The 68,128-nt window shown below is 33.6% G+C and overlaps 6 protein-coding genes across 8 annotated transcripts in view; 3 read left to right on the top strand and 3 right to left on the bottom strand.

The window, feature by feature from the left end:
• Positions 1 to 7,865: 7,865 nt before the first annotated feature.
• Positions 7,866 to 13,476, bottom strand: LOC110714957 (salicylate carboxymethyltransferase-like). The gene is made up of 4 exons (XM_021893513.1): positions 13,217 to 13,476; positions 11,117 to 11,524; positions 9,501 to 9,755; positions 7,866 to 8,229 (listed from the first exon to the last, which is right to left on the bottom strand). Exons 1-4 carry the CDS (start codon positions 13,301 to 13,303, stop codon positions 7,876 to 7,878), a joined length of 1,104 nt encoding a protein of 367 aa, XP_021749205.1. The 5' UTR covers positions 13,304 to 13,476; the 3' UTR covers positions 7,866 to 7,875.
• Positions 13,477 to 20,521: 7,045 nt separating this feature from the next.
• Positions 20,522 to 22,827, bottom strand: LOC110714821 (salicylate carboxymethyltransferase-like). Its single transcript, XM_021893372.1, has 3 exons — positions 22,099 to 22,827; positions 21,419 to 21,755; positions 20,522 to 20,907 (listed from the first exon to the last, which is right to left on the bottom strand). Exons 1-3 carry the CDS (start codon positions 22,504 to 22,506, stop codon positions 20,522 to 20,524), a joined length of 1,131 nt encoding a protein of 376 aa, XP_021749064.1. The 5' UTR covers positions 22,507 to 22,827.
• Positions 22,828 to 39,200: 16,373 nt separating this feature from the next.
• Positions 39,201 to 39,569, top strand: LOC110714820 (putative lipid-binding protein AIR1). The gene has a single exon (XM_021893371.1). It carries the CDS (start codon positions 39,201 to 39,203, stop codon positions 39,567 to 39,569), a length of 369 nt encoding a protein of 122 aa, XP_021749063.1.
• A 4,090-nt stretch (positions 39,570 to 43,659) lies between these two features.
• Positions 43,660 to 55,526, top strand: LOC110714994 (phosphoglucan, water dikinase, chloroplastic-like). Of its 2 annotated transcripts, none has more exons than XM_021893557.1 (19): positions 43,660 to 44,058; positions 45,304 to 45,913; positions 46,760 to 46,846; positions 46,934 to 47,065; positions 48,481 to 48,606; positions 48,695 to 48,873; positions 49,564 to 49,648; positions 50,475 to 50,627; positions 50,722 to 50,774; positions 51,666 to 51,874; positions 51,972 to 52,090; positions 52,415 to 52,485; positions 52,605 to 52,722; positions 53,223 to 53,309; positions 53,384 to 53,470; positions 53,556 to 53,632; positions 53,805 to 53,970; positions 54,087 to 54,255; positions 54,397 to 55,526. In XM_021893557.1, the coding sequence occupies exons 1-19, from the start codon at positions 43,868 to 43,870 to the stop codon at positions 55,299 to 55,301; spliced, it is 3,624 nt and encodes a 1,207-aa protein (XP_021749249.1). In that variant the 5' UTR covers positions 43,660 to 43,867; the 3' UTR covers positions 55,302 to 55,526. The 2 variants fall into 2 exon arrangements, with proteins under 2 accessions (XP_021749249.1, XP_021749250.1); XM_021893558.1 differs by having other exon boundaries at positions 43,661 to 44,058; positions 54,144 to 54,255.
• A 1,792-nt stretch (positions 55,527 to 57,318) lies between these two features.
• LOC110714892 (rho GDP-dissociation inhibitor 1-like) lies at positions 57,319 to 59,212 on the top strand. 2 transcript variants are annotated; one of them, XM_021893443.1, is made up of 5 exons: positions 57,319 to 57,687; positions 57,806 to 57,875; positions 58,113 to 58,337; positions 58,434 to 58,558; positions 58,886 to 59,212. In XM_021893443.1, the coding sequence occupies exons 1-5, from the start codon at positions 57,412 to 57,414 to the stop codon at positions 58,970 to 58,972; spliced, it is 783 nt and encodes a 260-aa protein (XP_021749135.1). In that variant the 5' UTR covers positions 57,319 to 57,411; the 3' UTR covers positions 58,973 to 59,212. The 2 variants fall into 2 exon arrangements, with proteins under 2 accessions (XP_021749135.1, XP_021749136.1); XM_021893444.1 differs by having other exon boundaries at positions 57,320 to 57,687; positions 58,116 to 58,337.
• A 2,584-nt stretch (positions 59,213 to 61,796) lies between these two features.
• The window catches only part of LOC110715010 (MACPF domain-containing protein At1g14780-like), a 10,198-nt gene continuing 3,866 nt past the window's right edge, over positions 61,797 to 68,128 (bottom strand). The window contains exons 2-7 of the mRNA XM_021893582.1: positions 64,707 to 64,945; positions 63,802 to 64,000; positions 63,630 to 63,707; positions 63,359 to 63,542; positions 62,960 to 63,126; positions 61,797 to 62,673 (exon numbers count right to left, since the gene is read on the bottom strand). Of these exons, the coding sequence (XP_021749274.1) occupies positions 61,969 to 62,673; positions 62,960 to 63,126; positions 63,359 to 63,542; positions 63,630 to 63,707; positions 63,802 to 64,000; positions 64,707 to 64,945 (1,572 nt within the window). The 3' untranslated portion in view covers positions 61,797 to 61,968. The remainder of the gene's footprint in view (positions 62,674 to 62,959; positions 63,127 to 63,358; positions 63,543 to 63,629; positions 63,708 to 63,801; positions 64,001 to 64,706; positions 64,946 to 68,128) is intronic.

The raw sequence follows: 68,128 nt of genomic DNA, 5'->3' as shown, positions 1-68,128 counted from the left end.
TGTTTCATATCTTATGAGCTTAGATTTTGTATAAATACTCAACCTATTGATGATTAATAATCAAGTCATTCTATTCTATTTCTCTCTAATTTGTCATGGTATCAAGAGCAGGTTAAATCTTGGGACCGCTCACAAAAATTTCCCCCCTGCCGGTGGGTTAGAAAGTTAAACCCACCGGTGGGATTCAAAATTTTGCTTCCGCTATGCAATATTAATATTTTTTAAATTTTTATTTTTTTGGGTTGGTACACGTATCATATATGTGTATGTGAATTTTTTTTTGGGAGAATTTTTTTTTTGGGAGTATGTGAGTGGACTTCCTCCACTATAACACATCTTTGGAGATGAAGAAATTAAAAAACGGCTCTCTTGTGTCGCGAGACAAGATATATTTGGTTCTCCTTGTGCCGTGAGACAAGGTTTGTGAGTTGATTTGAGCATGATTTTGCTCTTTTGAATTTGAGTTTAGTTTTACTTTGAAAAACTAATAAAAAATTTGAGTGTGGTTTACTCTGAAAGGCCAAGAGATTTGAGTGTGGTTTACTCTGAAAGACCAATAAAAGATTTGAGTGTGGTTTACTCTGAAAAACCAATATTTGATTGGAGCTCGGTTTTGCTCTGGAAAAACCAAAATTATTATATTTGCAGGTTCGAAAAGAATGACGTTCCTGCTTGATTGATTGATGACTGATGAGTTCGAAAAGATGAACGTTCTCATCCGACATCACAAGAGTGTGCATCTCGGTTTCAACAAAGTGAAGAATTTCCAATCGCAACGTTCGTGTTACTGTCGTTACGATTGCGGGAGGGTGTTAGAGATATCGGAAAATATATGTGTGATATATTTTCCGTAGATATCATTTAAGAGAATAATATATTTAATTAGGATATTTATGTTAAGATATTATTTTGAGAATATATCTTTAGGGTTTATAGTTAGACGTATATCTTTTAGGAATATTGTTTCATATCTTATGAGCTTAGGTTTTGTATAAATACTCAACCTATTGATGAATAATAATCAAGCCATTCTATTCTATTTCTCTCTAATTTGTCAAAAATAAATCATAGGTGAGATTATTTTTAGCAAATGGGATTATTCCGGGCATTTTTTCCTAATTGTAATAGATTCGAGAAAGATCAACGAAGAACAAACAAGCTATGAATTCACAGATTAATTTACATGATTCGCGAACTATGATTTAGCCATACGTTCGCGTGCAATTTAGATAGAGGAATTTTTATTGGTCTTGATAAGAGACCCTCGTACTGGATCATTTATGGGGTAAACACATTCAAGGCATATTCTATTAAAATCCCTTGTTATGATCGTGTTCGTGAATTAGAAACTATACATAGATGTAGTACTAGCTTATTGACTTGACAAAGATAAACTGATCGATGGAAGACGCTGAGGCACTCGGAATCCGGGCAACCTGTCCAATGCTGCATTGTTGGCCTAATTCTAAGCATTCCTGCGCAGCCACACCGGTGCCGCGCCACAGTCAAAATTACGGTAACGGCCAGCAACAGCAAGAGTACATCATATCAACAGCATATTTCTTTAAGTGCGTTCATCTTTGCTATGAATGAAAACTCAATTATTGACTGTTTTTTGTTTTATTTTATGCATGTTACACGACCATAATAAACAGCGATGTAAGGAAAATGCGAATACTCCTTTTATGTTTTAATAAGTGTTACACTAATTAAATTCGGCCATGTTTTAATAAGTGTTACACTTTCTTTTTTGGCAAAAGACAACGTAAAAATATTATATTTCTCTCCTCCACGCTCCCCACCCAAACCCAATACTACTTTATTAAATATATCTTTCATCTCACATTCATTACTTTTTAATAAACTACTAACCTCACTATGTTTCTTTTACAATTTTTTAATACTCTAAGTAGCTCACTTACCTCTTATTTTTTAATACTCCAAACAGCTCACTTACCTAAAATTATGTGTCGGTCAAATTGTAACACTTAAAAAAACACGGAGGAAGTATTAAAGTAACATAATAAAAGTACATTTCAATAATGTTTCAAAAAAAAAAAAAAAGTACATTTCAATACGAAATTAATACACATACTAAGATTTCTAACATCACCATCTCTTTAATGCTAGAGTAGCTTAGCTTATTGATACATGAAAAGAAAAATCGATCGAGCAATTTGTGCAAGCGAGCATGTAGGTACAATAATCGGGTTAAGCCCAATCGGAGGGTATGCACGTACCACTAGTCCAGCCACTGCATTTTAATGTGAAGAAACCACAACAAGCACCAGCCACACAAGATTCACCAAATTCTTGGCAGAAAATAGCATCAACACCACTTCCTACCATCATCAAAATAATGGCAACAATCACAAGCAAAACCTTCACATTTTTCTTGGTCATCATCATAGTTTTTTTTTATGCTATAACTATAAATTAAAGTATGATAGAGTATAACAAAGTATGTAGTATAATACTAGCTCTTGTTTATTTATGTTTTGGATTTTTGGTGCTCCTTTGGTTTCCTTTTATAACCTTCAAAATAAACATATTATACCTTATATAACATTATTTAAATTTTCTATAGATGCAACCATAATCAATATAACTTGGATAGTTTGCTGGCAATGTCATGTGCTTCGAAGTTGGATCTAATCGCATACATTATACAGTATGTTAGATCATTTTTAGTTATTGATAATTTATGACTTTGTTGTAAGGGTCAACTTTATTAATAGGGCTAAATTTAATAGTGCCATAGTGGTGTCACTTTAAAATAATAATAGTGTTGTCACTAATAATACCCTTTTTGATTATATGTACACTAATGGTTTTCTTTGCAATAATCGACTTTTGCATTATTTAATTTATATACTACCTTAGAGTCTTAAGGTCTAATCTCTTCCACTTATTTTCAGTTCAGTTCAATTCTTAATTTTCTTCTTTCATAAAATATTTAGTTCAGTTCAATTCAATTCAGTAAATCAGAATAGGCCCTTAGACTTAACTATTTTTACTAATATATTCAGTAATAAATGTTATTATGGAATGAAAATGATGAATTAGTCTCGATGTAAATTTCATTGTATCAATGTTAGACAATTTATTCTAACATAATTTTCTTGATGTTAATGTTAATGTTAATGATAGAGCCAATCCCTATTGCCTTGCAGACGACTTCACTATTAGCCATCGAATTATTACCTTCATCTATTTGCTAATAGATAGTAATAAACCACTCCTTTTCTGGACATATATGATACGATGCCCCAAAATCGAGAACCCACACACACAACTAAAGAAATGTCATCCTAACATCGAATTCAAATTCTCTTGTACTATCTGCTATGGTATTTTGGGACATTCTTTTTCCAATAATTACACACATCAGTTGGCTTAGGACCGCCTTTGTAATTTTTGTGTTTCTTAGCCTTCCTAAGCTTGGAATTCCATGTCCCTTGCCATAATCTAGAAGGTGGGGTGCAAAAGTTGGATTTTTTTGAGATTAATGGAAGGTTGGATTTTTATTGTCGACCAAAAATTGGATTTTTAGATTCCATTTTTCCAAAAAAAATTCAAGACTTTGTTATGAGGGTTAAAGAATTAAGTTACTCCGTAATAAATAGTTCGTTATTTCATGGTTAAAGCACATAATTGATTTTCATACTATATAAATAGATAAATAAATGATTAAAAAAAAACCCTAGGTTTTTAAATTTGTTCCTCATGGTCAATCACAATATAGGAATATAATGTAAATTGTAAACTCAAGAAATGAAAAAATAAAGCATGCTTTGTTTGAATCGAACACATGATACAGTTTATGATAGAGTAAAACATATTCATGGACCTACCAAAAGTTTACTCAACCATCAGCTTAAACTTTTGGTTGAAGTTCAAGATCGATTTATATACTCAATCATATCTCTAACAGATTGGTAGTCTCATTTCAGGAGTACTACGTACATACACGCGACCATGTACTCCTAAACTCACTCGGATTATTTCTGTCCTTTCTACTTTGACTTTGGCATCGATCATCAAAACCAATGAATTTAGGCATGCACAGAGATGAATTACACGGATCTATAGGCAGGTACCCGAATCCTCATTGTCACACGAATAATCGGGGCAACAGGGGAAATCGATACCACAAGCCTCCCCGGCTCCTTGGCACGGTGCATCATCGCTTATACCTAAGCCTAAGTGCATAAGCAACCACCTTCTATCCGAATGCAGGGTATCCGCGTTAGTTGATACAACCATGATGATAATGCAGGCAACGATGAACAAGAGGGCCTCATTATTTTTCTTCATCTTCATCATATTTTAGCAATATTGCGAGTATTTTTTTTTTTTTTTTTTTTTTTTTTGAGGAAATATTGCGGGTAATATAATTACTTGTGTTTAATGTATTTATATAAGATTTAAAATTAAGTAAAATTACAAAAGTATCCTTTATTAAACTAATAAAATTCAACGTACTTATCACCCTTGTTCAACATGGAGATGAATTGGCAACGTCATGAGGTGCACTTCTATGAAGTTGGGTCTAATCACGTTGCGATTATATTTTATATAAACTGTTTAATTAACTAGGTTTTTTTATTGCCCCGTTGAATGCGAGGGATATAAATATGTATTCCTTGTGCTTTAAAAAAAAAAATTAACGTAAATATTTTCTGAAAGTTCACCAATTAGTCTTTCTAATTATCAATAAATTCCGCTTCATTATACATTATCATAATAATATAAATCAGAAAAAACTAAGTTAAAATTAAGAAAAATTTGGAAAATAGTGTTAAAAGTCAAAAAGTGTGCTAAAAAAGTATAGTATTGATTATGAATTGTAACACGTGGAGTTTTAACATTTATAAAGGCATAATTTTGACCGTAAATATTTCTAATTATCCATGTGGAAAAGTTATAAAACGTGGAGTAATATATTGAAAATAAATAAGAAGTATATCAAGATGAATCTACCCAGCTCCATCTAGCTTAAATATATTTATGGTAAATTACAAATATATAACTTTTTTTTTATAAAGGATTATAAGACATTAATGATTGTGTTAGAGACATGATTGAAATCAATAATTCAAAAGATATAATTTTTTTTTTAAAGTAATATATTATTTTATTTTTTTGACAGGAAAAAATAAAATATTTTAGCTTATATGAACAAACAAATACTCCGAAAAAAATTAGAACACGGAAATTGACACCTTTTTCTTATTGATAACAAAAAGAAACAACACCGCGTACAACAATTTGCGTACAATAAGTCAATAATGATAGTAGTAGTACCCTTCTAAATGACTGGGAAAGGTCTCATTATTTATTAGAGTACTAAGCTCCTTGATCTCCCATTTACTAGGAGTAGTAAATCTCTACCTTATAAAAAGTAGGAAATAACTCTTAGGAATAGTGTGTTACCAACTATACCCTAAAAAATATGTACAAAATTGTGTACAAAAATGTATATTTACTTGTTTACCCTCATTAATATGTTTACTCTTATTAATATATTTAATTGGATTTTTTTTCATTAAACATACCATCAATTAATACAATTTTTTTTTAACAAAAACTTATAATGCCTTTTTTTTAAATAAAAAAATTACTTCCTCCGTTCTTTTATTATTGCACCACTGGCCTTTTAAGGAAGTTTAACAAATATTGCACAATTTTCTCTTTAGGAAAAAAATTATTTGTGTTCACACTATAAATACCCAACATACCCTTGCTTTTTCACACTTACTTTTTAATTTATCAATATGTCACATGGGCAATTTTGTATTTTTACCTTTCCCTCTCTTACTTTTTTCCACTACCAAAATATTTGTCCCTTACCCCTATTGTGCAATAATAAAAAAACGGATTGAGGAAGTATAATTTTTTGTACTTCATATGTTATTATTGTTATTTAAAAAGGAAAAAAAATTGTATGTACGAAGACTTTGTTTATTACCACGAGATGATTTATTTTTACTCCTTCGCGGTTGCTCTTCTTATTTACAATTTTGTTGTCCTTTAATTATTACAAATATTGTTTAGGTTTATTAGTTTTTTAATTGTACATTATTTGATGGCACGCACATAAACAACGTGGAATTTAAATGACATTCATATTAAATAATGATATTTGAGCAGATATTATCAAGAGGTATAAATAACTTTAAAATCCTAAAATCGAAGGAAATCGATGATAGAAAAAAAAATGTATTTAAATATGGAGAGAACTTAAGAAGAAAAATATAACTAAGTGGTTAACTGATATAGATATTAGATGGTCGTAGAACATTGAACTTACATTATTAAGTTTTTAGCTACAACGAACATTTCACATATTATTACTCCGTATGACCAAGCTCACAAAAAATTCGTTTGAAGAAAAATAAGTTAAGTATTATTAAATCATGCAAATCAATTAAGAGTTCTAAACTAATTTTGAAATAACACTGTCAAACTTGTAAGGGTTTTAAAAAATAATTATCATTAAAGATTTTGGTGCCTTTTTTATATTTCTACAAAACCACTATATAGGCACATAAACCAAATAGTATGTATTAAAACTACAAGATCTACCACCCAAACCAAAGGTGTAACTACGCGTTAATACAACTTCTATGCAACAGCTAACTCTTTCGCGCGCATCGCGCGTGTAGGATACCCTAGTTTATTTAAACATACAAATTTAATAAAATAGACAACAATGAAATTGATGTGAATTGGCTTATAGCCTTATATAGGAGTTAAGATCCTATAGAGTTTGAAAATTATAGATTGTAGAGTTGTGAGAGTGAGAGTTTTAAATTATTTTTTATTGAACTTTTATTTTTTATTTTAAAATGCATGCAAGATGAATATTAGCCATTGATCTTTTGTGGAGGGTCTAGATTTATTGAACTCTATAGAGTTCAACTCTAGAGGATCCAAACCCCTTATATAGGTACGTACAAGGAACTTGTAGATCGATGGAATAGCGAGGTACGTACTTATGTAGTTAAGTACGAAGCATTAAATTGATGTGAATTGGCATATACCCGAAAATGTGCCGCTGCAACTAAGGCCAGGGCAACATTGATTAAAAAGATTACAAGATTGGCCAGGTGATGGGCACGGCTCGCAAAAACCCGAAAACCAACCACTACAACTTAGTAGGTTTCCACAACACGACTTGTAGAGTTTTGCACAATCCTGCCCAACATCTTGGCACGTAGCGGCCACTTCATGAGTGGCCGCCATCAGAATGATTGCAACAATTAGAAGCAGGAGAACATAAACATGTCTCTTTTCCATTTTAAATTTTATCTTATAGTCTATGTTGCTTAGCTAAATATACACTCTTTCTGAAATTTCTTTTTTTGATAAATGTGTTCTAATCTACTTATTCACGGCCTTTATATAGCCCTAAGATTAAGATTCCTTGTTAATTATATAATCAAAGTCCACTTTTCCACATGGTATCCTACATTTTGGGGATGGCAAATGTTTCATTTAATTGAAACAAGATAACAATTTTTTATATTTAAAAAGAATTTCAAATTCTATTTAATTTAATTTATTAAGTCCTAAAAAAATATTCCGGCTACTTGTAAGTTTTCCTTGGCAAACAATATGGAATATTCCTGCATCATGACGTATATAATCAAATTAAAGCACAATATTTTTCATATTTATTAATTTCATACATAAATATATATACGGAGTATTTGAAAATACTAGCAAAAAAATGAACTCCAATAAGAAAAACCACAAGAAGCTAATCCACAACTCAAATTTCATAGATTAATATTAATGTAGAATTTATTATGAATACAACGTACAAAAGATAATTAAAAATATATAGATTTTCTTGATAAGAATTACTTATTATCCCTTTCTAGTGAGGGATATGGTAACGTTGATGAACACATTGTTTTCTAATGCCATTGCATTTTGTATGAGCACCTTGTATCTCTTGAAAATCTCTTCAATGATGGCTTCGCCGAAATGACTTGTGAGTAAGGGCTCAACCACAGATCTCATGCACTTGTAGAAGTCGTAATGATCGGAATCCTTTGATGAATACTTATAACATTCGTTTGCTTCCCAACTAACATCACAAACATGAACTTGATCGAAACTAAAAGATCCTTCTTTCTCAACCAAATTGCTCAACTCTTTTGCTGATGGAGGGTATTGAGGGATGTTGTATGTATTTAACTTCTCTTCGTCTATTAAACCCTACAAACATTAAAACATACGTATATTGTATCATTTTTTTTATTGAATAGTTCTAATAAATTCTTTGATTCGTAAAGAGGATTATCCTAGGCTTTAATTTGTCACATAACTTAACGTTAATTAATCGATCTATTGGTTATTATGTAGAAGTACATATACATTTGTACATGTTAATTGTGTACAATGTAACAAATTGCACTGGACCTTAGTCATTTTTGTAATAATCTAATCAAAATTTAATCTTTTACTTAAAATTTTACTTTCATATATATATATATATATATATATATACTAGTTTTGTGCCCGTGCGATGCCCGGGTTGTTTATTGAATTTTAAGATAAATTTTTAATCTATATGTCAAATTTTAAAATATATCATTGACACAAAATTAGTTAGGAATTGATGTGTTTTTGTGATGATTTAAACTATATAGTAGGCATGTAATGACTAATAATAATAACATTGGTGAAAAACATTTCTTGACCCTTAACCTGAAATAATGACCCGGTCCGAAATGACTCGTGACCCGACCCGATTGACAGGTCTACACACAGTAATAAAATTATATTAGATTGTAAAGTATATTGTTTTAATTGATTAGAATATATTATAAATAATGGATGTGGTGCATTTTAAGCTAATTCCTTCGCTCCAAAAAAATACTATGATACAAAAAATAAATTTATATGATAATTTATGAGTGTTATAATTTTTTTTTAATAAAATTATAATTTAATTTGTACATATGAAATATTGGTACTTTATCGAAAATAAAATTCTAAATTAACAATTTTATCCTAAAATTCTATCCAAATTTGATTGAAAATTGAATTTTAAATTAACATTTTTTATCCTACAAATTGAATTTTATATAACTCTACCCTACGTGACGTGACACTTGGTGAAAAGTTGGAACGCCAAGTGTCGATATCTCGTCGCCTGGCTAAAAGTTTAGCTTTATATATTAGTTATATGATATCAATATATAATTTAAATAATTCTATTATAGCATCATATATATATAATTTTAATCAATCATTATTTTTTACGTGCAATAATCACTTCTAAAGTTCTAATATATATAAGAGGATTTGCTATTTTTTATTTACTTAAATTCGCTTATATACAGTTACACTTTTATTGTCATCGCATTTAACATATTCTATCATAATCAAATACTAGCATCAAATATCAACTAATATGTTTATCACGTTAGGTAAAAAAGAAAAAAAAGAAAGTAAAGGTGCATTATGAATTTATGAGTACGTACCTCAAACACCATACTATTGAGAGCTGTAGCAAGAAGGTCATACATGTAGCATGATTCCTTGCTATATAGTTCTTCAGTTTTTCTTCCCAACATTGTTAGCACCATCATCCCTCCTACTACTACTTCTTCAGATCGACGGCTTAAAAACGTCGAAAAATCATTTTCAAATTGATCAGAGTAAGCTTTAGCCACATTAGATGGACTAGTCTTTGATATGTAAACATTTCCCTTGTTGTTCTCTATTCCTTTTGGTATCTGTTTCAAAATCATCAAACACCAAATAAAAACTTTGTCGGACCAAATTGATTAAAATCCAAACTATCAACATCGTACAACTAATTGATCTAGTTGGATTTGAATTCTTGATTTCTATGGACTGAATATAGATCGAGAACGCAATAAGAATGACATTAGACATGACTATGACAGTATGACCCTTTTTTTTTGACACGTTTTTTATTTGTAATTATGATAAAACTTAGTCATACATACGTGTAGGATTTTGTTAGAATTGCTTTTTTTTATATATAATATCAACATTTTATAATTTTTATTTGTTGTTAGTTATTATAGATATTCGTTGTTAAACTTGTGCTATGACAAAGTTAATAAAAGAAACAGTGTCAATTAAAAAAGAATAGAAAAAGTATTTATCAAGACATGATTGAATTGAACTAATACTTAATCTGCCTAAAAGTGTATGATCAATTGAACATCGCGTATGACTTTTTTGGATTATAATAATGAGTTAATTTAATCTAAATGACCAGATTTCTTTATGATACTTTACAACAATTACTTTATGTTATATATGCCTTAAGAAATACAACCACGTGTGACTTGAAATTAAAATTTTCATCTCATTATTATCATTATTATACGTACTACAATTGGGAGGACTTTTCGATGACTACAATAAAAACGTAGTTATTATAATTGTTTTCAATCTTGATCATTTAATTTTTTGGATCAATCTAGTTCGTCCATGTATGTAGTTGTTTATGAAAAAAATAAAGTTGTTAAGGCAATAATACAATTGATAAAAAAAATAAAAAAAATAAATAAAAATAAACTAAAAAGATAGAGACATCACCTGTGAGGCTGTGACAGCCAATGGACACTATATGAGGAGTGGACAAAATGAAGGTGGTTATGCATGAGAATGGTCTCACACTGTATTTTATTAATATCAACATTTTATAGTAGTATTTATTGATAATTATAAATATTAAATATTATGTTAAAGTTGTATATAGACGTACGTGATTACATAAATATGTCAACTAAAGCTGAATAAAAAAAAAAAGTATATCAAGGCACGATTGAATTGAAATAACACTTACTCAACCTAAGAGTGTATGATAGAACATTGCATACGTATGACTTTTTAAAATCATTCCATGTTATCCCATTAGGAAATAATACAACCATATATGTGACTTGAAAATTTCCAATTTGTTATCATCATTATATAATACAACTATCTTAGTCACATTATTATTATGTGTAAGAAAGTGATTATACAAAGGAATGGACAAGGTTTTCTTTTTAATTTATTTGGAAAAAAGAAAATACAATACAAGAGAAATTAAAAAAAAAAAAGATAGAGACATCACCTGAGACAACCAATGGACACTATAGGAGGAATGGACAAAATGAAGGTGGTTTGATGGAAAAAGTCTACCATAGAAAGAGCCAGGTACACCACTCACAAAACATTGTCCAAATTCATCTCCCGTTTTTTTCTTAAGCATATCTTCAAAATTTCCCAATGACCTAAAGATTGTGTTAAAATCATTCCCTGGAAGATCATTCAAGTAGACTTGATACTCTTGGGGCTCGTTCCCGAGCTTTCGACGTGCCTTTTCGACGGTGTCTATAAGCTCGGTGATCAAACTCAAGGTGTTTAGCTCGGCGGAGGAACAACCCAAGTCAGCTATGCACATTGTTTTTGGGAGATTCTTGCAATATGACTTCCTTATTGCTTGTTCTTTCAATGGTTTTGTTAATGTTAATACCTGCTTCTGTTGCATCAAAACAAAAACACTAAAGAACAAACAAAGGAAACAAACAAAACAAGAAAAATTCCTGTAAGAAATTCGTAAATCTCACGTGGTACCAAAAGTATATGTAATTTTTGTACCATAATATAATATATGACACGTAATTAATATGACACGTAATTAATTATTTATATAATACAGTGTTGAAACTCATTGTAGTCCACTTATGAGTGTCCCACATTGGAGAAAAAGGAGAGATTGTTTCACTTTATAAGGTAGAGGAGTACCTCCTACTATTGCCAATTGGTTTTAGTATGGAAGCTTCAAAGCCTTGTTTGTGACCCAAACTCTCCTTCTTGTTTGGGTTGCCCAGACCCATTTCATATTGTTTCGAAATTTAATTATTAATCATTTAGTTTAGATACCTCTCAATAGCACTAAGTTGTAGGATTAATTTGTCACGATGTATACTTTTTAAAGCATGGTCAAACACATGCATGTGTCAGCTTGCATGAAACTATTAGGGTCACTTAAAAAATTACACATGCATGTGTCAGCTTGCATGAAACTATTAGGGTCACTTAAAAAATTGCATTGAATTTAGTTGTTTTAAGTTTTGCATTAAATTGCATACATAATTGCGTCTAACCCTCTCATATGTGATAAAGTATAATATTAAATCATCTACAATCTAATACTTATATCGTAGCTTCGTAGGAGGACAACTACAAGTAAACCCCATGCATCAAGGTGGAGTGTAAAATTTACATGTTTTTTTATTCAAATGATGAAAATTTTATGGTAGTGTTAGAGATATGAGATAACATTATAAAAAATATAAATCCAAATATATTATATTCTATAAGATCAATACGGAAAATATATTACACATATATTTTTCGATAATATTGATTATCTCATATCTCTAACAAGTAGTTATTCGTCATCCTTAAAATGATTATCATTATTCTAATTTTTTTTATTGACTCGTTTTAATTTAATTTCTATGTCAAAATTAATTATAAACTTCTATTCCTTATTTTTTAAAATTTTCATAATTAACTTACAAATAATGATTTAATTTCGGTAATAGTAAAATTAAATTTTGTAAATTAATTAGGAAAATTATATTTAAAAAATTAAATTAGATAAATAATTTATAATTAATTTTGACTTTTAAAAATAAATCAAAATCAACTAATTAAGGGTTTGTTTGGCGTGGTTTTCTGTTTTTTTGGTTTTTTGTTTTTTAAAATCATATAATATATGTCATATAATGAATTAAAAATTAGTCAAAGTTATTAAAATCATGATAATTTTGAAAATTGATAACAGAAATGTGGAAACACCTATTTCTTGTTTCCTGTTTTTGGTTTTTGATTTTCAGAAAAACATAAAACTAAAAATAAAAAAACGATGTCAAACACACCGTACCCTAAAGAATTAGTATAATGGTAGTCATCTCGAAGATGACTACCATAGAATGATCATCTTTCAAATAAAGGATTTGTAAATTACTTTGTATGTAAAGTACAAGATGTAAATGTATAATTATTTCGTGACATACAATATCTTAACCAAGAATTTCGTATGATACTATGTAAGGGTTTTAAAATGCGTTTATGATTAGACACACGTATAGCTAGATTTGATAAAAACATGCATTTGTTGTTATTATCTAACTGACATGATAAAATAAAACTAGCTAACTACCTGAATGTACGACGTTTTTGCGTAGCTGGTATCATCAGTACCCTCGTTCATGCGAAATACTTGCTTTAACTCAGTTGCCATAACCATTCTCGCTCTCTTTTTTTTCCTTACTCTTACGTGATTATGTTGCTTTTTTACGTGTTAAGAACTATCCCAATATCTCTAAATGAGCTATGAAAAAAAAATTATGTGCTTATAACCTTGTAAATGTGATCAGTATTTATAGTAAAGGTTCTTCATTATTTTAGCCTTGGGACATAACTATTCAGTACCACAAAAAACATACGTAGTAAAAAGATTTTTTTTTTTTTGTGAGAGTAGTAAAAAATATATTTATTTGTAGTTTTGTGCATATTGTTATTCACTATATAATTGAGGAGTACTGTGTCACGTTTTTTCTATTTTTAATAAATTAAACTTTTTGTTGTTGGGAATGTCACAAAAAGAATATTTTTATACTTTTTAACTATTAAAACATGTCAACAGTAAATGAAACAATCATTGTACTCTATGTGGTTGTTGAGGAGAGACACCAACAAAGAATAGGAAATTTAATGAAGGATCAGTACATGACCATACAATTACAAGGTTCACTAATAACATGTATTTCATATTATCTCCGTTTCTTTTTAGTTGATATGTATTCTTTTTTAGGAAGTTTTTTTTTAGTTGACACATTTTCTTTTAGGGAAACTTTTTTACCTTGTATTTACAAGCTACTCCACTTGGTTTTTCATTCTCTCTCACTCTCTTTCATTCTCTCTCCTCTCCTTAATATATGTGTCTAAATCAAACGCGTCAACTAAATAAAAACGGAGGAAGTATAAATTAGCAACATCTAAGAGTAAAAGTAATAAATCTAAAGGTAAAATACTTGCTCGGTTTATTTTCTTTTACTTCCAACACATATGGTGTTTAACACATTTTTTAGGAGATTATCATAGAATAGGTAACACAATTGATGACTTTTATTTTATCAATATAATTATAACACCAAGCTAAGAATAAAGATGGGTTAATTAGGTATTATGTGTATATATAATTATTGAAATTAATTTGTTCATTTACATTACCTAATCTCTTCCTCAAACGAATGTGTTGTCATGAAGCTGTACTGTATTGCAAATAAAAAAAAAACGTAGGAAGTACAAATTATTACATACAAAATTAAAATGGAGTAACCCTCAAATTATTCAGGATTGTTGCTCTCAAACCCTCATAATTGAACCGCATTGTGCCCCCGAAGCCTCAACTAGCTAGCTTATGGTGCATCGCCCTTAAACTTCAACTCGGGTCGTTTGTATGAGGCAAATATATTCAAGATACAGGTCATGTTTGGTAAACGGATTTTTGGTTAGCATTTGGCTTTTGGCTTTCTTAGGTGGTCAAACAGCCAAAAAATGTGTTTGGCAATTGGCTTTTTAGTCAGTGAAAAAGTTGACTTTTAAGCCAATATGAAAAAGCTGCTTTGAGTAGCTTTTTTGTTGGCTTTTGGCTTGTTGGCCCACAAATTATCTAATAAACAGCCAACAACCAACAATTAATTTACCAAACACTTTTATAAACAGCCAATTTCAAAAGTCATTATAAACAGTTAACATTCAAACTGGTCAAACAAGCTAAGTGAACCAGCCAACAACCAACCGCCAACAACCATTTGACAAACAAGACGACAATCTAATAGTAGAGCTTATCATAAGTAAGGCAAGGTTGGAACAAAATAGTGCCAACTAAGTTTGCGTGTCATAATGGTTTTTAACTAATTTAATTAATTGGTCCATTAATCTTTTCAAACTAATAACTTGTTAAATAGCGTGTCAAACAGGTGTATTTGTATCTATTCAAAAATAATAATCATATATAAAGAGGAAATGTATATGTTGTATAGAGTACGTACTAATTAAATACGTGCATATAAAATGAGATGAAGACAAGTTGACGCGCACAGTTTATTAATTAAAACAAACAAGCGAAAAGCTCAAATGTAACAGTAGTAATAATAATAGTAATAATAATAATGAACTAGGTAACGAAAAATTAAATATGAGTCATTTGTAAAAAGACCATGGAAGATGCCGAAGATCTCATTACCCTAGCAAGCGGACATCGTATATAGTTCATATGACACAATAATGTACCATGTAACAATTAACAAATGGTTGCAAATGCTTAGCAAGTTCCGCCTTGCGGGCATGCTTCGCCTTCTGACGCAAAACCCCAATTAATCAACCGTCTTCCTTCGGGATTCGAGGCAGCCGCATTGGCGGCCACCATCACAATAATGGCAACGGTAAGGAGGAGAAACTCAACAAATTTCTTTGTCTTCACCATCATATTTTTCTGCTATATTAAGAAAGTAAATTACCTTTTCTTTTAATTAATGTGAGCTCCTATAGTTTATCACTATGGCATGGTTCTCTTTTTATAACACTACAATGCCGGCCAATAGCCCAATTCAATATGTCAGGCCATTATTGTTACAGCTGTTAAAAGTTAACCCGATCCGAAATACCGACTCAAATCCGATTATTAACCGATCCATCTGAACCCGAAAAATTGGTGACCCAAATCTGACCTGACCTGACCCGACCTGAAACCAACCCTAGACCCGAGTTGATCCGAGTATTTGAGACCCGAATCCAAACATGAACTGAGCTAAAGATGACCCGACCCGAATGTAACCCGCAAATTATTAACCTGAACCGAACACGACTTGCACCGAAATTGACCCAAACCCGTTTTAACGCGTCAAAACCCGAATTTAACCAAACTTGTTACTAACTTGACCTGAATTCAACCCGATCGTTCCTAACCCAACCCGAATTCAAATCAACCTGTTACAAACCCGACCCGAAATCAACCCGACTTGTTATTGATCTGACCCAAATTCAACCCGACTTATTATTGACCCGACCAAATTTTACCAAACCTATTACGTACTAACCCGACCCACAAATTCAACCCAATTTGTTACTAACCCGACTCAAAATCAACACGACTTGTTATTGACCTGACCTAAATTCAACCCAAATTGTTCCTGACCCGAATTCAAATCACCTTAAATGCAATTTAGACCACCTTATTATTGTTGATCAAAGAATTTTGTCTAGGGAGACCAAGTCAGTCCAGGCCAGCAAAATAAAGGAGCATCATCCTCAAATTTCAGAGTTAAATATAGTATATATTTGTTGTATGGTCAAAAGATATAATCATCTTCCTAAATTATAAACAATAGTTTCCTAGTATATTTCCGTATATATTATAGTCAAAGGAAATAATTAGCTTGATAAAAATGATAATTATCTATTTATAGTTACTTGAACCCGAATATGACCAGACTTGAAAATGACTCAACCTGATTGTAACCTGCAAATTATTGACTTGAACATAACCCGACTTGACTCCGAGAATGACCCGACTTGGAAATGATCCAACCTGATTATAACCCGCAAATTATTGACTTGAACCGAACCCGACTTGAACCCGAGAATGACCCGACTTGAAAATGACCCGACCGACCTGATTATAACCTGCAAATTATTGACTTGAACCAAACCCGACTCAAACCCGAGAATGACCCTAACCCGTTTTAACCCGTGAAAACCCGAACTATTGTTCAGCCGTCCCGAATGTAACCCGACCCAAACCCAATAAGAAGTATGACCCGACGTGTCCCGACTGAAGCAAGACCCAACCCGTATAGATTATGGAATTAATCCGAATTGACCCGACCCGAGTTTACCTGGCCCACTCTTACCGACCCAAAACCTACCCGTTTACCCGAATTGACAGCTCTACCCGAAACCTCCAAAAATTCTCAAAAAGTGTGGATATTAGCCTTCAATTTTGGAATTTTTTGACTTTTTTCGCTCGAAAATAAAAATTGCCGAAATATTTACCATGGTCCCTAATGCCCTTCGGGATTCCAATTTGGTTTGTTGAACCATCCAATTTGCCTTTAAACGGTCAATTTACCGGTTTACAACTTCCACTGATTTCATCAACTCAAGCCTACCACTAAAATCTATGAAAACATATAAAGATCATATATGGTTCCAAACGGAATTATATGACCCCCCCAGATGTATTACCTAAATTATAAAGACTTTGCGACATCGGGCCCCGAAGCCTCCAAAATTTCTCAAAAAGCGTGGACATTAGCCTTAAATTTTGGAAATTTTTGACTTTTTTCGCCTGAAAATAAAAATTTCCAAAACATTTAACATGGTCCCTAATACCCTCAAGTAGTCCAATTGGGTGGGTGGAATCATCCAATTTGCCTTTAAACATCCAATTTACCGGCTTACAACTTGCACCGATTTCATTAATTAAATCCTACCACAAACATTTATGACAACAAAAAATGATCATATATGGTTCCAAACGACATTATATGACCCCGAGATATATTGCCTAGAATCTCAAGGCTTTTCGATACCGGGCCTCGAAACCTCCAAAATTTCTTAAAAAGCGTGGGTATTAGCCTTTAATTTTGGAATTTTTAGACTTTTTTCGCCAGAAAATAATAATTGTCGCCCTTCAGGAGTCCAATTAGGTGGGTGGAACCATCCAATTTGCCTTTAAACGGCCTATTTACCGGTTTAATTATTACTTGCACCGATTTCATTAACTCAAGCCTACCTCAAACATTTAAAACAACAAATAAGGATCATATATGGTTCCAAACAGCATTAAATGACCCCAATATATATCGCCTAGAATTTCAAGACTTTTCGACACCGGACCCGAATTCTCCAAAACTTCTCAAAAAGCGTGGATATTAGCTTTCAATTTTGAAATTTTTGACTTTTTTTTGTCCGAAAATAAAATTTTCCAAAATGTTTACCATGGTCCCTAATACCGTCCGGGGGTCCCGTTGGGTGGGTGCAGTGGAACCATCCGATTTGTCTTTAAACGACCAATTTATCGATTTATAACTTACACCGATTTCATTAAATCAAGCCTACCACGAACATTTATGACAACAAATAATGATCCTATATGGTTCCAAACACCATTATAAAACCCCGAGATGTATCCCCTAAAATTTCAAGACTTTTCGACACCGGGCCAAGAAACCTCCAAAATTTCTCAAAAAGCGTGGATATTAGTCTTCAATTTTGGAATATTTTGACTTTTTTTCGCCAGAAATAAAAATTTCCGAAATGTTTACCATGGTCCCTAATACCCTCTGGAAATCCAATTGGATTGGTGGAACCATTTAATTTGCCTTTAAACAGCCAATTTAAAAAACCGGTTTACAACTTATTCGGATTTCATTAACTCGAGCCTACTACGAACATTTATGACAACATATAATGATCATATATGATTCCATACGGCATTATATGACCCCGAGATGTATCCCCTAAAGTATTAGTAATACTTTTCTACACCGGGCCCCGAAACCCCAAAAATTTCTCAAAAAGCGTGAATATATTAGACTTCAAATCTTCAATTGTGAAATTTTTTGTTTTTTTTCGACCGGTAATAAAAATTGCCGAAATGTTTACTATGGTCCCTAATACCCTCCGGGAGTCCGATTGGTGGGTGGAACCATCCAATTTTCCTTTAAACGACCAATTTACCGGTTTACAACTTGCACCGATTTTATTAATTCAAGTCTACCACGAACATTTATGACAACAAATAATGATCATATATGGTTCAAAATGACATTATATTACCCCAAGATGTATCCCATAGAATTTCAAGACTTTTCGACACCGGGCCCCGAAACCTCCAAAATTTCTCAAAAAGCGTGGATATTAGCCTTCAATTTTGGAATTTTTTGACTTTTTTCGCCTGAAAATAAACATTGCCAAAATGTTTACCATGGTCCCTAATATTTTTCGGGAGTCTAATTGGGTGTGTGGAACCTTCAATTTGCTTTTAAACAGCCAATTTATCGGTTTACAACTTGCACCGATTTACCGGTTTACAACGGCCAATTTAAATAACTTGCACCGAACTTGACTTGTACCGAAATTGACCCAAACCCGTTTTAACCCGTCAAAACCCGAATTTAACCCGACTTGTCACTAACCTGACCCGAATTCAACCCGACCCGAATTAAACTCAACATGTAACAAATCCGACCCGAAATCAACCAGACTTTTTATTGACTCGACCCGAATTTTACCATACCTAATACTTACCTAACCCAAATATTCAACCCGATCTGTTACTAACCTGACTCGAAATTAACACAACTTGTTATTGACCCGACCTAAATTCAACCGAAATTGTTCCTGACCCGATTTGAAATAGACCACCTTATTATTGTTGATCAAAACATTTTTTCTAGGAGATTAAGTCGGTCCACGCCAGCAAAAGAAAGGAGCATCATCCTCAAATTTAAGAGTTAAATATAGTATATATTTGTTGTATGGACAAAGGAGATAATTATCTTCCTAAATTATAGGCCATAGTTCCCTAGTATATTCCCATATATATTATAGTCATCAAAGGAAATAATTAGCTTGATAAAAATGATAATTATCTATTTTTAGTTAGTTGAACCCGAAAATGACCTGACTTGGAAATGACCTGACCTGATTGTAACTTGCAAATTATTAACTTGAACATAACCCGACTTGAATCCGAGAATGACCCAACATGGAAATGACCCAACCTGATTATAACCCGCAAATTATTGACTTGAACCGAACCTGACTTGAACCCGAGAATGATCCGACTTGAAAATGACCCACCTGATTATAATCCGCAAATTATTGACTTGAACCAAACCCGACTCAAACCCCAGAATGACCCGACGTGATTCTAACCCGCAAATTATTGACTTGAATCGAACCCGACTCGAACCCGAGAATTACCCTAACCCGTTTTAACCCGAATTGAACCCGACCTATTGTTCACCCGACCCGAATGTAACCCAACCTGTTATTAACCCTACCTAAACCCGATCCAAACCCGATAAGAATTATGACCCGACATGAGCCGACTCAAGCATGACCCTACCCAAACCCGACCTGTACAGATTATGGAATTAACCCGACCCACCCGACCCGTTTACCCGAATTAATAGCTCTAATTATTGTGACATAGTGGCCTACCACACATTCTTAATGATGCACCTAATTTAACCAAGGTCAATGCTTCCATTTGCATTACACGTATATATATATATTTTTCCCTTATATATAAATATATAAAGGTAATAGTAAAAAAAATAATTAAAAAAAAAAAGTAACATTAGGATGTGCAACAACATGTAGACCACGTCCCTTTTTATTAATGCAACAACCACGTCAATTTATTCAAAAGCACCAGCAATAAAAGTCATCAACCTCGTTCCCTTCTTGTTAAGGATAGAGTAACATTAGTTAGAACAGTGTTCTCTTCGGCCAATAAGTCAAGAACAATTTCGTTATATCTTCGAAAAACCTCATCAATGATTGCTTCCCCAAAATGACTACTGATTAAGGATCCAACCACGGCTCTCATACATAATGCTTGTAAATTCATATTATCTTCGCGATTAGTTTTGTCAATTGAGCTACCAATCTTATGATCATCATTTGGATCCCAACTAATCACATTGAAGGTATAAACTTCATTGAGGGCAAAAGATCCTTCCTTAGCCACCAGATACTCGAGTTCTGAAGGTGATGGTGTATAAATGGGGACGTTGAATGTGTTCAATTTCTCTTCTTCTATGTAACGTAACCCTGCACAATATGTTTTAGAGCTATGGGTAACACATTTATACTCATGCATGTACATAAATTAAAATTGATTGCATGATATCCCTCTGTCCTTAAATATAGTTCCCGTATTATTATTTTTTTTGGACGTCTTTAAAATTACTATTTATATTAAACTCTTATTTAATTATTGTTAATTATTGACTTAATTCTACCAAAAAAGGAAAACTTGCTAAAAATAATACAACCTTTGGCCCATTCTTTTTTAATAACACAACCTTTGGATTATTTTGTAATAATACAACCTTTATGGGGTGTTCATTTTAAACAAGATAAAATCAATTTTTCGGCGGACTTTGAGGCTAAGAAAGGGGACGGATGAGTTTTTGGTGGTGGGGATGAGGAAGGATGGAATATCCCTTCCCCTTCTCCCACCTCAACCTCACCGAAAATTCGATTTTATCTTGTTTAAAATGAACACCCCCTTAAGGTTGTATTATTACAAAATAATCAAAAGGTTGTATTATTAAAAAAGAATGAGACAAAGGTTGTATTATTTTTAGCAATTTTTCCACCAAAAAAAAAGAAAAAAGAAAAGGGAATGGTTTATATACCTCAGAAACCATATCATTGAGAACCTTAGCTAGATTCTCTAACATGTAAGCAGATTCCTTGGCATAACATGGTTCGTTGTTTTGTCTTCCTAATAAGGTTAGCACCATTTTTCCTCCGGCTACGACTTCCTTGGAACGACAACTTAGGAACATCAAAAAGTCCTTTGTAAATTGTTCATTGTAACTACTAATCACTTTTGTAGGGCTTGTTTTTGACATGTAAATGTTTCTCTTATTCTCTTCTATTCCTTCCGGCACCTGAAATTATCAAACTTTCACGTCGTAAGTACAAGTGTATCAATCAAATCACACAAATCGAGTACTTCTTTTGTCTCTTGAAGATCACCCAACTTGTGTGACATTTATTTATAAATTCAATAATGTTGGGTGCGTCCAATAACATATAATTATAAATTTTTCCATTTCATAGATTATATAAATCAATTTTGGACTTCAACCAAAAGGTCAGATCATCACGAGTTCCTCATCCACCCTCCTTTCAAGTATACAATAAAAATTTTAATCGTACCAAGCTCTTATGTATGCGAAGGTACGTGATAGAATATATGAGAACAATTGATCCTGTTGCTTTTTAAAATGCCAACCTCAAAAAAAATGTGATAATTAAAATATTTTTAAAAAAAGGATAATTCACCTGAGATAGCCAGTGAAGGCTAGTGGAGGAGTGCACAAAATGCAAGCTATTGTTAGGAAAAAGCCTACCATAGAAAGAGCCAGGAACACCATTAACAAAGCAATGTCCATAATCATCTCCCAATTGCTGCTTAAGCCTATCCTTAAAACTTGTTACCGACGTAAACACAGTATTGAAATCATTCCCTGGAAGATCATTCAAGCAAATATGGTACTCTTGAGGGCCGCCATGTCCGAGTTCTCGCCGAGCCTTATCAATGGCTTCTATGAGCCCATAAGCTAAGCCGCTCAAGCAGTTTTGCTCGGAAGAAGAACATCCCAAGTCGGCTATGCATAAAGTTATAGGATGTTCCATGCAATAGAATTCCCTTATGACATTTTCTTAAGGATTTTGACATTGATAGTATCTCCCTCTAAAAGGAAAAAAAAAACTAATTAGTGATACTTGGTTAAATAAAATGTACTCATATTGTCATATGAACAATATGTCAATATGATATGGTAAATTGGTAATGGTTTAATTGTGCGAGTATAACTGTGGCTATAATGCCACTTTCTTATCTATAGTGATACAATCTACGTATATGCAAAATTTAAGTCAACGTGAGAGCAAGGTCATAGGATTCAAATATCATTCACCCATCCTTCAAAAAAAAAAAAAAAAAAAAAAAAAAAAAAAAAATTACTGTTGGATATGGAATGAGAAGAGTCAAAGACCCATAACCAAAAAAAAATACTGCAACTACACTTCAAGTTCAAGGATTCCGATGTGAGGGGTCGTGATAAAACATATAAATTTGAGATTCAACCATCAGTTTAGATTTTAGGTCGAATTGATCCTAGCTTTTACACATAGCATCATAACTTTACTCACCTAGTGATTGATGTAATAATGTTTTTAATTCATAAAAAATCAAATTCAATGACAACCATACTAGCCAAAAAAAAAAAAAAAATCTTAGCATTGTTCCAAACTGTAACAAGATAATAAAGAATGAATGAGGGAATAAAATTACCGCCGTAAACGCGGTGTTAGAATAACTGTTTTCATCAGTCCCTTCCTTCATGTGAAGCACCTCCATTATCTTAGTTTCCCTCACCATCCTCTCGCCCTAGCTAGCTAGCTTAGATCTTTGTAATGTACTTGTATGTTTATAAGATTCTTGAGGGTTTATAGTTGCCTTGTGGTATGCTTTACCTATTCGTCTATTTATATTAATGTCTCTTAACCTTTTTTTTCTAACCCATCAATAATAAAGATAATCGATTTTAATCTTTGTCAAATTAAACCAACTTGAAAGTTAACTTAATCAAAGTGCACACTTACGAATTCAAAGGTTTCCCCAATGATCCAATTCATCAATTTTGGCCATATATGGAGTACGTAGTATATAATAATAATTATAATTATGTGACACATATATACCTAATACGGTTTATCATATATTATTAAACTTAATTATTATTTTTTTGGTGTTCCTCCCGGTTCACCCTTTTTGGGCTAATCCTGATTCGGGGATCAATTCTGGGTGATTAGGTTCCAGTTTCCTCTCAATTGTTTTTGCGAGAGATCAAGCATGAAATCTCCCTACTAAGTGTAATTCAAATCACCACTACACCAACAACCAATTGGTTCATTATTAAACTTAATAAGATTGATTAAATGTACTCAATCCGAATAACAACGTACAATATAGGCCTATGTAATATAAGAGGTGTCAAGGATATCATTTACCTAGAACCGAAAAACATGTCTATTGACTAGTAGTTTAGTTCTACAATGCTACATAATTAGTCTCCCTTCTCACACTCTTAAGTGATTAATTCATCATAATCAAATACACATAAGAGTCATGTACGGCGGCCACTTAACTGTTGAAACTTCAGCAATAATAATTGTCAAAATATATGACCATGTGCTTTATTTTTCATTAGATAACAAATACATGAAGTGAACATAATTTTATGGAGTAAAAAGCTAACAAAAGGGACGAAAGAAGTATAATTTATCCTAGTGTGAAAAGTGAGATCGATAATAATTTGTGAGATCGACAAGAAAAATTTTGCGGTATAAATTTGTCAGAATTACAATTACAATATAATGTAGGGCACGATTAAAGAGCTCGATATAAAACTTGGATCCATATTATGGTTAGTATCACAAAAATTATCAATATTTTTGCAAAGGGGTGATAATTTCTGCAACATTTTTCTCTTAATATGAATTCTTAACTTGAACAAGACCAAAATCCTTCAAAAAAAAAAAAAAAAAAAAAAAAAAAAAAAAAAAAAAAAAAACTTGAACAAGATCAAAAAGCTTAAAACCCTAGGCAACTATTCTTAGTGCCAGTTGCAATGTTAAACCCACGCATTAAATAAATATTATCAAGACACATGTATAAGAGCTATAGCATATGTTATTTCCTCCGTTTTTGTAAGATGCATCACTTTTGTAGTTGTGGACTCTTAGGAAATGTTTAGAGAAGAGAGAGAGAGAAATAAAGAGGGTTCATGTGATAAGAGAGGGATAGAGACAATTTATTAACTAAAGGGGAAAGTGATAGATGCAACTAAATTAAAACTTACATATATATATAGAAAATTAAAAACTTTTGAGCATAAATAAGCACAATTTCACCTAATGTAATTCTGCGTGATTATTTTAAAAGGATTTGATATACAATTTTTATCAACAACATGAATTTTATTGTAAAACTTTCTTGTAAATGGTTATTATTCAGAAATGTAACTAGTCTTACTCTGTACTACAAGTGTTCATAAAATTTTTTATTACCTAGTAGTATGAAGAAATAGATAAACTATTTTTTTATGCTTGAAAGACATTGATTTCTTTCTCGACCCCTTTTATTTACTCGTTTCGATCTTTTTTCTGGACATTTTGTGAGAAACTACTTTCTAAAGCATTTTTTTTTTTTGCGAGAAACTACCTTATAAAAAAAATGTTGTAATAAACTACCTTATAAAAGCTAAATGTTGTAAGATACTACCCTTGGTCGGAAAGTGAGAGTTTGACTAAATTATTCCGGCGTTGACCAAGTCATGTTCCGGTCACATGACATTTAATTCATCTTTCCCCATTTTTCCCCTAATTTTTCCCGATCCTATCCATATAATATCCAAGATGAATTTAGTCAAACTCTCACTTTCCGACCAAGGGTAGTATCTTACAACATTTAGCTTATATAAGGTAGTTTACTACAACATTTTTTTTATAAGGTAGTTTCTCGCAAAAAAATTGCTTTAAAAAATTGCTCCAATTTACATTTTTTTTATAATGTACATTTCCATTTGTCTCACAACCCTTGATTTATACTTCCTCGTTGATATGCCACGTATTCCCTTTTTTGTTGTGCCATGTCATCTTTTCAATATCTTATGATGCCACATCATCACTCAAACAACAACACATCACCCAAGCAACCAACATTATCGAACCCTCCACCTCGTATACCAACTATAACCATTTCACAATCTTAGTCAATTACCAAGTGTGTTATTAATATGTAAAAAAATTATATAAGTGCAAAGCACAAGATTCAATTAAAATAAAATATACTAAAAAAAACTCAATTTTGGTTAGTTTGACCATGACAACTAACTACAATTATAAAAAGACTTTAAAAAAATTATTGATTGCACGTCAACCCGGGGCAACGCCTGGGCTACAGTGTTACCAAAGATAATTTCCCATTTAAATTTTAAAGTATATATTTGGTCAATTACTGCCTTTTAAAAAAAAATGCAAATTGGAGCCTAAAAGTACTACTAACTTATTGATTATCATCCAATCTTATTTTCCATCCACACTAATCCAAACTAATGTTAATCGTTATCTCATATAATCATATATAAATTAAATTCATCTTTAACTTAATTTTTTTAAAAAAGGTAAATTTTACTACTACAACGTTATTTTTTTTTGAATGATATGTTAATTAACCGTAGCTTATTTTGGCTATATATATTTGAATTAATTAGACAATGATCTCATACGATGTTGTGTATTAAAAATGTACCTGCGTGACTATTTGCACATATTTTAAGCTCAACAAATCCAATCAACATCAAATTCATCAGACTATTCACATTACAAATTATCTATCATAGATAAATCAATTTTGGCTGCATTACAATATTGGAGGAAAATATAGTTACCACTACACAAGTACTAAACATTACCATTAACAAAAGCAAATCAACCTTTAGTCAACAAAAAAAAAAACCAACTATAGCAATTAGGCATATACTTGGTTTGGTATGAATCTATACACGAGTGGCAAAACAACTACCTTACCTTAGTCATACGTTGCTAACTTCATTACGGAAGATATACTACCAATGCCGCGACCGACGAGTGACATTATATTCCCTCACAAGTCACAACCTAGTATAAAGTTCTTTGTACTTGAACTGTTATATGATTACATGTTATCTATTCCCCAACTGGCCAACTATACCCAAATTTCTTTAAACTGTTATATACAAAACTGTTATCTACGATTGAACTATATATGGTAATTTATCATATGCAACAAAATCAAAAGACAATTATATGCCTTAACAATATATGGTAATTTATCAAGTGTAACAAAATCAAAAGACAGTCATATAGATTGAGTGATCAAAGTACGATCACCAGTGATTGTGATAGAAGTAACACTCCCACAATGGTGCTCATCGACAAAACAGTAGCTATCAAATTCAAACAAATATAATTAAATAATTGGATGGGTTAAAGGTTAATTAGAAGAAATGGGTTTTTAAAATGTTTTTTTTGACAAATTGTCCTAAAAATTACCTCCTATCAATACAGAACTGCAACCAAAGTCTTGTATATATGTCAAATTGAACATCGTAACCGGATAAGACGAATCAACAAAATGCATGGCAAGGCGGCCAAATTCTCTTGTTTTGTGTAAAACAACACAACTCTCTGACTCAACCAAGGATCAAGGAAAAGTGATTCGTCTTAGATTTCTGCAGAATACTCTTCGAAACAAGTAATATTTGTTTTTTTAAAATAAAAAATTAAAATAAATATATAAAAATTATTCATAAATTAACAAATTACGTAAAAATTAAAACAAATTATATATATATATATATATATATATAGCAACACACAATACACACAATTAACTTCCAATATTAGGAAATTCAAAACAAATTAAGGGGGCGTTTGGTTCACAGAGTGGTATGGGGTTGGAATTAGGAATGGGGTTAAGGTGGTATCGGGTTGGAACTTGATACTTAATACCATGTGTTTGGTTTAATTCTGGAATGGAATATCTCACTATTTTCTCCTTTTATTTGATACCTAAGAGAATGGAATGAGCCAAACCCACATCCCCCAAGGTTTCTAAACCCCATACCTCATGGGTTTGAGGTATGGGTTTGAAATTCATATTTTTGACAACCAAACATATGGTATGGGTTTTAGTCATTCTAAACCCATACCTCATACCTATATTTCGTGAACCAAACGCCCCTTAAGAAATTAGGGTTTTAAATCAGGAATTAGGAATAGAAATAACCTGAATCACCAGATTGGCTCTTAATTGAATCATGTCCCTTCGAAAGTAGAGAACTGATCCCGCACTCAATTCATTCTTCTTCACGTATTTTCACCACTCGTTTTGAATGGCATCGCATCCCCCTTCCTTGGTGTAATCGAAACTCCAAAACCGATTGGAAATCGAATCATCAAACGCTAAAAAGCTGTATTCGACGCCAATCTTCAAGTTCTTCAAATCTTCCTCAGAAAATTCAACAATTCTCTCGAACTCTTCGGCATCTTCTTGATTGAGGTACAAGCGCGATTGCTTGAGGCATACGTCGCTCTTCACGAGCTTTTTGATGAAAATGGTGACATGGTCTGACATTGAAAAAGGAGAGAGAAAAGGAGTGAAGAGAAGAGGGGTAAAGGAGGAGAGAGAAAATAACGGCGCCAACAATGGAGGGTTCGTTGCTCACCTGAAATTTTCGAAAAGAGAAGAGAAGAAGACGAAAGGAAGAATAGACTAAAATGCCATTAATGAAATATAAATGGAATGATTTTTGCAAGGGCGTCTTCGTAATTGCGAAATATTATTTCCCATTTTTTTCAAACAGGACATACGCCCTGTAATTGTTGAGAATGTTTTTCTCAAATTGTTATGTTGCCAAATATGTCCGATTTTAGTTTATTATTTTTTGGCAATATTCGCTTTTTATTAATTTATTTTTAAAAAAAAATGGTAGATAGGATAAACTATTATATTACAATTTGACTCGCTTTTGTGATTTATAGATACGATAAAATATAATTATGTGGGATCTTGTTTAAATCGTGTATATGTATATTTTATTAATATCCACTTTTTTATAATTTTACAATGTTGATAATTAAAGTTATTAAGCGTTAAAAACATGCATTGGCAAGCATGATAATAGAAAGGTGTCAACTAAAAAAACAGAGGAAGTATATGATACGGAAAGACATCAATGGGTGACAGTGACAAGCTTGTATTAAAGTTTCATAACATTGTTAATCATGTAGTTTTTTTTTTCACACCGAAGAAAGGTGGCACCGACTTCCCTTATTTCCTTAATCATCCAAGTTATCGAAACATCCTTACCTAGGTTGTCTTGCAAACCGTTAAAGAGGGAAATGGGGTCCGATAGGAAGAGAATCCCTTGCTTTCCTTGAGCCTTTGCCCATTTCAAAGCTTCGAGACATGCCCAAGATTCACTCTGTACCGCTGATGAGGCTGCTCCACAAACTCCACCTTCTTCAATTGTATCGCCTAGGTTATTCACGTTGCCTGCCCATCAGACCCCCACCCTCAAGGTCTTTTTATCCCAAGAGCCGTCTGGTTCCATAATGAACCTATCAAACCCACTCTTATCCATTCCTAGGTGCACATGATTAAAACCTGGGGGAATGATTAGGTTAGCTCTGGTTGAAAAACCTCAGTGTTATCGTGGTTCCTGTTATGTATGAAAACCGCATGGTCTTGCATTCCTTGGTTTATGAATTCCGCCACTAAACCAGCATTCCCATTGGCATCTTTTAAGCATCTTGCATTTCTTGTTTTCCACAACCCCCACAAGGTTGCTATGAACAAAGCCTTCCGAGTACCATATTTCTCATCCTCGCTATAAAAGAGCAAGATATAGTGCTGGATCCAATTCCTCAAGGAGCTGGAACCAGGAGAGTCAGGGAAAATAGGAATGGAGGAAACCTCCCAAACCTCTTTTGCCAGAGAGCGGAAACGAAACAGATGTTGGCTATCCTCCACGTCCAAATTGCAAAAGTCACATGTTGGATCGACTATTATTCCTCTATTTGCGAGATTAACCTTAACTGCAATCCCCTAAAAAGTCTCCACATGAAAAGCTTCCATTTTGGTTGTATGTCCATTCTTCAAATCAGCTTCACAAATTCTTGATCCTTAGTAGAGAAGGAGGAGCAGTCAACCCCCTATCTTTAGAAAGATAGTAGTATCCTGTTTTGACCGTGTACCTCCCTGAAGGTTGAAATTTCCAATAAGTGAAATCATCCTCATTTTTGTGGGGGAGTTGGAGTTCCATGGACAAAATTGATTTTGCACTATTGTAGTCAAAGCAAAGCCTAACTTTTCCCGCGATCCACTTGCCCGCGTTCCAGTCAATAAAATCCTCCACCTTCCAATCATGTAGATATTGATGTAGACGTAAATACATGTAATTTGATGGACTTAGTTATTGAATTTGAAGATACGACTCGTAGTAAGGATTTTGAACATTTTATCCTCAAGACCTCAACTATACCTTTTATTATGTTCATTAATTAAAAAAAAATTTAAAAAAAAAATAAAAAAAAAAAAAAAAACATTTTCCTCGATTAGATGATGGTGATTTAATTAGGATGTTTAGAACCTTACCTAATCCTAATCTATATGACATTTGGGTTAGCTTTACCAAAGATCCAACTAATAACCTAATGACTTGGTGTTGGGGTTTAGGAAGTCCCAATTAGCACCACAACCAAGGCAACCTGCTAATCAACCAACATCACCTCAAGCAGCTAATCAACCACCACCACCTCAAATTCAACCACCCCAAATTGTTTCTTCAAGCTCTGAACCAAGTGTCTGCCTCTAATAAGTTGATACCTAGGAGGACACCTAATCCTGAAATTCATCATCCCCTTGAAGATATATCCCTTAATGATGAGTTTCAAATCCTGCCTCTCCAATTAATGAACCAAACTGGTTTGATATTTAGGCAGAGATGGATGATCAAGTTCCTAAGCAATTCGCTGAAGATGAGTATACTAAGGGTAGGAAAGAGTTTGAAAAGACTACGGAGAGGATAAAAAAAGCCTCAAGCCAAATCTAGAGGCAAGTTTCATGCAAATAAAATATTATATAACATAATTTATATGAGGATTTGAGAATATTAATATTAAATACTTTAAAAAGCAAAAAAACAATGCAAAACAAATAGAAGTAAAAGGAGATACCCCATATGAATGTATGATATTCCATTTGTCTTTATTTATTTATTCCATTTTTCATAAAAGGGTATCCTTAAATTAAAGATTGCTCCATATATATCATACGGGTATATAGTCATGAGAACCACAACTTTACTACCACATAATAACTTTTTGATTCCACCACTTTGCTCTTTCATTAATCTTATTCAACAAAAAACTTTAAGAAAAATATAATAATAAGGATATTTTGGATTTTAACACCTGACAAAAGGCTGAAAATGGTTTTTAACACCCCCCAAAAAAAAACTTTTATTTTAACACCTCCCAAAAATATAAAAGTTGGAAGTTAACACCAGTTAACGATTTCCGTCACGGAAATTTAACGTGGGTCCCACAAATTGGCTTCAACTTCAATTTTCACCCAGCAAAACACGAAACTTCCTCTCTGAACCTTCATTTCATTGATTTTATCCATTACAGATTTTTGGTGCTCATAATTTACAGATTTACAGATTTTTGGTGCTCATAAATCAAACCATACAAAAAATAAATAAAAATTCAACACCGGTTCATCTTCTCCTTCGTTGGAGAACAAAGCGACTGAGAACTTCCATTTTTTTTACCACCAATTCCGCCGCCCATAAAGGGCCCTGTACGGCTACTGACCAAGCCTTCGCAGCCAGCAAACATGTTAACTGGGGACCGGCCACCAAAATTAAATCAACCACCCAAGAAACCAACCTTGCCCCATCCCGTTAGCCACCCAGCTCCCTCCCCCGACCGACGACCGGCGAACCCATCCCACCCCTTTTCCCCACAAACGCAACCCAACCCTCTCCCTTTTCCCCTGCTGCCCCGACCCAAGCCACCACACCGAAACCACAATCAAAGATCTGAATCGCCGCAACCACCACCACTACCACCACTCTTCTGCAACACTTTGCTCCAAACCCTAACGAATCGACCCGCCTTAACCTTTTCGGCCACCCTAACCCCTAAACCACCACACCGTAACTTTTTTCGGCAAACTTAAATTGATTTCTAGACGAGGTTCGATGGATCTGCGATTTGCTCTGATTTCGGGAATTGATGTTGGGAATTGATTTTTTGCGGTTTGAGTGAGGAGGTGGCTGCAGGGGTTGCGATTGTGGGCTGGTATTTGGAGAGGAGCTGATTTGGTTGCGAGAACGGGGAAAGGGAAGGGGGGTGGGTTCGGTTGGCAGCGTAGGGGTGGGGGAAAGGGAGGGGGGAGGGAAGGGGTGGCAGTTGAGGGGAGGGTGGGCAAGAACGAAGGAAAGAGTTTGGGATGGCAGCCATGAAGATGAAGGGAGGAAGAAGACGAAGAAAAGATGAAGGGAGGAATAAGAAGAAAAAATGGGATGGCAGCCACGAAGGTGGGTTTCGTAAAAAAATTGAAAACGAATGAGAGTTGAAGCCAATTTATGGGACCCACGTTAAATTTCCGTGACGGAAATCGTTAACTGGTGTTAACTTCCAACTTTTATATTTTTGGGAGGTGTTAAAATAAAAGTTTTTTTTTTGGGGGTGTTAAAAACCATTTTCAGCCTTTTGTCAGGTGTTAAAATCCAAAATATCCTAATAATAATAAAAAATAAAAAAAAAATAAAAAAAAAAAAGCACCATATGAGTTTGAATCAAACAATTGAAGACACTCTTTTTATATTTTACGTATATAATATTAAGGCATTCTAGTATCTTCCACATACAATACAATACGATTGATATTAGATTTAGGTTAATCTATAGTACTCCGTAGTAAATAAGCACACTCAAATAGTTAAATGTGCATAAATAAACAAACAAAAATTTATACAGTACTACATACGTACTTTGTAGATTTATAAAATTAAAGAACCAAATTTTTACCACATGCAACTTATAAATGCAACAATATACCCAACTGTAAACGACTAAATCCATCAAAACAAATCAAAATTTCGTGAATTTTTCAACAATCAAGTCACATATAAAATCATACAAACATGAAATTAAGTTTTGCCGAGATACTAAGATCAAGTACAACTCAAAATTACAATTAATATAACAAGAATTACCAAAATAAATGTAAGTATAAAAATAAAATATTAAACTTGTCAATGATGCCATGACCTAACCATAACAAACTCTTTATTTGTCATTACCATCACCCGAAGAAATCCATAATTACCTACAAGAATTTTCATTGCTTTGAAATTTTAGAAGCCAAGTTCTCTTCCTTATTTGTCCATGCTCCATGTTTCATAAACTGGGTATATATAAATTAGGGAAATTAGAGGAAAAAGACACTCATTAAAATTAGAAAAAATTGACATTTACTACCAGCGAAAGCACCCCGTGTCACATTTACTATCGATTTTAAAAAATATTTTAAATTACTACCACACATTAAGGTTCCGTTAAGTGGGTCCCATATTTCATTTAAATAATAAATTAAATTATTAAAAGATAAAAACTTTTTAAAAAATAAAAATTCCCAAACACCTCGTTCCCTCCCTCCCTGTCACGGCGTCAGCCGCCCTTCCCCCTCCCCTTGCTGACGCCCAAACGCTTCCCCGAAGCCGACGAACCCCACCCCTGCATTTCCCCGAAGCCGACGAACCCCAACCTTGCATTTCCCTGAAGGCGACGAACCCCACCCCTTCATTTCCCCTCCTGCCAACCACCCTAACCCCGTGCCCGGTGCACCACCTGAATCCCTTCGCGAGGCACCGCCCTTCTCCCCTAGCCCCTAAACGGCTAAACCACGATCCCCTTTCCCTCACACGAAACCTTAGAAAAACCACCCAATCGCTCCTCGCCAGCCCTGAAACCTAGCGGCGGTGGAGGAGGAACAATCTGGGGGTCTAATTTCAATTTCAAGGGTTGAGAATGATTTGGGGGTTTAGGGTTGAAGATGGGTTTTTCTAGGGTTTCATGGAAGGAAAAGGGTTTCGGGTAGGGGATTGTAGTTTAGGGGCGAGGAGAGCTGGTCGCCGGTGAGGGGAGTGTGCTGGCCGGTGAGGCGAATGGGGTGGCAGCGCGATTTCGGCCATTGGGGGCAGCGATGATGGGGAAAGGGAGGTGGCAGTGAGGTGGTTGGGGATGAAGGGGTTGTTGGACGGTGGTTGGGCCCACTGACGGAAACATCAACAGCAAAAGTCATTCGGTAGTGAAATATAAAGTTAGGGAATTTGTGTGGTAGTAATTTTAAATTTTTTTTAAACAGGTAGTAAATGTGACACGGGGTGCTTTCGCTGGTAGCAAATGTCAATTTTTCTTTAAAATTATCTCGAAAAAATTTGCATTAACATCCCAAATTATACCATCCGTTATTGTAATTTATTAATGAAATAAATCAATCAAATGATTGAGAAATATTGAACTAATGGTCCAATTATCAGTACCCTCGTGATCTTGCATTGCAAAGTTTTATATGTGATCACTTCATTCCTTACGCGGGTGTTGGATTTGTGACTGCAAATTGCTTGGGATCGGGTTTGGTTTGCGTGCTAACAGTTCTTCACAACACTCTCTTTCATAAATAAGCCACAACTTTTATTAATACGCGGGTCCCACAAATGTTGACCTGTTTACGAAAATGCCATGATGATTGGGATTTTTTGTTAATTTATTTACGAAAATGTCATTTAATAAACAAAATTTATTTATTATTGAGATAAACTTGTATTTTCTCCGTCAAATATCATAGGCACACAGAATAATTATTTCAATTCAAATATCCAATGCTTACAATAGTCAATAGTTGTAGTAATACAAAAGATAATGATGTAGTCTTTAATTTCTATTTTCTAACAACTTTAATTCCATGCAAAAGACACGACTACTTTAAAAAGAAAGATATAAATCAAACATACATTACGGCTAGAGAACCCCAACAAGCATGCATTGATGCATACACAACTTTATTTAGCCTAGAGATGAAACCCCTAACACGAAGCAAAGCAAACGCAAGCGTACAACAAACGAACGGGACGACATACTCGAAATAATTCATTTGCGGGTACGTACTAATAGCATGTACCACTGAACGTTCCATCGCAATTGTAGCCGGGGCAACACTTGTGCAATAAGCCACAAGGATCCCCAGCTGATGGGCACCATTGACACACACAAATCCTGGGGTCGAGTTCAGTTTGCGAGCAAACGGTTCCTTCACAACACTCTTTACTCTTGCGCCAGCAATTAACATTAGGTCCTAAACAATTTAGAGCCCCCCCTACATCTCGGGATGTAACAACATCCTGTAGCATAATATTTGAAATTGGGAGCGAATGCTGCTGACCGCGAATTTCATCAAATTTGCGGTCAGCTGCATTCGTAACCACCATCATCAGGATAAACACCAAACTACAACTTCTAACCCAATTCTTCATTTTCATCATTTTTGTCCTACTTTATTTTGAGTTAATTTATTAGTTTGTAGATTTTTTATTGATGATTTAAAAAGAAAGTGTGTGTGTCCCTTTTTATAGCCATATTCACATAGTTATACGTATGAAATATGAATGCACCACCTAAAAGTGTATGCAATTATGAATGCCTTTTCAGAGACTAAGGACAATAATTTAATTTGCATTCACGTGCATTATTTAGAAACCACAAATTTATCTGTCACAATTTGTACATTTGTGTTTCAGGTAGAGCTCTCAGTTTCTGACCCGAACCGTTAAACCCGACTGTTTCAAATTGATCCGAAAAGGAACTGAACTGTTTAAAACCCGTTTTTTGGAAATCGAAAACTGACCCGACCCAATTTTTTCCAAACCGAAACTGAACTAAACCGAATTTGTGCAAACCGTTACTAACCCGACCCGTTATCAAGCCAAACCGTTACAACCCGAACCTGAAAGCAACCCAAACCGATTACGTTTAAACCCGATAGTAACCCGACCTGTTTTAAACCGAAAACCGTTAAAACCCGATAAAAATCCGATAAACCTAAATCGTTCCAACCCGTAACCCGTTGTGACCGAACCGGTTATAATCCGTAACCCGTTGTGACCAAACCGTTTACGACACGTAGCCCGTTATAACCAAATCGTTTAAAACCCGTAACCCGTTATGACTGAGTCATTTACAACCTGTTACCCAATATGTTTATGATATAATCTGTTTCAACCCACTACTCGATAAACCCAACTTATTTATGACTTGACTTGATTATAACATGACTCGTTCCTACCCATTATCTGACTAATTCGACTCGATAATCATCCGACTCAATTTTAACCCGATATGATTTTGATTAGAAACCCGTTTCAAATTGGGTAAACTCGTTTTCAAACCAACCAAGTTCAATCTAAACCGATTATAACCGAAACAATAATGGTTGGACCCGATTTCACCCGATCTATTTTGAACCGAAACCCATTTTCAAACCGACCCAGTTAAACCCAAACTGATTATGACCCGAACCAATTACGACCCGTCCTGATTAAGACCCGAACTGTTTTTAACCGAAACCCACATTAAATGGGCTAAACTCGTTTTCAAACCGACCCAGTTCAACCCAAATTGATTATGACCCGAACCGACTAGAACCCGACCCGATAAGGACCCGATCCGAATAGAAACTGCAATTAAAATAACCAAACCGAACTGACCCGATAATTTTCAAAACCGACCCAAACCGACCCGCTTATTATTTTAATCCGTTATAAACCGACCCGTTATAACCCGAAACTGATAAACCCAACCCAAATCCGAACTATTTAATCGAATTGACACCCCTAGTTTCACGTGTTTTGGTTTGAGTAACTAGTAACAGTGAGAACAATAATTTTATGAAAATTTTACTGATATACTCCGTACTGCACTAGCTGTAATCTAATTATGCTTTGGTTAATCGAACTTCACTAAATTAATTAATTATTAACACCTTTTACTTGACACTAATTGTAAGTCCATTTGGAGAACGAAGATGTTGATTAATCTTGTCTATTTAAGTTAAATTATATTTTTTAAAAGGGTTTTATAAGTTAAATTATTTTTTATTTTGGCTCCTAAAGTTAAATTATATAATAGTACATATTCTAGTAATTATTATTTATTTATTAATATTATACATCTATTTGCCTTTTTTGGTTTCAAAAAAAATCTGTTTGCTTTTTCATATTGTTCAATGCACAAATTTAATTATCACTATCTTTAATTTCATATTATGTGAATACGATTTTCTCATTAATTTGTGTTAACTGATAATCAAAGTTTAATTTGCTGTTGTCAACCGAACAAGATATTTCAATTCAATTTACACTTTAATCTATTACAATATATAGATAAGAAAAAGAAAAAAAAAAGTAGAGGCTAGAATTATCACAAATTCACAAGATCAATAATATGCTTATAAGGTACAGTAATTTTTTTCACTGTTGGTTTAATTTATAGTTTATTCTATATATAGACATATAGTACTTGAGTTTCATAATTGATGCATAAGGCGAGCGTAATGTATTAATGCTTGCTTTGTCGTATGACTCAGTATCTATTTGAAGAAAGAACTGCACATGCAATAAATCAATTATGTCTAGGAGTGTCAATTCGGTTAAACAATTCAGGTTTGAGTTGGGTTTATCAGTTTCGGGTTATAACGGGTCGGTTTATAACGGGTTGAAATAATAAGCAGGTCGGTTTGGGTTGGTTTTGAAAATTATCGGGTCAGTTCGGTTTGGTTTTTTAAATTGCAGTTTCTATTCGGATCGGGTCCTTAACGGGTCGGGTTCTAGTCGGTTCGGGTCATAATCAATTTGGGTTGAAGCGGGTCGGTTTGAAAACGGGTTTAGCAAGTTTAATGTGGGTTTCGGTTAAAAACAGTTCAGGTCTTAATCAAGACGGGTTGTAATTGGTTCGGTTCATAATTGGTTCGGGTCATAATCAGTTTGGGTTTAACTACGTCGGTTCGAAAATGGGTTTCGGTTCAAAACAGATCGAGTGAAATTGGGTCCAATCATTATCGTTTTAGTTTATAATCGGTTTAAATTGAACTTGGTTGGTTTGAAAACGAGTTTACCCAATTTGAAGCGGGTTTCTAATCAAATCATATCGGGTTCAAATTGGGTCGGATGATTATCGAGTCGAATTAGTCAGATAACGGGTAGGAACGAGTCATGTTATAATCAAGTCAAGTCATAAATAAGTTGGGTTTATCTAGTAGTGGGTTGAAACAAATTAGATCATAAAGATATTGGGTAACAGGTTGTAAATGACTCAGTCATAACGGGTTACGGGTTTTAAACGGTTTGGTCACAACGGGTTACGGGTCATAAACGGTTCGGTCACAACAGGTTACGGATTATAACCGGTTTGGTCACAATAGGTTACAAATTAGAACGATTTAGGTTTATTGGATTTTTAGCGGTTTTCGGTTTAAAACGGGTCGGGTTACTATCGGGTTTAAACGTAATCGGTTTGGGTTGCTTTCAGTTTTGGGTTGTAACGGTTTGGCTTGATAACGGGTCGGGTTAGTAACGACTTGCACAAATTCGGTTCAGTTCAGTTTCGGGTTGGAAAAAATTGGGTCGGGTCAGTTTTCGGTTTCCAAAAAATGGATTTTAAACAGTTCAGTTCCTTTTCGGATCGGTTCGAAACAATCGGGTTTAACGGTTCGGGTCAAAAACTAACAACTCTAATTATGTCCCATCTGCTGCTTAATATGATACGGAGTAAAATTACCATACGTTTAAATTAATGACTTTTTTGTACTTAAACTTAATTTGATGGTCGTATATATTGATATTCTTATAGAAAATTAATAACTATCGAACTAAATCAAACACATTTTCACCTAATGTAATCCCAGGTGATTGTTTTAAAAAGATTTGATGTGCGATTTTTATCAACAACATGAACTTTATTTTGTACAAGCAATCGTACATACTAAGTGAAGTAAATTTCTTGTAGATGGTAATTATTTCGAAATGTAACTATTCTTACTACATGTGTTCATAAATTTTTTGATAACCTATTAGTATGAAGAAATAGAGAAACTATTGTTCATGCTTGAAAGACATTCATTTCTTTCTCAACCACTTTTACTCCCTTCGATCTCTTTTATTATTTTCACTTTAACTTTTCTTGTCTTACAAAAAGATTTTTAAATTATATGAAAAAATAATAGGATCGATGGGAGTCGTATGGTACTATGATGTGTGTACCACAATGTTGTTTTGTGTTTGATCTAATTTTAGCAAAATACTGCGTGCATGGCCTCTTGCGTTGTTACATGCTAAAAATAGCATTATACGTATATCATGATATCTTATTTAGAATTTTGATCTCAATTCACTAGTTCAACTCTTCAACGTTACAACTATTTGCCAACCTAAAATATGCTTAACATTATCTAATCCTTTCATATTTCATACTCATCTAACCAACTCAGTGCTATGAATCAACTATACATCATCTATTACTTTAAAATCATCTATAAGTAATATTGTAATAACTCCATTATTTTTCAAGTTTTCAACATCAAAACAATTAAATTGTTTGTGTTACTTAGGCTTATTTTATTGAATCAACCTTTGTCCAAGTTAAATTATTGCAAAATGGCCTCTAGAAGAACAACCTCAATCGCTATCTTTCTTGTATTGAACCTTGTTTTGTTTAATTTTGCTTTCGCTACAAACTCGGCCCAATCTCTTGACTCTTGCCCCTCAGATGCCCTTGAGTTGAATGTGTGCGCAGATGTACTTGATTTTGTTCACCTTCGCATTGGATCTTCTAAGAGGGATTCATGTTGTGGCATTGTGGGTAACCTAATTAGCCTTAATGCTTCTACTTGCCTTTGCACCGCGGTTCATGCCAACATCTTAGGTCTTGTTAACCTCGACCTCAGTGTTGCTCTTAATGCTCTTATCAACTTTTGTGGTAGTGAGCTCCCTAATGGCTTCCATTGTCCTCCACTTCAGACTTAGATTACTCGTTCTTCTTAGATACTACCTCCGCTAACTATTATGTGCAACAAAGGGGTATTATGATACTATCTGTAAGACATAAAATATTTCTTTGTTGCACATAATAATTAACAGATATAGTAGAACATTAATAGTTCGAATTTGTATTGTTGTCCTTATTTTTTCTTGGAGGATCAAGTATCCTTTTACATGTTTTCTTAAAAACTATGGAACCATTTCCATACATGTTAACATGTATAGTCGTACACTCATACTTTCAATTGAGCTTTATAGGTCTTTTTGTTTTTGTCGTAAAATAACATCATATAGCTAAATTTTACGAGCATATTTGTTGGATCTACGACGTAGTGATTTAGTGATCACTTTTAATTAATAAATTACACCCTCATTTTCACACATTATTGATCATTTATTATGACTTACACATCTGGAAAAAAAAAATTCAAGTTTAACCTCGTTATATTATATTTTTATTTATAAATATCTAAAGATGTTAAGTGGTAAAGTTTTGAGTTAAGAAGGATGAGACTAGTTATGTAATCATGTAGCAAACAGCAATACATACGTTGTAGTTATAAAATAGAGGAAACATTATCAGAAAATAATTTATAGAAAATAGCAATTATATATTCGTGGACAATGAAAAACAACTGAGCTTGTTTTTTGGGCTTTATGAATGGATTTTACTTTTTGAAATGCGTTGCATCTGAAAAGACCAATATGGCCCAACATAAATTTGAGCAAAATTTTAACCGAATGTTTGGCCCGTCCTCTCCTTATTGGCTCATCATAGACCACATTTTCGACCATATCACTGCTAAACTCCTAAGAGGTTAAGGCTATGTTTAATTCATCTTATTTCGTTTTAATATACTAGTATACTACTAGTTGCTTAACTTTATGTTAAGTAATAGAGCTATTTTGTCTTGAATTATCTTATGTGTATGAATTTATGTGGTAAAAAATTGCTTATTTGAACCTTTTATAAAATATATTTTGTTGGAAATAAGTGAAAATAAGTTAAATTAAACAAGGCTAGTAATAAACCAATTCCGTACCTTAGGTGCTTCTCTTTTTCTTGTTTATTATGAGTATATAAGATTCATATGTTAGCCCATAGAATCATATATGAAGCCTAATAGTTTTATGAATTGATTTAGGCTTTAATCTCTTTTACAAGTATCCTATAAAATAACTATGGGCCTGTTCTGTTCTGTTGAAATTCAGTTCAGTTCAGTTCAGTTCAGCTCAGCTCTTAATTTATGTCTAGTGATATTACTAATGATATAAAGTCAAATTTCATTCTTTTAAGCTCTTATTACAACGACAACAACAACAAAAACAACAATAATAATAATAATAATAATAATAATACCAATAATAATAATAATAATGATAATAATAATAATAATAATAATGATAATAATAATATTATTATTATTAACAATAATAATAATAATAACAATAATAATTGAAATAATAATACTAATAATAATAATCAATAAATAATAATAATAATCATCAATAAATAATAATAAATAGTATATGTGTTTAAAATGTTTAGAGGTTTCAAGTTTTTAATATATTTTCCATACATTTTATAATATATTTTCCATACATTTTATAATTATAATTATATAGTATATTTTTCGTAAATATTTTAATATGTACATTTGTATATACACATATGTATAGTAATAAATAATCAATAAATAATCAAAGATCACTAATCCGTAGTTAAAAATCACTAATTAATAAGTTCAGTTCAGTTCAGTTCAGTTCAGTCAATCGAAACAGGCCCTATGTCTAGATAAGATAAGTTCAACACCATCTCACTAGTGTGCATCTAAAGATAGGCATTCATTTCATAAATTTAGGCATATTAATAAGTATTTTAGAATTATGTGAAGAAAATAACAAGGCATTTTTTAAATGATCAACAAACCATATTATAAGAGTGTTTGGTACTCCCTCCGTCCTACAATATCTGGGACGGTGAACTTTTTTTTACCATAGTTTGTTTTTTTATTTTATTTTTTATTATTATTTTTTTACTAACATAATAAAAACATATTTTATCATAAATTATGTCATTATATACATATTAAATATAGTTTTATAATATAATTTTTAAAATAATTTTCATTAAATCTTAATTATATAAATAAAGTCAAAATAGTGCATTGACATATGTGCAATGTTGATTGTGTCAGATATTTTGAGACGGAGGGAATACTATTTTTTTTTTTGGTATGGAGAGTATCGGTTAGTAAAAAAAACACTATTCCGTAAAAATTTGCTCGAAATATTATTACTAACACTAATTGTTAAGCACCCACTCAAACATCAGTTATCTATTTTCACCACTAATAGTTAATTACTAACATTTAGGGCCTGTTCTGATACGATTATTTTCATTTCAGCTCTAATAAGTTCAGTTTAGTTCAGCTATAATAAGTTCAGCTATAATAAGTTCAGCTATAATAAGTTCAGTTTAGTTCAGTTCAGCTCCTAATTTCATTATCTTATAAAATATTCATTTCAATTCATTTTAACTCTAATAAGTTCAGTTCAATTCAGCTCTAATAAGTTCAGTTTATCTTTACTCTAATAAGTTCAGTTCAGTTCAATTAATGAGAACATGCCCTTAATCTCATAGTTAACAACCACCACATCTAACAAGTACTATCATAACTACGTTTTTTTTGTTCAAAGAGGCCCAATATGCACTAGTGACCAAAATAAATTTGGCCGACATCAAGGATTATTAATTCATAGGAGGCTTCCAAACAATTTGGTCCTACATGCTTTGTAGGAGATCACGTTTGAGTGAGTAGTGAGTCATTCATATTTCCTTCTTGGGAAGAAGATCGACATAAATATAGATCTTTTTTACAATAATTAATTTAAAGTCATTTTATAGTCTACAAATTGCACTACTAGATATTTTTATTAGGAAGAAGACACATAAAAATGTATGACATGGTCCCTAAAAATGAACCTTTACCCTTAAAATGTGAATGAATGAAATAATTTATTTGAAACTTGTGCATTTTTATCAAACACACAATTACATTTTAGCTATATATATTTCCTACAAAAATATATATATTTTCAATATTTTTCGGTTCTTTTAAGTTGTCGGATTTTCAGTTTTAGCTGTATTCGATCACTGACTCCATTTATTATTTACATTACTGGTAAAACATAATCACATCTCGTAAGTTTTCATAGGCAAAAGCTAATAAGTGCACTAAGGTGTTAGATTATAGAGAACTAAATGTAAAATATAAAAGTAAAATAGTAAACTTAATTATACCAATCAACGTGTAATTTTGATATGCATTCTAAATTTCGAGTAATATTTTTTTAAAAGAATTTTAATATCTACCTTTTTTTTTCGTTGACACGTATTCCTTTTTAGAAAATTTATTTTTAGTTGACACGAATCCTTTTTTAATAAGTTTTTTCTCTTAAATTTATTAGTGTACCTCACTTATTTTATCATTTTCTCTATCTTTTTTACGTAGTAATATATGTGACTAAATTAAACGTGTCAACTAATTAAAAACAGTGAAAATACTATTTTAAATAACATAATTATTAATTATCTAACACTTAATAACCAAATTTATTTTTACTAGGGCAGCTAACGCGCGCGTCATAGCTAGCCATATCTTGAAGGTTTTTTTGGTTTGGCTTTTAAATCACAAAATTAGTTAAATTAACAATAAGAGAAATTTTTCCTAAAAAATAACAATAAGAGAAAATATGTAATCAACTATATTTAGGTGGTATAAATGTTCAAGACAACTAACATTTATGAAAGCATAAAAGTACATAAATATTTTAGAGGGTATAGTTGTCTAAACACTATTCATTAAAATAGCATCTACATATTAATGAGGGTATGTATGTAAATACACATTTTGAAGGGTATAATTGACATTACACTATTCATAAGAGTATGTTTCTACTTTTTATAAGGTAGGGATAATATCAACTTTTTAAAATTAGAAACACGAATATTAATTTTTCAACTTTCGCATTAGCACGTGTGTACATGTAAGTGTCAACTAAAATGGAACGAGAAACCGGGGATAAATCATACAAGTATTATATGATCTTGAGATTTGCTCTTCTCCGTCTTCCTTACGTCGTCTTCTTCTTCATCTTCATCATCATTTTGTTGATAATAATAATAATTCAATGATTTAAACTTTTCATTTCTTCTTCTCACTCACTCACTCTCTCACTCACTCGGTCACTCACTCACTCACTCGGTCAGTGACTCAGCAATGGAGGTTGTAGGAGTGACAAAATGTCTTCGTCATAGTAATTGTTTCCAAATTAATCAGCAAATTCAACGCCAATTTGCTACTTTTAATAACCCTAATTTCAGGTTTTTGAGGCCATTACACTTCAAGTTTCCTTCTTCATCAATTTCTCGTTCTCGAATTTGTTGCGGAGTTTCCTCTGTTCAAACTCGGTATGATTTTTTAGCTCAATTTTTGGTATAATTGATTAAAATTCGTTCAATTAATCATGTTTTCTTGTAAATTTGATTGATTAAGGTTGATAAAATTAGATAATTTGATTGATGAAGGTGATTATGTAAAATTTTCATGGACGAACATGGAAGATTGATTCTTGGTTCATGTAGCCGACCCCGTCTTTTTGGGATAGAGCATTGTTGAGTACAATATATATGAAAATTTTATTGTGATGATAAAAAAATTGTTGAAAAAAATTAGATGTAAGAATTACAATGATGTCGATTTGGGTTTTTGAATAAAGCTTAATACTATATGTTAATCTTTTGATGAAAAGTTGTTTTATGTTGCTAATTTTGGTTTTGTTGCTGAAAAAAAAAATGTTTTTTGCAATTTACGAGTAAAGACATATTTTTCTGTTTAAACTGTAGACTTTTGCTTATAAAAATGAAAAGAGATTCTTGTCATTTTGCTTTGCATAATTTGTATGTGTGAAGAATTTGGAGATACTTTGTACAAAGACTGTTCTCTCATGCTAATGTCGTGATTCCATATACACATTTTTCAATCCCAAATATACCGGAGCTGTTCGTTAATCCTGATCCCTTGAAAGCTTGTACATTGGCGTTACCTAATTATCTATGGAAGTAATGCATTTGTTCCTTGTTGAGGAGATACAAGTATATATTTATTGGAATTATTTCGATGTGAGACTAGTATTCTGATAGTATCTTGCATTCCTATTGTGTTGACTGACTGTTGAGTAACTGAGTTTGTTTAGGTATTGTGACTCTTAGCCTTTGGAAATGTGCATGTTGAAGTATCATGAATGTACATTAGTCTCAATATGAACATGAACCTTGTAGGCCATGGGGTGATAAAGGTACATTTAAAAATATCACATATATTCTGGTGGCTATCCTGCATTTGATGAAAGATTGAGAAAGGATTAGAGTTTCAGGCTGCCCATCATCTAAAATAGAAACTGAACTAGATCGAGTTAAAAGCATTTTTCACTGTAGTATACTAGTATTAATTGGCTGACAGTTTTTGTGCTTTGAAACTCTAATCTCAAATTCTCAAGGACTAAAGTAAAGTTGTAATTCAATGTCAGAGTTGGGTACTGGGTAGTATGCTTTACTTATCATCATTGCTCTTCCCCAACTCCTTTTTTTTTTTTTTTTTTTTTTTTGAATAAAAAATGTGATGTTAAGTTGACTGTAAACTGCCTGTGGTGGCAGAGAGGAGGAAGAGATGGAAAGCAAAACAAAGTCTAGACATGGAAAGGTACTGTTAAGGATCCTGCTTGAGCATCAAGTGCAGTTTGGAGAGAGTGTTGTGATGTTGGGGTCAGCAAAAGAACTGGGATCATGGAAGAAACCAGTTACAATGGGTTGGACGGAGAATGGATGGGTTTCAGATTTTGAAATGAGAGGAGGGGACTCTGTGGAGTTCAAATTTGTTATAATGGGCAAGGATAAAAGTTTAACCTGGGAGTCTGGAGAAAATCGTATACTTCAGATTCCCGAGAAAGGGAATTTCACATTAATTTGTCACTGGAACATGACATCAGAGATGCTGGAGCTCTTAACTGCTGAATCTGGGGACAGCCAAGACGTGATTGAGGATTTAGTTGATAATGGATCTGTTGTTAGTGATGTTGCTGCTACAGATTCAGAAGTTCAGACAAGTCCTTTTGTAGATCAGTGGCAAGGGAAGGCTGCCACGTTCATGCGGTCCAATGAGCATCACAATAATGAGAAAGATCGGAAGTGGGACACTTCTGGTCTTGAAGGTTTAGCTCTAAAATTGGTTCAAGATGACCAGAATGCGAGAAATTGGTGGCGGAAGGTACTATAACTCAATGCTTCCAATTTCTATTCTACATAATCTGGTATTCACTTGAAAAACTTTATTTCATCAAAAACTTACCCTGTAGTGTATAATGTCTTTTTGAGATGCACAAGGTCCGTGTGATGTATAATTACATTATATAAGGCTTACAGCAATATTCTTTGGTCTCATAGGACTTGCTTTGGAAAAGCAATGCTGTATTCAATACAAACTTTCAAAATTACCCTATATTAACAGTTTATGCAATATTTTAAAGAAGCTGATTTTATTCAATTGACCTTCTCATTTTGGTTCATGTAGCCGACCCCACTTATGGGATTAAGGTTTTGATTGATTGATTGATTGACCTTCTCATTTTCTATATCTATGGGCTACAACCTAAAAAGCCTTTATTTTGTAATGGAGGAATTATTGCCTTTAGATATATAGGAGGCTTCATAATGGGTTATGTAGTGAAGTGTAGGGTTATTCCTATTCCTCCCTTTTACATAAATGGCCCTTGATCTGTCTTCCCAGCAGAATTGGAACCTGTGATAATCTGAGTGCCTGGTAAATGAGTGTGCCTAAAGGGATTGATGGCATAGGCCTACAGCTGCATAGTCCTGTGTTACCCGTCTGCTGTCTGCAGGATAAGTTTTTGTCTTGGCTACCTAAGGATTTTGTCTTGCTCATATGAACTATAAAAATCTTATATACAATTCCTTTTGTGAGCAAACTTAAATGTAAAAAATCTCCAGAAACCCAATCTGTCACATCAGAGCAATATTGATGTAGGAAACTGATGCAACTAATTTGGTTTGCAGCAATGAAATTTACTAATATTGCATTGTTTGTGTATGCAAGCTTGAAGTAGTTCGTGAGCTTATAGCTGAAAATTTGGATAACAATGATCGCTTGGAGGCTCTTACTCTTTCTGCTATCTATCTTAAGGTCCGTCACATTATTGCTTTGGCTAGTATCATATTGTTCAATTCCACCCTATAGAACTTAAAATCAAATTTAATCTGTCTCATGCAGTGGATAAACATTGGACAAATCCCTTGCTTTGAAGATGGAGGTCATCATCGACCAAATAGGCATGCCGAGATTTCAAGGCTCATTTTTCGTGAGCTGGAAAGAATTTACTGCATGAAAGATACCACCCCTGAGGTAGTAACGTATTCTTATGTTCAAGTGTTGAAAGACTTTCTTTTCTCTCACCTTTATTTCATCCTATTATGTTTTAATCTTCTTTTTTGTGATATTTATCATATCTTTAAGCATCAACAGATAGCTTCCAACTAATTATGTACCTACCTTGTTCAGAAATCCAAATGCAGCACATTTTCAAATTGTGAATGTAGAAAGCTAGTTTGCTTCTGTCAATTCTTAATAAAATGAATTTTCTAACAAATTTATAGGTTTCAAACTTTCAATCGTTTATAGCCATTTCTTTCCTAAAAGAAAATTTTATTCTTTTATTTTCATTAAATTAGTTTTGGGTGTTATTTAGTGCACACTAGGTAATATTGCTTCCGTTGTTTTTTTATTCGTCCCACCTTCCATCTTCATCCATTCTCTTAAGCTCTATCCACTTTCACTTTATTCCCCTTAAGAAACGTTCTTTTTGCCCTCCCTTGGCCCATTACGTGGGACCTATGCAAACTCATTATGTACACCTTAGTACTTCTGGTCAAACATTTTGAAAGTAAGGGTGAGAAGAACAATCCGATGCTTTTTCATTCATTTTTCCATTTTTAGCTCCTCTAGCATTGTTATCTGTTTAGCTTGTTCCCCATGTGTTAGGTGAGCTGATGAGAATTGCAATTTAGTGCAATGCAGCAAGACACTATTAGACTTTGGTTTTGTAGGGAATTAAGTGGTAGTAGCTTGATGCCCAATCTTACTGCGTGGAGCCTTGATTCTGGTGACCTAATTTACCTAGGAGTCAGACCTGATGCATTTATCATAAAAGGGAGTTTCTGGGTGTCTGAGATGCTATACTCGTCTCACATCGACTATGTGAGTGTGTTTCGTCATAAGACTCATACTATGATAACCAAGTCACCTGGACTTTCCTTTTGGGCATTAATGAGCTAAAATCCTTAGGACTTAATTTGAGTTGAGTTAACGTGTATTTTTCCTTAACAGTGTCAGCAATATTATCACAGAACTCTGCTATAGAAGCAATGCTTCAGGTCATCGTGGTTGTCACCAACTGGGAAAAAGGGATAGAAGATACCCATCTGATCTCTGCATCTTCAACATGTGGTTTACTGCTACATAGAAAGACCTTTGAACATAAATGTTTTTCCAAGGAAGCTACAAGGGTTATATCTGTGTGGCTTTATACATGAATCCCCGACTAATTAAAGTAACTGAGTTGTTGGAAAGCCAAAAGCGTTAAAATAAAATAAAATTAATACATCGGTTGTTTTATCTGTTGGTCATGATTGTCTCATCCCTTCTGAATTTTGATAACCTTATGTTTTCTTAACTATGTGCCGGGCCTTGATGACAAGTGTTCTTTAGCCTTTCTAAATGCGTCACTGATGTATTTTTCATTGCCTTGTGTTATTGTGCAGGAGATGCTTGTTATTCGCAAGATTCACCCCTCCTTGCCATCTTTTAAAGCTGAATTCACTGCATCTGTTCCTCTGACTCGAATTAGAGATATTGCTCATCGTAATGATATCCCTCATGATCTTAAGGTTCTACTTTGTTCTATAAGATAATGATCTTGCTTGTGGTTGTTCATTGGGTCCTTATCTAATTATCATCTTTTTAATTTACTATCAGCAAGAAATCAAGCATACTATACAAAACAAGCTCCACAGATGTGCTGGCCCTGAGGATTTGGTGGCTACAGAAGCTATGATGGCAAGAATTACCAAAAACCCTGGGGAGTATAATGATGCATTTGTGGAGCAATTTAAAATTTTTCTACATGAATTGAAGGATTTTTTCAATGCTGGAAGGTGCTAGACCCTACCTTTTTTTGTATATCATAATTATTAATGTCTAATCTGGCATCAGAATTTTGTATTTGCATGCATTTACTTACTCTTATACGATATTTATTTACTCAACCATCTAGCTCCGTCACTGTGCTGATTTCATTATGTTTGGGGGAAGCCCTAAATATCAAGAGTGGTCTGTCATCACTTCACATGACCATAAATCTATAAATTAAACCTCTCACACACACACACATAACTGTCCAAAATGGAGCAGTAACTTTGGTTTATCAAGCCCATTTGGCAGGAGAGATTCGTAGTCCTGCTGTATCCTTTCCTAAGTTTCCTTGTATTGAAGTTAACAGAAACTAAGTGGTAGAACCCCACAAGTTAGTTGCTATTTGCTAGTGACTAAAGTTAGGAATAACTATTAGGGTTTATCTCTATTTTTTTTGTTGATCCTTCTTCCAAAAAAAATAATTATAAAGATATCCTGTTTCTGATGAGAAGAAATCCAATTTTTATTAGCTGCTTCTTTACATTTCCTTAAGGAATGCATGTTTTTGTGAATGTGAACCTGCTATATGACTACCATATGTAAACTGATAACTATTTGAAATCGATTGTGCTCAGATGTGTGCATTCACTGCTCAAAACTTGCATCCTTCAAATTTCTAAAGTTTCCTAACACATCCTTCCCTGTTTTTCCAGCCTTGTTGAACAGCTGGAATCAATCAAGGATTCCTTGGATGAAAAAGGATTGTCTGCTCTTACTGTATTTTTGCAGCAGAAGAAGGTACAGATTTTCTTCAAAAATCTTTATTTATGTACTATGAAATTAGGGTATTATTAAATTCTCTAATTCAGCATGCAATTGTAATTTTTCCTTGAATATTGCTTCCATCTTTATGAATGACTCCCCCTTCCTGTGGGAAGCTTGTGCACTTATGGTTTGTGCTTTTATTGGCATTAGCTCTATGAGTGAATAATTGTATTTTTTATATCTATTCTTTGTATGACCTTTTGGTTCTTCCTCAACTATTGATCATAAGTGATCTGAATGCTTGGTGTTTTAAGTTACCTGTCCTTTATACTTTACTGATAATAGTGAATTAGTGATAATAACTGTAGCTCTTGATTTTTTAGACTATGGTAATGATATGTGAATGAGTTATGAGGTCATACAATTTGTGTATATAATAAACTCCTAATTGTATGGGACATTTTGTCATTATATGTCATGTGCACAAATGTGTGTATGACTATGATTATTACTCTTGAAGTAGAAGACCATATTATCATGAATAACATCAGAAGTCTTTTACAAGGTAATTGTTGAGTGATACATGGAAGAATGAAATTTGGTGCATCTTTTCGTCCTACTTTTAGAAAGTTCAAAAAAAAAAAAACTTAATTTTTTATATTTGGAGGTGTTTTCAAAGCTGTTGATTAGGATATATTGTCAACCTTTGTGCAAACTTATCTAGAAATCTAGAATGACGAGTTCCAGAATTAAACACCTCAGTTTTTTGCTTTAAGTTTTTTTTTTTTTTTTTTTTTTTTTTTTTTTTTTTTTTCAAAATTCCTTAGATCTTATAAAAGAATGTGTTTCCCCTTTTCAGAGCTTGGATGATTTAAACGGGTCAAATGAAGCTGTAGATAAACTATTGAAGCCAATGCAGTCTCTAAATTCACTAAGGGAAGTACTGATGAAGGGTCTTCAAAGCGGCCTACGGAATGATGCATCTGATGCAGCTATTGCAATGCGTCAAAAGGTAAAATTTGAATTACAAAAAAAAAATCATCTTCACTTTTTAAGCCATAGATATGATCTCATGGTTCATCTTTTTATAATCATTACCCCTGCAGTGGCGTCTTTGCGAGATTGGTCTTGAGGATTATTCTTTTGTTCTTCTAAGCAGGTAGTTTCTTTTTCTAGTTTGGGTTTTTGTTAGTACTGTTTTTATTATAATTGCAATCCATAGATATGATCTCCTAAAACACTGTGCCCCACCCCCAAGAGATTGATGATACCAGCACAACAGATGAATATAATTCTTAAGTTTCAAAATTTTTTGTCGTCTTTTGGAACAAGTAGGTGGAAAGAGAGAGCATATTGAGGGATAAACATACAATTACTTTCTGATTGATGCATATTGCATACTACTACCATGCATTTGATTGTGACAGTGACATAATCTACCTTAATTGCTACTTTTCTTTTTCTGTTTTTGAAGGCTTTGACTTTCCTTTTTTGATAAAGAACAAAGATATTGATAAATGAGCAGTAAATTACCAAAAAAATCATTGATTATATGGCATTATCTATGAGAAAAATATTGGCAGTTTTCTAATCCTGGCAAAGGTCTGAGATTGTGAAGTAGTATGTTGGAGTCTTGGGGAAGAATGCTAGGCTGAAAGTCTCCGGAAATTTCAGAAGTAAAATTTGAGGAAGAAGAAGAGGAATTCGATGATTGGTTGTATCAGAAATATAATTAAATCATTATTCATTACTAAAGGGAATTACAACCCTAGTCCTCCAAGTGGCTCCACACTCCCAATTACTAGCTACAGTAAAATAAAATAATATTCACTCACTATTTTCTGCCTGTTTTCTTTCCAACAGAACTCCTCTATTTTTAACATATTCTGACTTCCTCACCTCTAACTAACTCTTTTTTCTTCCCCAAGATTTTTTCTAACAGCCTAAATTGCAATACCAAAAATGCTCCTTTCCCCTAGGCTAGTCTAATACATCGTATTTGTAGCTTAATTTGTTACAGTACCTCACTAAGTCCCATCTCTTCTTATAGATTTCTCAATGCACTAGATTCTTTGGGAGGTGCAAAATGGCTTGCTGAAAGTGTGGAGTCAAAAAATGTTACTTCATGGAATGAACCACTTGACGCCCTTGCTATTGGAATTCGTCAGCTGGGACTATCAGGCTGGAAGTCAGAGGAATGTATTGCAATTGGGAACGAACTCTTTGTTTGGAAGGATAAAGGTCTTCCTGAAAGTGAAGGTGTGGTTCTAAGTCTATTTTTCTGTTTTTTGTTAAGTGAATCATGAGATTCATGTTTATCATATTGGATTGACGTGTTTTTATGAACATCCTAAAGGAAAGGAAGAAAATAAGAGAATTTGGGCTCTAAGGCTTAAAGCTACTCTTGATAGATCACGAAGGCTGACTGAAGAATACTCCGATTCTCTACTTGAGATATTCCCGCAAAAAGTTCAGGTTGAGTGATTTTATTGCACCTTTTGGCATGGCTAGCCTTGGATTTTAGTTCTTTATCTTACAATTTATTTCCCCTCCTTTTCCTATTTTCTTTATTTGCTCTGTTTAGTTTGAAGTGGTCGATTGATGCATGCATTTGTTACTCTTGAGCATATATAATTTTATTTTATTTTGTTTTTTTAAAATAAAAAGACATGTTTGGAGTCTGGATTCTGGAACATCACTGTCATCATGTAAATATTGACAATAACACTTCAATATGAATCGTTATGTGTAGTTTGTTTGAATATTCTGATCTAACGTGACAATGTTTGGGTTTGACAGATGCTAGGAAAAGCTCTAGGAATTGCTGAGAATAGTGTTAGGACTTACACAGAGGCTGAGATTCGTGCAGGGTAAGAACTTATAACAAGCATTAGAAAAATAAAACCTTGGCAGATAGTACCAGTTTGTGACTTAGGTGTAAGTTTCAGTTATAAATATTTTTCTAACTTTCAGTTCAATGTTATCCCAGTGTGATTTTTCAGGTCTCTAAAATCTGTACCATTCTTCTGAAAGGTGTCAGACTTTTGCTAGCATCACAAGGTTGGGATGTTATTGTTCCAGGAACTGCTTATGGAACAATTGTTCAGGTGCTGTCAATTGAACTTCTTTAGCATTGGATAGTCTCTGTCACTAAAAATTGGGAGCATCTTACCCACTATTGATTTATTTGATTATGAACCATTCTTTCTTTTCCTTTCTTCTTGAGTTTGTTTCTGACAAATTGATATATGCTGTGGCTCTTTGATAATTTTCTTCCGTTGTACCTTTCCTATGGAGCTTCACCTCTATAGATTACTCTATACAATTAATGCTGTTTCCATGTCAAATCGAATAAGTATGATTGTCTATTGCCAGCTGTTATTTTGCTGTACAATTGACCTGGTTGATTGCAAGTTAAAACTGCTGACCAAATTAACCATGCCTGATTTGGTTATTGATGTCAGATAAAATTAATGTTGATGTTGTGTTTGAATTCAGCTTGTTGATCTTGTAGCATAAACTGCACTGGTAATTAGCTTTTTCTGCTATCTTATTTCATTGATTGACTAATTGTGGATCTTTTTGTGTTGGCTTTTGTTCAAATTAGGTTGATAGTATTACGCCTGGGTCACTACCTTCATCTGTAACAGGGCCTGTTATTCTTGTTGTTCGCAAAGCTGATGGAGATGAAGAGGTATGAAGTCCTAAAAATTTGTAGCACATATTGAAGGGCTAAATTGAATGTGTAACATGTGAGGTGTTTGGCAGGTGACAGCTGCAGGGACTAATATAGCTGGTGTCATACTCCTGCAAGAGCTTCCCCATTTATCCCATCTTGGTGTCCGAGCACGACAAGTGAGTTGCAATGTACTTCTGATCAAAATTTATTTCTCGTTTAAGGTCGAGAACTGGGAGTAACAACATAAATATTCCTGTACAGGAAAAGGTTGCCTTTGTCACCTGCGAAGATGATGATTCAGCTTCGTATTTCAAGAAGCTTAGTGGACAATATGTCAGGTAAATTTCTCTGAATCTTGCCACTGAACAAGTTATTTATTTCCTTTTTTTGAATGCAATATCAGAATATCCCCACTGTTCAAATTTTAATTTGCTTTGTGAAAACCTTGGGTTCTCTTTATCTTGTATTTCTCTGATCTGTATTCCTGAGGGCCCTTGTAATTCATTCCAGGCTGGAAGCATCCTCAGGAGGGGTTGATATACAACCATGTTCTCCTGGTGAAACAAATAATGATCCTATCATAGACATTCCTCCAAGTCATGATCCATCTACAGCAGGGCTTGTTGAGTCTGATGATTCTTCCTCCTCTCTGAGCATAGATCCACAGCTAAGCGAGGTCTAATCTAGTACCTTCTTTCTTTGTGTCTCCGTCCCTATTCCCTAAGCTTTGAGTGATGAAATTGCAGTTTTGTTTGTTACTAAGTTGATTAAATGCAGAAAATTTTGGTTCAGGTGATTCCAGACGCCATTCTGCTTTTTGTTGACAAGTGCAAAAAATTTTTGGTTCAGGTAATTCCCTCCGAAGTTGTTACTCTGCTTGCTGACGCAGAGCCACGTACTTGTGGGGCAAAAGCTGCTGCCTGTGGACGCTTGTCTTCTCTGTCGGAAGCCTCTATTAAAGGTGTATTTTGTTTCTTCTTTTGCCTTTTCCTCTTGTGTGCTGTCTTTGGATTGAAGAATAATTATCATTCATCCGGAAGACTGGAACAATAAATTTTACCCTTACTTGTCATAACATCTGCATTTTCTTCTCTTATTGTAGTTTACAATGAGCTTGGAGTTCCAGCCTCATTTAAGGTCCCTACAGGAGCAGTTATCCCATTTGGTTCTATGGAATTGGCATTAGAGGCTAACCAGTCTTTGGAAGCATTCAGGTCCTACATAGAACAGATAGAAACTGCAGAGGTTGCAGATGGAGCCCTTGACAATCTGTGTTCTAAACTTCAAGAACTGATATGTTCCATACAGCCCTCTAAGGACGTCATTCAAAATATAGCAGAAATCTTTCCGAGCACTGCTTGTTTAATTGTGCGGTCAAGTGCTAATGTAGAAGACTTGGCAGGAATGTCAGCGGCTGGGCTCTATGAATCTATTCCAAATGTCAGTCCATCAAACCCTACTGTCTTTGGCAGTGCTGTCAGTAGGGTTTGGGCTTCACTATACACTCGTCGAGCTGTTCTTAGTCGGAGGGCTGCACGGGTACCCCAAAAGAAGGCCCAAATGGCAGTTTTGGTGCAAGAAATGCTTTCTCCAGATTTGTCATTTGTACTTCACACCCTTTCTCCAACAGACAACGACAGAAATGTTGTCGAGGCTGAGATTGCTCCTGGTCTTGGTGAAACATTGGCATCAGGCACCAGAGGTACACCATGGCGTCTATCTTCTGGAAAATTTGACGGGTCTGTGAAGACATTGGCTTTTGCAAACTTCAGTGAAGAGATGCTAGTGGGCAGAGCAGGACCTGCTGACGGCGAAGTTATTCGTTTGACTGTAGATTACAGCAAGAAACCACTGACTGTTGATACTGTTTTCAGAAAGCAGCTTGGTCAGCGACTCTGTGCTGTTGGGTTTTTCCTGGAGAGGAAATTCGGGTGCCCTCAGGATGTCGAAGGATGCTTGGTTGGCAATGATGTTTACATCGTTCAAACACGCCCTCAACCTCTCTAAGCTGTTCATATCTACTCATGGTATTGGATTAATTATTATTATCATATTGTTACTTATTTTACATATATTAGCATGGGTACATCTTCATAAAGCCCCTTCCACTCAGCTAGTGAATCTTTAAACTTCAGAAACTCAAATAACAGAATAGAAGTTTTGTGTGATAATAAAAGTGTATTCTATTCCTTATTCTCTAACTTTCGGAGTAAACTGCTCTTTTCTTGTTTTTTTTTTTTTCAAATTATATTTTATTTATTCTTTAACCATTTTTTTGAACTTTAGGGTAGGGTGACTGCCAGTGGGTCCAGAGTCTACAGTCCAGGCTGTTGAATACCCAGAAACATGCTTATTGTCTGATTAATTTCCCAATTCTGAGGGTCTGGACCCTTGGTTATAATTCCTCCCGGAAACCTTGTCTAACTTGCTTAGTGATTCTTCCTGGCCACCATGGGTCTATGGTTGAACAACAAATAATTTCTAATGATGTACTGGTACTAAGACATGAATTTTGACGGAGTGATCAATTAGCAAAATTAAGCTGTGGCGAAAGTTGTGGTACTTAAGTTGAAGCATCATCCTATAGGGGATGTTGTAACTTGTAAGGCAGACCTCCTATGTTCTTACTGCTTTGGCTAATGGCTACAAGTGCTACACCATTTCTCGTATGGAGCTTAATCTTCCATGGAATCGATAATCACAATAAACTTTAGCGAGGAAAGGGATTAGATATACGCATTTTTTCTCCTGCGTTGCTAAAAAGAGAAGTTGTTTCCAATAAACCTTTCATTAAGAATGTGCAATTTGCCTTCAACTTGACAAAAAATATGTACATGGAATTCATTGAGTCATTATTGATTAAGTTCATAATAACAACCCAATTCAAGCTAAATTATAGTCAATGATGAAACAACCAGATTTAAATTAATACTTGCTTTTTTATTTGAACATCATAGTTTACAAGAAGAATGAGACAGACAATACTTATTGAGAGAAAATCTATGATATCATTCTGATAAAATTCCTCCCTAACAAATGCATATTTAATCCAATTAGCACAGTAATCATTGTCTAATTGCAGCTTAAGAAAAGCAAAATGCACTCAATTCAATGCATTTTAAAGTATACATAAAACCCTCAACCACTTGTGGAATATTTAGCCAAAAAAATGTAAGATTTCCTAATACATAAATCTGCAAGATAATTAGAGGTTACTGTATATAATAAGCTAATAAATATTCCTGAAGTGCTTTGCATTATATGAAAAAGTTAATGAGGAAATGGACCCCCTTTTAAATTTTATTTAATATGGGGTTTTTCATCATCATTAGGGTCACTTAGTCACTGGTAACATGTCATTAATCAATTACCATAATCACTAGGGAATATGTACTGGATTTAGTTCTTGGGATTGCTACCTAACTTTTCATTTTTCTGCAGCATTACTGTAATTTATTTGCATCCGTACTCTTAATTTGTTTGCTTTTTTTTTTTTTTTTCAATTTTGATAAACTCAAAATGGTTAACATGTTAATCACCTAAAGACACTAATCTATCGAATGGACTAAAGTATTACTTGAACATGAGAAGAACATCGTTATATTAGAGAAAACTTTTGACGTTTTAGTTATTTTATTGAGTGTTAGGTAACTAACAGTTAGCCATTTAGCCTTACTCTTTTAACGCTTCTTTTTTATGTATAAAATGTTCCGATACAATCCTTTGTTATTCAAGTAACAAAATGGTTGAAGTGACACAAACGCCCTTCATTAAATGGCCACAATATTCTTCATTATAAGGGCGAAAGTCAAGTTAGTCTTTAATTCTTTATATTGCGAAAAATGATGTGGTACCGTTGTTACTTGTCTAAGAGTTACACGAATAGAGAAAATTTATACACATATCGTATGTTGCTTTTGCTGCTTGCCTTTGTTCCAAAGCTACCATATTTCATAACTTTTGAACCCACATGCCATATGCTTTCATCATGATCATAACTTGCACAATTAAATAAATAATTCTTGAATGCCTTAAATACAGGACAATTTCAACCTCACAACACAACACAGAGCAAAAACCCTGTATTTCTGTTTAACTGTTAGTTTTCAAAAGTATAATGTCTGCTGTTGTAGGAACTATTTCACCCTCCCAAAATTCTGGGATTATTCTCTCTTCTAACATGAAGAAGGAAGTAGAGCAAAAACCTGATAAGATCATAGAGAGCTTAGGCTGCGAGTTGAATGAAAACACAGACATTTGCAAGGATTTGATCAAAGAAATCAGCAAAAAGACTGATCATACTGAAGAAAACTCTGAAGTCAAGCGCGATAATGATGCCTGTTTGAAGTCTGAAAATTGTCAGAACGACGAGCAGCTTGAGAAGGATGATAAGGTCTAGCTCCTTCTCCTTGTCTTTCCCGAATTAGTAATTTAGTAGTCACGTTTTTTAAAATAGTAATGGTTTATGATTCGATTTTCTAATATGTTACTTCTGTGCTGCTATACTGAAGGATGATGAAAGCTTAAGCAATCAGAAGCAACAACTTCTTGGGAACATTAATCTTACTGCAGTAGAAGAAGGTACTAAACAAATTTAGCTAATTTTTGTTCTTAACATCAGCAAAATTCCAAACTGTTCTGAAATTTTCGTAACCTGATATGCTGAACTTAACTCAATCACTAAACATATCTGATCTTTTCCGAACTTATCTAAATGTTGCAAAACCAGTAAAGTAATACAACGAACAATATGACTATATATAGTCCTGCATTAAAGCATGACAATTAACTTTTTCTGAACTTTATTTCATGAACTAGCAGGAAACAAAGCACCAGAAGTTCAGATACTGAGCCTATCAGTTCTTTCGCCCGGTCGAGCTGATGTAGTGTTGCCAACTCCATTTCCATCAACAACTTCTAAGGCAACCCTATTCACCCTCAAGGAAGGAAGCAAATACCGCATCAAATTTCTTTTTACCGTGACAAAAAATGTTGTTAAAAATCTTGCATACACTTACATGGTCTGGAAGTCTGGAATTAGAGGTAAACTAGAATAAGGAGTTTATGCATAATTTTTTTTAATATTGTGCTGTTATTTTTGGTTGTATGTGTTAAATTTTTTTTATGTGAATTTTGCAGTGCACCAAACAAAGAAATTGGTAGGCACATTTAGCCCAAGACAAGAGCAATATACCTTTGAATTAGAAGAAGGAACAACACCTTTTGGGTTCTTTGCAAGGGGTCCTTTTCTTGTTCGATCTAAGGTAAGTTTTTTTTCTAGACTTGACAAAACTGACGTGTACCTGATTTTATGTCTATACCCAAAACTAGGAACCAAATTAAAGTTTGATTAAAAGTAATTAACACTAATATTGGTTGGTTTTTCATTTATCTAGGCTTGACTATGATTTAACCTAAAATTTCCATTAATAAACCGAACTTTACTGATCCAAACGAATTATTTGTTACCTGTCGAAAAAATAATAGTGGGATCATTGATGAAACAATATTGTCATGATTTTGTTTATTCAAGGGGGTATATAATTTTTAATTTGATTTGTTTTACCTAATTTTGGTGTTTCTATTTGCAGTTTGTGGATGATGATGGCAATTGTTACTTGGATACCACATACTACTTTGACATCAGAAAGGACTGGGGAGCAAGAGAGAAGTGCTAGATTTAATCCTAATTTTCTTTGTAATTTTTATAACTTGCATTTTGCCTTAATGTTCAAGTAATAATAATTAAAAATTCTAGCTTTATTTGGTCCATTTAAATTCCATCTATTGTGTGTCATTGTGTGTAATATCATTTTATGTGTAGTTGTGTACACCCATTTGTAATTCCTCATATTTGGGGAGCCAAAGTGAGGTGCAAAAAAAAATAAACAAAGGGAAATTATTACTATTATTTTAAACTTTCCTCTAAATTTCCATTAATTAATTATTTTAAACTTTCCTCTAAATTTCCATTAATTATAATTTTAAACTTTCCCCTAAAGTCTATTTCATGGTCCAATTAAAACCTATGAATTTGGATTAATTTATGACAAAAAAAGATCAACATTTTGCCCATATAAATAGGAGTACATCTCATAATTAATTAACAGTAGTAATCATTTTTACATCCAAAAAAGTGGCTACTTTGGCTTTATAATCATGAAGAGAGCATGAGATTGGAACCCTTAGCAATAATTTAGAATACAACTAACTAGCTTTTTCAAGCCTGATATGGTCTACCAAAGAAAAATATGTTAAAAAATAATTATTAGCATATAGTAATTCAAACTCCTGCAACTTCTTTTTTAACTTTGTATATCATTATTTCAATAGTAATTATTAACAATTCAATATTTCAATAATTCATTTCATTGAATCCTTTTTGTTTGTTTTGGACGAGCTACATAAGTTTTTATTTAAGTGCCAACCAAGGTCAAACATACATAGCTTAAATATTACATCCTCTTTTTAAAAAAAAAAAATTGCAACATAGGAAAGTTGCACAAAGGTGACCTATATGGCTATACATAGTGAATCATTGTTTAAATAAAGTAATGTTGCAATTAATTTGTAACTTTAACTTTCTAAAAAGAATATGTTGCGATTAAAAGAGAACGGATAAAGTATATACAATATAACTTTAGAAGTATAATACTTAAAAAAAAAACAAAGTTATAAGTTAGCATAGTTAATTTGGTGATTTGGCAGAGGATACCAACAAAAGTTTGTTCGTACTTCTGTTATTTTCCTTTGTATCACATAATTACAAGCTCTCATGATAATTAATGAGTTAAATGAAACCAAAACCTAATTTTCCCACAACCAAAAAAAATTAATAATTGTGCTAATTCTGTCTTTATCACGTCATTAATCTGAGTTTGAGTATCTTATAAGAAATCTAATGATCTAAATTAAAGAATATTATTAAAAGTAAGGTGACAGTTTTTCCCGAGAAACATATCCATTACATCGATCTAAAATCAACGCAAAATAACATATCATTGTGGCTAACTCTACAACTCTAGCTAGTGTCCAAGTTCAAAATTTTAAGTAGATAGCTAGCTAAAGTAATCACAATGGCTTCTTCCTCTTGATCAAGACTATGCTATCAAATTGCAATGATGTTCATCCATAAGCATGCAAACAACAAATCACGCATCAATACATCATCATCATCATCATATTCATAAAGCATGCAAACATATATACATAACTCAAAAGTTTATAATTATGTTATGTATGTTTACTATTTGAGCATGCATTAGCATGCCAAAATATTTGTCAATATCACTTGAAATATATTCCATCTTTTTATACATGACTTAATATAAAAACAAATGTCAATATCACAAAATCTTTTACCTTTTTAGACCCCTGGATCTCTTTTTTCTTTTTTTGACCAAAACCCCACTTGAATTATTCTGATTTTAATTGTTTAAAATCACAATATTATATACAAGTATTTATTTTAAATTTTCAGATTTTCTTCAACTGTTAATATTTATAAAAGTTGAGGTTTAAAATTGTTATTAATCATTACTTGATTGATGTACAACTGGAAAATTAGTCATTCTCAAAAAGTGAGGTGTATTTAATCATCTGTATGAAAATCACAATGGACCTAGCATTGAGCATGCATACAACAATAAATCATACGGTATAATATTATGGACTTGACATAATAATAAAGAGGAAAAAAAAAAGAGAATTTGAACTATTGTTAATACGGAGTAAGAAATTGAACAAAAAGTTTCTTTTAAGGAAGAAAGAACTAATTCTACTTATTCAACGTGTAATATTAGATCTTGAAGAATTTAAGTAAAACACTTTTTTAAGGAAGTAATAGTATATAATTTTAGGTCAATTTTAAAATAAACACCATTCAAATTAGTTATTAAAGATGAATTTTAAGTCCGAAAAATCTTTTTCAAAACTTTAAAAAATCACACAAGTTATAATCCAATTCATAAAACTTAGTTGACTTTTTATAAAAACAATTCAATACATCTTACATAGCGTACTAGCACTAAAGATAACGTAGCGCGTGACAAATTTAATATGAATGACACACTTATTGTATTTTATATCTCCAGGAAGATTAGAGTAAGAAAAGTAGAAAACTGCATCAATTGCACCATGTCCCTATTTGTACGTCTTCATTTGGTAGGATGCACAAGTCACACGTTTCCATAAGGTTGCACTAAAGAAAGTGCTTCAAATCTAATTACATAAGAAAATTCTAATTTTTGCAAGAAAGTCACTTACTTCAAAGGACTCAATTTCTTGCCCTACAATTAGTTCTATTTTTGCACTTTCACCAAATTGTCACCCAAATTGAGCATATTGCATCTTTTCAAAGAGTACAATACATGTATTTTATCATGGCAACAACCTGTTATCTCATTGCTCCAACCAAAAAAAAAAAAAAGGGTGAAAGATAAACCTGAAATTTGTAGCAAAATAGAGGTCTACTCTTCTTGCTATAAAGGAAAATATAGAGGATAAAGAATGAATAACAAGGGCTTCTACGAAACAAAAAAATCATCACTTCTAAGTTTTATCTGTACAATGTATCTTAAACTCCGTAGTACTATTTCCCTCACAGTCACTTTCACAAAGAGACCTTCAGGTATCCAAAATAATCGACTCAATTGACATATATATACGGCAAAATTTACAGATCACTTGTATAATCAATTAACGCAAACTTTACATGCAAACCTATTTTACCTCCGTCTGTCACGAGCTTGGCAGCTGTGACCAACCAGTGTCCTGGAGCATCATGGGGACCGCGCAACACCTCAGAAGTATCGACAAACCTAAGCAGCTTCTCACAGTTGACTGGAACAGGAGGACCATTTGGGTAAACACCAGAGTTCAGTGCAGCAGGTAACTTTTTAGGCGGGCTGTTGTTTTGCTTCGGAGTAAAGGTGAAAGTTGTGCTCAAAGTCATGAGGATACTTGACTTGTGAGATGCTTGTGGGGCAGCAGCCCATTCAGTTCTTCTGATTGTGCAGTTAGGCAGGTGGCTGAAGAGCAACCGAAGGTGAAGAGCTGTTTTTGGCCACCTCCCTTTTGTAAGGAGCTGAGCCCCAGTAACAATGAAAACCCCTGTTGTTTTACCCTGCAGCCAGTTCGGGTCATGCTTCACTATGGATGTGCAGACTTTTGAGAATCTCTTCCATCTGACGCATTCTAAAAACTGGCCCTCAGGATCAAAATCATCAGAACCTCGCCACTGGCCATGATCATGAGTTGAAGCAAATGTCATAGAATTAGGCAGCGTTGTCAAATGTTGTGCATGGATGGCTAGTTGATTGCAGTGCTTCCCTTCCAAGTAAAGGCGTAGCCCAACTATTGGTTTCAAACTACTCGTGACCTAAAACCACAGAGCAAAAACAGAACAGGGATGAAACAACATAATTTCGAAAAACAAATGGCAAAAAATTCATGTCAGATGAAAATTGTGCCAAAGGAGGTAGGTGAATCAGTTGAAATCACCCCGGACCTCAAGACATTCTGCCAGGTGTGAAATCCTCACTACTTCATCCCTAAGGGTGGATTATACATGTAGGGAATTTCTTGAGAAGGGGACCCAATATGGAGCTAAGAACCCCATCCTCAACAAAATATGTAAACTATGCCAACAAAAAAGTGGAGAGTACCTTAGTGGAATTAACATGAATCTTTGGACCAAATAAGCTGAATTGAAGGAGAGATGAGGAAGGCGCTATTCTTTGATGCTGGAGAGGAAGCTCGTTGTACATAGGTGCCCATTGTCTAGGGACTTGGAATTCCAAAAAGTACTGCAGATCATCTGGAGAAGGTTTGTCTGAAGAGAGGAAAATTATAATTCAGATTAAAAAAAAAAGTAATCAACAGGTTAATAAATTCAGTAAATAACTAAATAGCACAAGAATGCAGAGCAGAGTTATGGTGTCCAAAAAAAATCTCCTAAAGAAGATTGTTGTTCAATTGTTCAGTAATAACTGAAGGATTGAACTAAATCACAGCTTGAATTGCACATTGAACATATGCTTTTTAGATGCAAAGTGAAAACTTACATCTTAAATACAAATTAATTGCATGGCTAAGATAACCGCTGCCTGGGATTCCGGTAAGGAGTGAAGTAATAGGTACAAACTTGAAGAGAATTGCATCAGGGTGGCTAGGCACTGTTTGGAGCCATTGGGAGTGACTATGCAGAAACACATTTCCACCTCTTCTTGATCGTATAACAGAGAGTCCCTGAACAAATTAACACAAAATATATAATTGCTATGTAAGAGTAATAACATGGGAGCTTAACGGTCAAGATTTTAATCACACACTTACATCCTTGTTTGATGTTTCTACAACACTAGTCAACTGTATTATATTTGACTGCAGGATCCGACTGAAGACCTCCGGAGCCTGTATGAAAAGGGAAATACATATAATTTTTACAAAAACGTAACTTTTTCAAGCAAGAAAAAAAACCAATAGGCATTTTACTCAGATCTCTAACCTTTTGTTGTCCTTCTCTAGCTTTTCGCTGTAAAAGTGGTTCTTTTCCATCTGAAAAAAGAGCGTCTCCAAGATCTTCCAGATGCGCTCTGAGTTCAGCAGGAGGAATTTCTGAGATAGGGGCCTGTCTGACACAAATTAAATCTTGACCTCCAACAGCCAAGCCCACAATTATATGTGTACCATACTTGTGAATAAACCTGCCTAACAAGTGAGATCAGCAACCTGACGCAAGCAAACTAAACAAACACAAAAGAATAATACCGCACAGCCTAGGCAGTAAAAAAATTGTTATTTTAACTGTGATAGTGCATGCATATAACACAAACATAGTTGGAAAGGATTAGGACTAAGAAAGATCTATCACAAGATTCACAATAACCAAGGCTGACTTAACGCTCAAAACTAGGGTGTGAGGGTGTGTACTGCCTTGAATCAGAAAGATGAGTGGCCTTTTATGTAGAACTAATAGAATCTGTTATAACTTATAAGCTCACTTCACACACTCAGAACAATCAAGTGGAGGGCCAAAAGCAAGCAAATATACATAGGTAAATGGTAATTTCTATTCCAATACAATTCTTATTAAAAGTAAAGAAAAAGGTTGAATACTTGGATTATAAGTTTTCTGTGTTGAATGTAACATGTTCACAGAGAAGCTATCTCCACCTCCATGGGTGAGACGTTGGGTTTGCCACGATAACCTACGCTGAATAACAGAATCTTACAGCACTATCCATTTTGCAAATTTCGATGTGTTACACACATATAAGAAACACCTTGTAATTTAGTATAGATCCTGCCATTGAAAGGTCCAAATATGGTCTACATGCAACTTTCCCCCTGAAATATAATCCACATTGCTAATTCACTGGCTAATTAGAGTAACTGCAAAGGAGAAGCTACCTTGCTAATGATGCAGGATCCCAATGTGATGGAACAGATTTCTTTACTTTGTCATGGAGAACAATGGCAGATGCCATTAAGTGCATGTGGTACAAAGCAACAAAGTAACCATCAAATGCAAGATGTTTGCTATCTGAAGCATCATTTAACCAGGCTCCACTAAAATTAAAAATAGCGTTGAAATAGCCAGATGGAACTTTTCCTTGTACAGATGATCTTTGATTGAGTAACTCTGACATCTGCAAAGATATAACGCTAATTGTTAACCCATTGCTTCAGATAAAACATACCATCAGAATCTACAAAAAAAATCACTAACAACTTGGCAGGCCATATAAATAAAAGAGTACAATATATTGAGTTGGTCAATGCAGATGCAACAATTACACAATATAAATTTTCTTTGACAGAATAAGCGAATTGCATTGAAGACTTGCACTCAAGTCTTAAGAAACAAAAGAATATGCCACCTCGAAGAGGCATTTCTTTTTCACCAGCACCATACTATCTCAACTAGGAGTAGTCGTACAAGATCACTCCAAAACCTATTTTTAATCTAGTGACCAAGCTCCATACAGCCAACAACAAAGACCTAATTCCAAAATACATGAACTATAATCATCTATACTTTCTACCATCGACATTTACTTTTAACAACTGTCTTAACAGATGCATTTAGAATACTTCCATATTTAGTCCAAGGTAAAATGTAACACGTTCCCACATAAACTTATTAAAACAAGAAAACCATACCCCCACTTGAAATCTTTCAGAGATGAACTTCATCTCATTCGGAGGTAATTCGTCCATTTGGTGATTGATTAGTATGGAAACTAAAACAAGGTGTCAACGCTCAACAGCTCTCCAATGCTCAAATGGGGATGCATCAGTGCGATGTTAAGATTGAACCTTAAGTATCTCATTAGTTCTGGAAAAAGAAGTGAACTTTATGGATGATATTTGACTTCGCACACAAAATAACATGATTTCCAATTTTGCTTCTCTTTTAGTCTTTATATGAAATCCAGCCAATTGAAAAGCTAGAGATATCAATAGCTAATTAACCAAATACCACTATAAGTAGTCAATTAAGCCCCACAGAATACGGTAGAAAATCCTAGTGTCGTTTTAGCAATCAAATGCAAAAATAATTAAACTCCAACGTTATCCTGTAGTACCAAAGATTGGTCCATTATAGAGTGAAAACTTTTGAACTTTTACTCCACTTAACACAAATTCAATCGAGGTAATTTAGTCATCTTTGAACAATCTGCTTACCTTAAGAAGTCTAAACTTACTGAATTACCATAAATGTCACTCTTTTTATGAACAACGAAGGCAGTATCTATCTATCTATCTATCGATCTTCCAAGTTCCAACTAATAGTACGAAGTACATAAATAGCTAGCTTAATACTCCCTCCGTTCCAAAACAAGTACGCCTATAATCTTAGCATACAATCCTTTGCTAATGTTACGTGTCTTGTAAGAAAGTGAGGGATTGCTCAAGTGGTTAGAGCTTCCCTCCCGATCCTAGGAGGTCCTGGGATCGATTCTCACCCCCGCCCTTGTGACTCTCTAAGCACCAAAAAAAAAAAAAAAAAAATTACGTGTCTTGTAAGGATTTTAATGCGAAACTTTGACTAATTTCATTGCCCTTAAGAGCACTCTCAATGGTGAGAGTTTTTTTAGCTCATGAACATTTTTTGGGAGGAAAAAAAATGCTCACAACTCACAATGGTGAGTAAAATGAAAAATAGGTAAAAATGCTCATGAGCATTTATTAAAAAGCTCAAAAGTTGAGCATTTTTTGCCATGAACAGTGTTGCAAGTGGGCCCCACACGCGTCAGAAAAATAAAAAAAAAAAGCTGACTCTAACATCAAAACGACGCGTTTTGATGAAGCTGCCTCAAAGGCGCGCCTCAAAACGCGTCGTTTTGAGTATCATAAAAAAAAAAAAAAAAAAAAAAAGGGAAGCTGACGCGTGCAGTTCGCTGGCAATGAGGACGCGACACGTGGCAGCTGGCAGCAAGACAACCAATCAGAAAATACTAGCCGTTTTACAACGGTTATTTATGTATTTCCCATTTTCAGAAAAATATATTTTTTTAAAAAAAAAAAAAAATTACCAACGGTCATAAAATTAAATTCTCTATAAATAGACATGCATTTTGATATATTTTGATACAATTTCAAAAACACCTTAAAATCCTCCAAATTTTAATTTTCTTAAAAGTATTTTAATTTTGTAGAAGAATATTGCTATTGCAATTCATCCATATTGAGGTAAAAAAAAAATTATTTAATTTTTAAAATCAATTAAATATAAGTAGTATATTATATGTGATTTTTTTTTAAAAAAAAAAATATTTTAGGCCATGTAATTATATTTGCAATATGTAATTATTAAGAAAGTTGTTTATATTTTGTCCATAAATTTCTGAATTTGTTGTTGCAATTAATTAATGGTAAATTTTTGTTGCTATATATAAATGTATTAACTTAATAAAATTAGTATATATGTGATTTTATTGAAAAAAAAAATTATAGGCCACGAAATTATATTGCATTATGTACATGTTCTTAAAGTGTTGCAAGTATTGGTTAATTATTTTCTTTAACATGTACCTGTAGTTATGTGTTAAAATTAGTATATATGTTATTTTGTATGGCATGTAATGTTATTGCATTATGCAATTGAAGAAAGTTGTTGATATTTTTTTGGATTTGTTATCATTTTAATTTGTTTTTTGAGTAAATGTTTGTAACGATATTGATCTTTTGTTTTTTGGTGCAGAATATTTTAATGGATCCAAACAACCCAAATTTCCGTCAACAACTTTCGGGTTTTAGTGATGATTTCCTAACTAATCCCGAGTTTCAGTTGTTCTTGCAAAGAATGGGCAATATGTCGACGCAACCACCTCCACTGCATCAGACACCCACTGAGGTTCCCCAACAAAACCCTGCTAATGAAGATCGTACACCTGAAACTGATCTTGGTAGTAACACACTATTCGATGAGAGCGAAGAGGAAAGCGTACCGGAGACGCCGCAGTATCCTCCTCCACCAGTGCGCTTGTTGGAACCCAACCAGGTTCCTGCACGAGCTACCCGTATTTGGTCTGTGGCGGAAGATGAAGCTCTGATTGGGTTGTACTTGCAGATTAGCGAGGATGCTATTAAAAGTACAAGCCAAAAAGCAACTACCCTATGGCGCAATGTACACGCAGCATACCAAACTTTGCATACGCAGAAGCCGCATATAATTCCGCCAAGGCCTATTAAGAGTCTCACGTCGCACTGGAGAAGGTTGGCAGCGGACACACTGCAATGGATATCTTGCTATGATGAGGCAGGTAGACTTCCGGAGGGAGGGAGTGGTTACAATGAAGCTGATCGTATGAAAAGTGCGGCGAAGC

Source organism: Chenopodium quinoa, unplaced genomic scaffold (assembly GCF_001683475.1).
Source record: "Chenopodium quinoa cultivar QQ74 unplaced genomic scaffold, ASM168347v1, whole genome shotgun sequence".
Taxonomy (NCBI): Eukaryota; Viridiplantae; Streptophyta; class Magnoliopsida; order Caryophyllales; family Amaranthaceae; genus Chenopodium; species Chenopodium quinoa.
The sequence above is the reverse complement of the archived record's forward strand: the minus strand, read 5'-3'. Positions and strand labels throughout refer to the sequence as shown.

What these genes read in the sequence shown, in the direction of transcription:
- LOC110714957 (XM_021893513.1), bottom strand. Translation starts at nt 13,303, where the DNA reads ATGGTTATGGCAACTGAGTTAAAGCAAGTATTTCGCATGAACGAGGGT. An exon ending in GTGTCCATTGGTTGTCTCAG is followed by an intron (nt 9,756 to 11,116) that starts GTGATGTCTCTA and finishes ATTTTGAAACAG; the next exon opens with ATACCAAAAGGAATAGAGAA. An exon ending in TCAATAGTATGGTGTTTGAG is followed by an intron (nt 8,230 to 9,500) that starts GTACGTACTCAT and finishes TAATGTTTGTAG; the next exon opens with GGTTTAATAGACGAAGAGAA.
- LOC110714821 (XM_021893372.1), bottom strand. Translation starts at nt 22,506, where the DNA reads ATGGAACATCCTATAACTTTATGCATAGCCGACTTGGGATGTTCTTCT. An exon ending in TCACATTTTTTTTGAGGTTG is followed by an intron (nt 21,756 to 22,098) that starts GCATTTTAAAAA and finishes TGATAATTTCAG; the next exon opens with GTGCCGGAAGGAATAGAAGA. An exon ending in AATACAACCTTTGTCTCATT is followed by an intron (nt 20,908 to 21,418) that starts CTTTTTTAATAA and finishes CATATTGTGCAG; the next exon opens with GGTTACGTTACATAGAAGAA.
- LOC110714820 (XM_021893371.1), top strand. Translation starts at nt 39,201, where the DNA reads ATGGCCTCTAGAAGAACAACCTCAATCGCTATCTTTCTTGTATTGAAC.
- LOC110714994 (XM_021893557.1), top strand. Translation starts at nt 43,868, where the DNA reads ATGGAGGTTGTAGGAGTGACAAAATGTCTTCGTCATAGTAATTGTTTC. An exon ending in GTTTCCTCTGTTCAAACTCG is followed by an intron (nt 44,059 to 45,303) that starts GTATGATTTTTT and finishes CTGTGGTGGCAG; the next exon opens with AGAGGAGGAAGAGATGGAAA. An exon ending in CTATTGCAATGCGTCAAAAG is followed by an intron (nt 50,628 to 50,721) that starts GTAAAATTTGAA and finishes TTACCCCTGCAG; the next exon opens with TGGCGTCTTTGCGAGATTGG.
- LOC110714892 (XM_021893443.1), top strand. Translation starts at nt 57,412, where the DNA reads ATGTCTGCTGTTGTAGGAACTATTTCACCCTCCCAAAATTCTGGGATT. An exon ending in CTGGAAGTCTGGAATTAGAG is followed by an intron (nt 58,338 to 58,433) that starts GTAAACTAGAAT and finishes TGAATTTTGCAG; the next exon opens with TGCACCAAACAAAGAAATTG. An exon ending in CTTTTCTTGTTCGATCTAAG is followed by an intron (nt 58,559 to 58,885) that starts GTAAGTTTTTTT and finishes TTCTATTTGCAG; the next exon opens with TTTGTGGATGATGATGGCAA.